Below are 72,089 nucleotides of genomic sequence, written 5' to 3'. Positions count from 1 at the left end.
GATACAGAAATGTCCTAGAGTTTGTGGTGGTAAATAAATAGATCCACTGAGTACAAGGAAATTGTTATTGGATAACCACTGCCACTGATGTAGTAAGCCAATCATACAAAATTAATATACCCTGGTTTAATGAACAGAGCAAGGTGACCCTCAGAAGGGCATGAGAGGAATCACATGGTAAATATGGCAGTCAGATCTTAAGAGGCCTATAGGCATGGTCTTGGGAAACCCTGGGAAGGGACTAACTTTTGGAAGGCTTTCGAGGGTGTGCAGGGTCTGGGGAGAGAGAGAGAGAGAGAGAGAGAGAGAGAGAGAGCGAGAGAGAGGTGGGACTTCCAATTGATCATTCCAGACTCTTTGAGTATATGGATATCAGGGGCTTAGGTGAAGCTTCCACCAGAACAATTCAGACTTGTTGTGTATATGGGTGCCAGGGACTCAGGTAGAGCTTTCAACAGAATATTCCAGATACTTTGAGTATATGGATGTCAGGGCTGATGTAGAGCTTCCACCAGAACATCTCAGACTCCTTGGTTATAGGAATGCTGGTTGATGTCTAGCTGCTTCCTGCTAGACTATGTGCAGAAGGAGCGTCAGAAGTCAGTGAACTCATCCTCACCAGGAAGTATGGGTGCAGAATCTTTCAGTTAACTACCATCCTGGAGATATCAGGCATCTGTTCCTTGAGGAGGAGGGAGAAGGCAGGCCACAAGGAGAAAAAAAAATGATTGTTATCATCTAGCCCTATAAATAGAGCTGGCCATCAGTAGCACGAAGAATCTCAGAAAGAGTGGAATGAATAAGTGTCCTGGTTGTACAAAAGAGACAAGGAGAATGAGCAAGACATGAGAGCACAGCAGAGGTCCCTTCATTGAGACATCTTGGAAAACCAGAGCCCCTTACTATGTAGGTACCTACTTGAGCCTGAAGAGGTGGTAGCAGCATTGGAGAAGATAGCATTCCAAATCAAAGGATAATGTGTTCTTTGGGAGTACCTGAGAAATCATATCTGCTGTTTTCCTGGAGGTGGATAATGTCTCTATCCATTCTAACAATGTCAACAAGTTAGGAGATAATGGAGTTTTTATGAATGAGAATGTGTGAACACCTGCCAATATTCACCCAGTTGATATCTTCAAAGTTATGTTAGGGGCTGTCACATCTGGAGGGCCTTTTGGGTTTGGTCTTGGCCCAGGCAGGAGGAGTGAACCTGAAAAGTACACTAGAAAATGAGTGGGGTCAAAAACTGGGCTCTGGAGACTAATATTAGTTTCTATCTTGCCAGATTTTTTGACATAGTAGCAGAGTTCTTTTTCAGGAACCTGCAGGTATCTGTAAGACAGCTGGAGGAGATTTACATCTTGGTGTATAGCAAAGGGTTATGACTTTGGGTTAAAATACATGAACATTTTTAGAAGAGAACCAGAGGAAATTTAAAACTCTGAACTTCTGAAGTTACATCTGAAATTTCTTAATCCTGGACTATAAAACCTGTAAAAGAGGCACACCTGTCTGTAGTTTTAGCAGGAAACTTAACTAATGAATTAACGAGCTGCAAGTACCCTAGTTATCAAACGCCATCACATAGATCTGAGAGGGATAAGTATGTGAGCAGAAGAGTGATAGCTTTCCAGCTACATAGGCAATCCCAGCTCTCCCAATGATGATTGGGGGACACAAGTCTCAGAAGCAATATTTGCCTTTAACTGGAAACATTTCTGTGGAGAAGGAATGTTGGAAGATCAGCTTACCTGTCTTGATAGGAAGGGACAATCGATTCCCAGTGTCCTGTTGTCCAGGCCAGGCAAACTCTCGTCAGCTGAGGTAAAAGGCAGGTTTTATTTCTTTCCACGGTATGACTGGCTTTGTCACATTTGAAGCAAACCTCAAGGTGGAAGTATTTCTGAGGCCATTTGTATTCTTGGGGGAAATACAGAATGCGGCCAGAAACTGGTGTGTCTATCTATCATAAGAAACTTTTTATCAAATGCCATACTCTCAGATATGTAAAGGAACTTGAGTATCAGGGTACCATCACCTGTCAGGTATATCTAAATTAGACATATAAGTTAAATTTAGCATACAGTTTACCCAATCAGTTACAGTTTACTTATTGACACTGATAAGAGGCAAGAAGATAAGGAGGAATATTTCAGTCTCTAGCTTTCACCAATGGTCCTGAGACTTAGAGCATAATCCTAATCTGTAGAAAGAAAACCCAAGTTTTAACATTGTAAACAATTAAGTGTTTTAAAGCAGTAATATCAAGGGGTTTATTATTAGGTTACAAAAGCTGGCTGCCAGTAAGATTCATCCCTGTACATGAATGTAAAGGTGCAGTTTTAAAATCTCAGTAAGCAACATTGTTTTAACCCTTCTTTTATAAACTTTGCTTTTAGAACAAGATAGGAAATAACATACAAAAATATATCCAGTCCACATTGAGACTCTTATTAATAAAAACAACAAAATCATATAACTTTAGCCAAAATGAAGGAATCCATTGATGGGAAAGTCATATGACCTCTCTCTCTGACCTTAGCCAAAATGGTGCCAGCCCATGTGTCAGGCTGTCCTTAATTAGAGTAGTAAAAGACCACTTGGTGTTCTCCAGAACAGTTTCAATCTGGAGTCACAAGCCTTATAGATTTTAGAACAAGCAAGCATTCACACACAGGCATAATACAAACATGCTGTGGTCATATTATTCACATATTTCCATCTGTACATACGGAACAGACAGGGCTTTGATTATAAACAAAACTATTTCAATAAAAATACAAGCAAATCTCTTCCCAGAAAACTGTGTCAGATGACCGACTTAAAGATCTTACAGTAAGAGTTTACAGTATAAAGCAGTATAGAAAGCATAGGAAAGATAGTTCCTAGCCATGGCACGTGACAGGACATTGTCAGCCTCAGTACGAAGCTCAGCGTGACAGTGGAGCCTGGAGAAGGAGGCACTGTGAAGGATAAATGAATAGGCAGGAATAAACAGGGATAATGGACTTGCTATAGGTAGAATAGGCAGATAGAATTACAGTATGGCACTTTAGGAGAGCAGGCAGAAGAGGCAGAAGGTGCAGATCTATTACAGGAAGAATCCCTGCCTGGTCAGACAAATGCCACGGAAGCCTGTTGGGCAAAGTCAAACTGTGTACCTTTTGGCAGGCCCTGCCAAAGGTATGCCAATAAGAGAGCACAGGAGGGACAAGATATTTATTGGGTTTGGGGGGAAAGGAGTGAAAGGTCATCCTAAGGGAAATACATGAGAAGCAGGCAATCAGACTAACAGGGAACAAGGAAGTTGGGGAGTGAAGATCATGAAAATGAACCAATAGTAGCACAGAACAGGATGAGAGGAGAGAGCAGGGGAACTGGGAATTCAAGGGGCCAATTGGCAGAGAGCCAGGAGTCCTGTAGAGGACACAGCTGGCTGCATCTTAAGCTGTGGGTGTCCCAGGCTGTTGGGAAAAGGGGAGCAAACAACCATGTGTTGGGCATGAAACCCAGTGTAGCTGCACCAGTCACCAGGGAGGCAAAGGCAAAATTAGAGTGAGCATCCAAGAAAGTAACACGTCAGAGAAAATGGGAAAGCAATTGGATGGAAGCATGAAATACTGGCAGGCAGAGAGAGAATCAAGGAGATGGCCCACAGTCAGAAGCTGGGAGCAGAGAGGAAGGGCAGCGAAGAGACAGACAGGAAGGGGAAGGAATGTAGTACTTAAGAACCTGCCTAGGGTAGCTCAAACTAGCAGAAAGTGAGACAACTTCAGTTAGGATATATTTCTGGGTGTCTGGGGAGCAAACATGAGCCTGGAAGTATCCTTTCACAAACTGGAAGCCAGAGACGATGGCAGAGCATCCTATGAGATAGTCTGAGGCCAAATTGATAGGAGGTTTAGGGTACCCCTGTGTGGGTTGTCTCCTAAGAGGCAGAGACTGTCCCTACCCCCAAAAAGGGCATTCATCTGGCACTACAGTGGCGTGGCAAGTGGACTGGAAGGTGGAAAAGATCCTGAATCCCCTAAGGGCCTTTGGTAACTCACTGAGCAAATCTGTCCAATGACAGAGAAGGGAGAGTGGTTTTTGCATGGCCACATGGTCACTGAAAAACTCAATTCTTCTTCTGTTTGGCACAAAGATGATTAGTTTTGGATCCCTGGTTATTGGAAATCTGCTGCTATAAGGTAATAAGCTAATCAAACTGAATTAATAAATTCAGGTTTAATAAACAGAGCAAGACACTCCTGCGTGACCCTCAGGAGGGCAGGAAGGGAATCACATGAAAAATAAGGCAGCCATATCTTAAGAAGCCTTGCCCAGCCCTGGGGAGGGGCTAATCTTGGCAGGCTTTCAGAAGGGAAAGGCCACTGTTTGGTGGACTTACCGAGCGGGGCAGGTTCTGGGGGATAGAGACAGACTGACAGACAGACAGAGAGAGAGAGAGAGACAGACAGACAGACACACACACACACACACACTCAGAGAGAGAGAGATTGAGCTTCCACATAATCATTCGAGACTTGGGTATTTGCTGCCGGGGACTCAGGTGGAACTCCCACCAGAACAAAAATATGTTCCCAGTTGATTGTTCTAAGAAAGAACTCTTCTCGATGACAAGTTTAAAGTAGGTTAGGCTGCAGATTTCTTTTTTATGGAGAATTATTTTCTTAGTTCTCAGTCCCTGTGTTTTACTCAACCAGTCACTTCAGTGGGTCTGTGTTGCTGGAGCATGAGAAGCCACAGGGAGAAATTAAGGATTTTCCCAGTGGGCAATAAACTTTTCTTTATGCTTTGCTAAATGTTTCATGGATTCTCATCACATCTTTGACATAGCTTACTTAACTTACTAAAAATTTAAATGTATGAAATTAGGGTAGAATCTCATGTTCGCTTCCTCTCTTCCTGTCTTCCCCTCCTTCCCTCTCTCCCTTCCTCTCTCCCTCCTTTCCTTTTTCTCTCTCAACTCCCTTCCACCTCCTACCCACGTCCCCTCCTGCTCCTTCTCCCTTTCTCCTTTTACATGTGATTCTACCATTATTTTAGATATCTGTGCCACCAAAGTCTCGAAGCACAAAGGCAAAAAACAAAATAAATAAATAAATAAATAAACAAATAAATAAATAAATAAATAAATACAAGACCATCCTCCTATTGACTGAGTTATAATCCTTTAACATTTTTAAAGTAACCAGTGTGGCGCAAACTAAAAAATGGGTCAATATGGCAAAAAATGTATTTGGGATAGAGACTTCAGAAGGAAATAAACATATTTCTGTATATTTTCTATCTTTCCCTCCCATCTTTTCCCTTATAGTTCCATTTCTTCATATTTATTGAAAATAAAACAATCAATTAACAAGCTTATATGTGAAATAATTTTGAAAAAATACAACTATTGACATTCATATATACCTTTTTTTATTAGTGATGCTGAGTAACATAAATTAAGAATTTTTTTTTCTTGGACCAGTCCTGATCCTTTATAAATCATCAGCTAGAAATTTAGGCAAATAAATGCACAGTAATAGGAATTCTAGGAGACAAACATCGAATCAACACAAGAAGATTTTGTTTAAAAATGCATTTCATTTTACATATCAGCCCCAGTTGCCCCTCCCTCCCCTTCTCTGGTCCCCCACCTTTGCCCATCTTACCCACCATCCACTCCTCAGAGGGGATAAGGCCTCCCTTGGGGAAGTCAACAAAATCTGGCATACCAGGTTGAGGCAGGGCAAAGTCCTACTTGTCAAAATTATAATTTAGTTTTATTTCTCTTTAAATTACTAAAATTTAAGCAATATTTCTATACTTTAAAATTTGATAGCTATCCTCTTTATTTTTTAAAGTAAGGTGATCAAATATGCTAATGATAGATGCACTATTTCTATGAGAATATTTCGATAGAAGATGTGCTTTTTGAAAAATGAATGCAATAGTTTCTTATTAGTGTAAAACCATGTTTGATGGGGACAGGAATAACTGAACTGATCTTGCGCTGGATTCTCAGGCTGTTGAGAGAGAAAAGTTATAGTTTCTAATAGTTAACATAGTGAATGGGAAACTCAAAGGGGAGACTCTTTCATTTACAGTTCCATAATAATTTAATGATATCACAAAAGCACTTTAGTTGCATTCTTAAGAAAATACACTTGCTTCTTATTTATAAAATTATCCTAGAAAGGAAACAGGGTGGGTAGAGAATATGAGTGTGGTGTGTGTGTATGGGAATGTGAGAGTTCTCGTGCATGTGTGTGCCGTATATGTGTGTGTTTGTGTGAATGTGTTTGTGTTGGGGTGTGCAAATATGTGTGTACATATGTGCACCTGTGTATCTGTCGGGGCTATGTTGCATGAGTATGTGAGTGTGGTGTCTTTGCTTATGTGTTTACATTTCTGTGTTATACATGTATATGTGCAGGTTTTTGTTGAAGCATATACCTATATGTGCACCTGTGTAAGCCAAAAAACAGTGACAGGTGTCTCCCTCAATTATCCTTCCCCCTTTTTAAAGGCGGTGTTTTTATTAACCTAAGCTCACAGGTTAGGCTAGACTTGTCCACCTGTTAGCCTACGTAGAGGATCCACCTGTCTTCACCCAATATTATGGTTACAGTGTGTGTTGTGTTGTCTAACATTTTCTCTGGGTGTCAGAGATTATTCTGAGGCTATTGTTTTATTTACCAATCACTTTACAAACTGACCCATCTCCTCAGACCAGTGATCATGTCTTTACTTAAGTAATTATAACTAACATATATTTGATAAATCCTTGTCTTTTAATATGTTGATATTTGGTGATCCTGCTATCTAAATAAAAAAGCAAATTGCTGTTTTGCAAATTGAAATTTTACTAAAAACATATGAAATTGAGGGATTAAAAAGTCATAATCAAATACCCTAGAAATTAATACCTCGACAGTGCATCAAAGCCCACAGTGTATAATTCTGCAAAACAGTGCCAATGGCTCAGCTCACAATAATGATGCTCAGAGTAACAAAAAAAAAAAGCTGTAAACATGGCCTAATAAAATAAGTTATCTAGAGACGCAGAAAATGTATTCTGTATGAAATGTTTTGTACGGATCTCGTGGGATTCCTTTCAGCTCCACAACTAGACTGTCTTTCATAACTGGGGCTGTTCTCCTGGGATAACCCTGGTGGGTTTTAGCTTTGATAGAACAGAACAGAAGCAATGAGGATAGGGAGCCTGATTGGATCCCCACTCCAGGGACTCTGCCTTGTAGGCTGCTCAGTAGAATTTCAAAATAAACAAAATGCAGTGTTTTTGAAATGTAAGTAAAATAGGCTTGAAAAAATCAAAGGAAAGATTGCCTCTGCTTGGTGATATTGTTGCTGTTTTAAAATCAGTGTCTTAACCTTCCAACTCAAGTCACACCTTTTGAGTTAATGACAGAAAGTTAATAATGATTCTCATCCTTTTAGTGGATTCTGATTTATCATGGATTAGATTGTTAATATTTCTTGCTCTCGGATTTATGGTATGGACTTAATAAGATCCTGATAACATAATTGCTTTCAACAATTTTAAATAGATTTCATATTTACTCCTATAGAAAATATATTCCATAAAGTGGTCAGATAATTCTATAGGACTTCAAAATACAATAGGACAATAAGTCATGCGCATGCAAAATAGCACTTTCCCAAACCTGGGTTATCTTTCACAGTAACTCATTATTTTTTCATTGTATAGGATTTTCTACAAATTAACCAAGTGCTCTACAATTGAAGAATGGAGCTATGTCCTCAGCCCCTTTTGTACTTTAATAAAATCTCTCATTGTATTTCCAAGTATATCCTCGAGCTTTAGCTGCAGTCCAGCCTGGGTTAACTCAAGAGGCAGACCAAGCTGGCCATGAATTTTGATTTTCTTACCTCAGTCATTGGACTTTCTGGAATTATAGACCTCTTTATTATCTGGATAAAAAGAGACTCTTACAATAATTTGTACTGAGTCATTGTGGATAAAGAATAAGAGTCCACATTCATGGCAAAGCTATGCATGAAATTAAACATTTGCTTCAACCCTATTTAGTTTCAAAATTTTCTTCTAGTGATAAGTTCCTATATGCAATCATATAACAAGCACTAAATTTTGATTAAATTACCGGGAAAACATATTACCAGAAAACAAGGAATGTTTTCACAACACCAATACATGTTCATATTCATTGAAAACATAACAAATACTGGTATTACTTTAATAATAACATGTGGTTTGATTTTCTTCAAAAATCTTTATGTCCATTACCTTTTATCCTTTACCTTGGTAATGTTGCTAGTAATCTCCTTTCCTCTGTCTTGCTAGCCTCAAATCTTGTATACTATCATGTGACATGAATTCAAAAATTTAGGGTTTTTTTGTTGCTGTTATTGGTGGGTTTTTTTGTTTACTATTTATTCCTGATTTTCATTTATATGAACTAATGGCAAAAAACTTTCAGATAATTAAAAGACAATATAATTCATAATTTTTTTATTAATTATTTTTTTCATTTTTTTTTTTACATCGCAACTGCAGTCCCCCCCCCCTTCTCCTCCCATTTCCTCCCACAGCCTCCCCTGTAACACCCTTCCACTCCTCCTCCTTCTCTGTTCAGAAAGGGCCAGGCTTCACAAGGACATTAACAAACCATGGCACAGCTCAGCAGTTAGGAGCATTGGCTGATTTTCCAGAGATCCTGTGTTCAATTCCCAGCAGCCACGAAGTGGCTCACAACTGTCGACAGTGGAATCTGGTGCCCTCTTCTGGCATTAAGCTGTACATGCAGATAGAACAGTCATATATAACATTTTTAAAAGTAATACCCTGTTGTGTCTTCGAAAATAAAACTGATACTCATGCACAAATAAACAAAATGGGGAATAGGTAAAAATATCTACAATCTCACATGCTTCAGCAAAATAAAATGGTAATATCAAGCTTAAATTTTTCAGTCAAGTTTTGAATTTAGATAACAAAGTGCCCTTAGAAGAAACATAGAGGAACAGTGAGGACAATTTGCAGTATTCAGAAAGAGTGAACCTGAGAGACATGGGTAAACTTTCATAGGTCAGTCAGGTGCTGTGAGTGAGGCTTAGACCATGATAAATCCCAAATAGAAATTTTGAGCGATAAAATAGTAGTTCACTAATAAGTAATTTTTCTTGTCATTGGCTTGGAAAAAATTGCTGCTGTATAACATTACCCATGAGTCCATAGATAGTTATAAAATGTCTCATGTACCTTGATAGAACTTCCCATTCAAGAGGAAGCGGAGCAGAAATAGAGGGTGTTTGCTGGACATGAGCAGGCATTGTCTCTTCTTGCACTGAATGTAGTGTAGTCAACATTCATTTGCATATATTATATAACTCAGATTAGAATTTAGTTTTATTAAAGCACTTGAGATATATACTCAAAAATCCAAATCTGAACTTTATTCTCTTAAAGTGAAACTTTAAGTTTCTCTCTCAGCAGTGTTAATTTCCTGTTGCTCCTCTGTGAGGGTTAGCGCTTTGTGAGTTTCTTTATCCTTGTTGACATGTTAACTGGTACACTGTACAGATGATAGCACAGATCTTGTTTAGGTGTCTGTGTTTTTATATTTGTGGTGGCCATATTTTTTCCTATAGGTATAGCATACATGCCATATACAGAAGAGGCAATTTTACAAATGAGATCCTTTTCTTCTTGCACCTAATAACCTTACAACCAGATTTCATTAATTTTCTAAGAGCTCTGAGAGCAAGTAGAGTAGGAAGTCTGTTGCTCCCTTAACTCTGTTCTCCTCTAAACTCTCCACATGCCACTCTTAACTTCATTTCCTTTTCCTTTTTTCTTTGCAACTCACTGACCAATTAGAGTTGTCATTCTGTGCATCCACTGGAGCATGGATAATCTCCAAAGAGACAAATGTGTAGAATGTCAGTCTGTCTTCCTAATATGCATCCTTACACCCATAGATTGGTGCAGCTCTCATCCCTTTTCAGTTAACAGAAAGACCCCCAATGAGTTTAAGTGCAGAGAATAATTACCTGTGACTATCACAAATAACTATATTTTGCCTTCATCGCAAGAATAAGGGACACACTGAAAGAGAGACCATTATGTTTGTTAGAGCCAGAAGTTTGGGAGAATTGCAGCAAAAATAGTGACTTCTGAAAAGAGTGGGGCTATTGGACCTAAAAACTGACAGCAGCTGTGGATAGCTACGTAAGACCTGCACAATATCTTTTTAGTCACCACTTCAGCGTGGGTGGTGGAGGGGTGGGTTAATGGTTGCTGCAGGAATGAGAGCCAGTTTTCTTTGTCGTATTTTCTGAATATAAAACACAAAACACACACACACACACACACACACACCAACAATATCAATAAAGAAAAAAGTTACTGCATATGAACTTCAAGAATATATTATTGCATAATAAAAGGTAGAAAAATAGTGAATGAGAAAATATAGATATTGTTAACATTAAATGAAGGGATGGAGCAATATTGTGGAGCAGGCCTTAGACAAGCTAAGGTCTGAAGGACTACAATACTAGGATAATAGGAGAATTGGTTGTTGAAATGTTGTAATGAAAACTTGAATCAACAATAGCAATTAAGATTAAACATCACATTTTCCTAAAAAATGTCCTGAGCTTAATATTTCATAAGATAAAGTGGGAAATATAAATGTTTGGATTTGATTGCATTCATACTGTGCATGATACAATCTAGGATCTCCCCAGGTGAGCTATGATAATTTTCTTCCCCTGACCCTACAACTAAAGTTCAAAAACTATTCATGTCTTTTTGATCAGCCATTTGTAAATAATCAATGCAAGTCTGGTTTTCTGGATCATTTTCTCACAGAGAAGGAAAATAATCTTAGTGCAAGACACAGGACTTGGCAATATTGGTGGTGTGAGTTTGAGCAGTGTCCTTTAGTTCCTGGTTCAAGCTGGCCTGAGTCCATCCACAGTCAAAACATTCAGGATGGAAACTTAACCAGCAAAGGTATCTCTACTAACAAAAATAAATGTTAATGAGATTCAAAGTGCAAAGTATTACATGTCTATTATTTAGTATATGTTACTTAATGTACATTACATATGCTTACATATTATAATAATATATTTTATTATATAACTATATATTCTATTATATTTAATATATTATATATAATATATATGTGTATTTTATAATAATATATAAGTAGATATTTTATATGTATAAGTATATATATGTATATATATATATATATATATATATATATATATCTTACTAATGCATTTGAGTAGATCCACCAAAACAGAAGCATTTTTGTGTGATTCAAAAATCACTCCTCCTGCCTTGCCACACTTCATAACACATTTTTTCAATTTACTTCAATCTTTCTCAATTTTTCCAGTGTTCTATTAGTTCAAAAGGCTTGGTAGCATTTGTATTATGTTGTGATTTCATTTTAGTGAATGCTAGAGCATTTTTATTGAATTTCATGCCAAGCAGAATCTACAAAGGGGGAACTGTTCTTTAAGAACAGTGTTTATCTTCTATCAGAGGAACACTGGGCCGGGATTCATGGACATTTCAGTGAAAATAGCCATAGAGGGGGAGAACTTATCTCTATGTGCTTCTCCAAACAAATGTTATTGACGAATAATACACACCTTAGTGAGGATTTGCCGATGGAAATCTACTCTAAAGTTTCCTGGAAACTACAGGTATAAAACCTGTGGTCAAATCGGGTGTGGATTTATATATATGTTAGATAGATGTAATCCTTGGAAAATACATAATAAATAAAGCAACAAGATTTAGATCTCTATTAAGTTTAATAAAAATGCATTTTTGAATTTTCTGTTCTAAATTACATGAAAATAGGCAAATAAGCCATGGATAGTGCAAATTATCAGCACAGTTAGCAATTAACCAGCTCACATCTTTTTATTTATTGATTCAGGAAAAAGTACCATTTAGTGTTCAATTTAGTGGAAAGTCCATGCAGGGAAATAACAACACTATGCAGACATGGACTTCTAATCCTAGGTTTTTGTTCAGACTTAAACTAATTCTATACAGCTGAAAACAGTGGGTGGCCCCTGCTGGTAGCAGGAGGAAGTGTGAGCTACTGCAGAGAGCTTGTTCATGAACTGCTTGAGCTGACTTAACATGAAGAAGTTCCTGTCACAAATGAAGCAGCCACTGGGAAACCCAGGAGTGTTTTTGGTTTAAGGTTGCACTGATTTTTGACATAAACATCTCAAGTCTTTGTTATCCCCTTCCTCTTAGATGACATTTCTCTTACATTTAAAGCTCTTAAGAATCAAGAATTGAAGTCTTGAGGCTGCCAGGAAGAAATGTGTAAAAATATTGAGTGTCATATTTATCACTGATCATTTATTCTCTAAACACTGTTGCGAAGTATACCATTACTATTGTTTCCATTTTAAAAGTTAAAAATCTATAAAACTATTGACATTTTTAAACTTCTTAGCAGGCAATAATCACTACACACACACCTAAAACATCAGAATTTTTCTGACATTTAACACCCCAAGTTTAATTCTTTATTCCTCAAAATTTCCAGTCACTCATCAATAAAGCAATGAAAAGCATATGGTTAAAATGGGTACAAGAGAAAAATAAATCCAGTTCTTAAGGATTTTTAAGTAATACTGCTTCTGTGACCTAACCCACTTTTACACTAATCTATTTTAGTATGTTTGACTGCTATATGTTTATATAATTTTTAAAGTGCAGTAAAAACACAAGGCAATGCAAGACTCAGGAAGACACAGAGGTGTTTGGGAGGGGTCCAAGGCCTAATGAATCAGTTTTAATGAATCTGTCATCCAGAAGGCAGTGCTTTTAGAAGTACCATTCATAGCTCTGCTTTCTTGACCTGGGTATAATGGATCCATGGTATATGGTAGCTAGTTTTATGGCTATAGGAGTGGAGAGAGTCACCATATAAAGACCTGTCCAACACACCTTTTGATTATCCATTTCAACCAGGTGATATCACCAGGTTAGAGCAAATGGAAAGAGGTGGCAGACTTGGAGTTCAACTATTTCTCTCAGATATTATCATGAAAGGCCTTTATGGAGGACTGGAGATCATGTAGTAGATGAAGGAATGGTTCGAGTTCTACAAACTCCTGGTCTATGAGCCTGGGAAGGAATCGGGGATATCTCCTAAACATAATCTAATAGGGGATAGATTGTTACCTATATGTGGTGTAATAGCCTAAAGCAAAGCCAAAGGGAGAAGGTCTATTCACCCTTCACCATACTTTAATGACTGGCTATTTATTGTTGTTATTATTATCATTATTATTACTAATGTTGTCAGATATCCACTAGAGAAGACTACTCAAACACAGGTTTAAGCCAATAGAAATTCTAGAACTACATTGGGTGTTCAGGATTCCCGTGAAACCCCACTCCATTCTTGAGTGAACTTACAAAAACCATGTCCTGGATTAACATACTTTGTTTAACAAAGAACAGTTAGCCAGAGACAGAACTACAGTAATCAAATGCAAGGTAAGTGCATGCTCAGACTTTCCCAGACCATGCACTTGATAGAGTAGGTTTTGGATTTTGTTTTGGTAACTAGTCAACTGTATGTGGAAGAACTCTAACTTTATTTATTCAGGTTAAACTCACCCTCACTAAAAAATAAAAGAAGAATATAAAAGAATAAAAAGCATCAGTATATTTCATGCAGTTAGGTAAAAAAATTCAAGTAACATTGAAAAAATTTGAGCTGAGGTTTAAACAATATGTAGAATACCTGATATGTGATATTATGCCTTAGTCTACAAAGTCAAACTCTTGTGAAGTAGAGAAAATGAATCAGTACAGGCAGTAGGTTAATGAAAGTATTATGGAACTTGTGCACACAGGTTGTGCTGCAGATGAAACCCAGACATCCTTCCTCAACAATCCAGAAGAAATACCCATACCCAAAGTGGAAAGCAGAAATGAGGGTCCTTACTCTAAGTTTCAATATTGGAAAGAAGGAGAAAGAAACTAAGAAAAACCCTAAGGGCTGTCTTTGACGTCCTTACACGAGGTCAAAATTTTAATACATTGTCAAATATTTGTACATCTGAGCAGTCCCAGTCAATGTGTGGTTCTGAGCATCACCATCCCATCATTATTTGGGTTTTGTTCTCATAATGCAGAACTATGTGAAATCTGTTTCCAGAATATAACTTGCCCTCTGGCGAACACCTTTCTCCTTTCCTGGAGAAATTGACATTTCTTTGAATCCATTGTTTCAATAGTGTGAGAGTCAAGTTTATAGATATAAGTATCTCTACAGAAAATCCTCATTTTTGTCTGGCCAGTTACAAAGACACTGACACAGAACTAAGTTTTGTCAAGACTGAGTGGAGACCAGTCAAAAGGAACAGTAAAACACATTAAAAATAGAATAACAGGGACTTACGAGAAAAGAGGGACTTTACTGCAAAACCTAGAGAGGAATCGTTTTTAAAGGGAGAGTTTACAACAAGATCTAGAGAATGTTCATCGTGGACAAGATGACTGGGGAGGCCCCGAGGAGAGAGCTGTCAGAGAAATCTCCTGACCAAACGAAAACATCTTATTTTTACAACCTTTCCAGCAGTAGCAGCAAGTTTCACAGCATTTGATTTAGCCTGGGTTTTAACACAAATGACAAGAAACATGGAGGAACAAGTACTAGGTAGGATCATAAATTGAGGTCTAAAAATCGCAGCCTAGAATAGCATCTTAACTGTCTTAACTGATTTCTCAGGCTGCTTCACTTGGCTACTTAAAGAGACCAGTGTAATACACAGATTGACCTGTAATCTGCCCAGCACACACTCTCTTTTTTATCAACACTATAAGCTTCATTCATCATGCATTTTTTCCTCTAATTTCTAAATTTCTGCCAAGATTAGTGTCCTCAGTTCTATGAAAAATATTCTCATTTGGACTGTAATTTCAAACATGAAATGTCATCTCAATATTAAAGTAATAATTAATGACCATTCTGCCTCAATAAATTTACAGGGGAATCGTCACAAATGTTTGATTTGTAAATATTTTAATAGCGAAATCAAATTACTGATATTTATTTAATGTATCTATATGGGGAAGAGGAATAATAAGATGAAATGGCCTATTGGTAGTAGCCCCCTTTCACTAGCAATTAATGTTAGAGTCCATGATTTCGCTGCTTCCTAACATTTCCTTAAGTTTATTTTCTCATTGCTCTTTTTCTAAAGTGCTCTCCAGAAATTAAACATTTAATTGTATTAGGGTTTATAAATTATCTATTATAGGATAAATAACTTAGAATAGATAACCCTTTTTGTCTGAGCTACCTTTTTGGAAGTTATATTCAAATCTGAAATTGACATTTCATTTTATGTTAATGAGAAATATAAAATATTTGGGAGAAATTTGGATGCCACTTTGGTGTTCATAAATAGTGAAAACTCTTCTTTAATTTCGATCACCTGTTGTTGTAAACATGTTGTCATTACTTGTGAATGTGAACTGGTTTGTGAAAATTATGTCTATTCTTGGTATGTAAATGTAGCCGTTGGTTGTTCTTGGCTAGCCCCTATTATTGAAGGCAGTATTACTAAGGACAAAGCATTGGAGCCAGCTTGAGTTGGATCTATCCAGCTCTTCCCAAGTTCTAACTTTATAAAATACTATGCAAATTGAGAAGGGAGGGGGACAATTATACAGTTCTATTGAGTTCTAACACATATGACAATTACCAGCATGGCTATAAAGGTGCAAGATATAGCACTCATATGTTAGTGATAATCAACAGCTGTCTAATTGGACTAAAGACCTGTTCTGTAGGGAAAAAAGTCATATCTGATACAGTAAACGTAGTTATTTTCATGGGTCTAGTAAGGTTATGGACCTTAGAAAACAATTTACTACAATTTATTAAATCACCATAATTCCATACTGTAATCTTAATCTTATCTAGGCTCCTATATATACAGCTTAGAAGATGTTACAGTATGAGAGATTTCCACAATAGCCCAGAATGGAATATAGCAAAGGTTTATTTATTTGGGGATGAACTCACAGAAAAGGTAGCCATCCGCAGTCTTCTGTGTGTGCTGGGAACCAGAAATGAATCCAACATCAAAGAGACTTTCACATACTTTAAATCTGCATATGTAGTACATGAGCCCACACCTGAATTGGCCAATATCTTTTAAGATATTGCTGATAAAGCTATTGCTGAAGGAGTTGCTACATCAGGAAGAAGGGAGAAAAGGATAATAAGAGATAGAATACCAGAAAATCTGCTGTGAAACAGTCTTTCCTTGAAATGACTGAATAAACAGGACAGGAACAATGACAATTTCAAAGAAAATTATAATGTTAAGAGGGAAATTTTCATGATTTCTCAGCTCTAGACAAAAATTACAGGAAGTTAATGAATAAGATGAAAGAAGAATTATCCTCTCTTGGGAATGGGTCACTTTACTTAGTTGTCCTAGGTAAAGTATTCAACCTTGACCTTATACATACCATCCACAAAATTCGACACATTAGGTTACAAATATGTGTTTTTCTAAACACTCACACAATACACAAGCCCAAACAAATGAAACAAATAAAATAATATTAAAAAAGACTTTCATCTGATAGTGAGGAAGTAGATGGGTTCAATGAAGAAGTGCTTGGAGATGCTAGAGGGAGCAAAGGCAGAGGGAAATAATATAATTCTACTTCAGTTAAAAACATTTATACTCTCAATGCCAAATTTAACAAAAACTGAAAGAAAATACAGGTGAAAGCAATCCCATCAGCTTTATCCAATCATCTGAAAATCAGTCTCCATTGTGATAAAGGTCAGTCTTTGAAGGTTGACCAGCAACTGGTGTATAAAATAGTAGCTTGAGCCACTTTGACATAAATGGAAAGATTTCTTAGCATGTCAGCTCGCATAGTTGATGAATAATAAAATAGAAAATTTTATCAGTTATCAATTTGAAGAGATGTGGACTCCAGGTTTATCACTAAATTTCCTTTACAGGTGATACACACACACACACACACACACACACACACACACACACATATATATATATATATATATATATATATATATATAAAGAGAGAGAGAGAGAGAGAGAGAGAGAGAGAGAGAGAGAGAGACAATGGGGCTCAAGGGGTGATACACTATGAAATTCTTTTCCCTTCTTTCTTTTTTTCTTCCCTTTACCAAACTTTCACCCACTATTTCCCTTTTGGTAAATAATATGCTATTTAAAAATTTTAAGACCCTGTTTTTAAAAGCATCTTGTTTGATACAGAAAAGTTTGTCACCAAAGTGACAATAGAATGTCTAAGCAATTTGTTTTAATTTTGTATATGCCTGTTAAATTAATCCTACTTATATTGAGAACTTTCTTCAAATAAATTGGAAACTTAAAATTTGAAGTAGAATATACAAAATCTTATGAGTACAAAAGTCTAAAAAACACCATCAGTTTTACGATTATTGATAGTTTCATATAACTATGATAAATTATATAAAAATTTAATTGATATTTTAAGAATAACATATCCACATTAAACCATGTATACTGAAAGGCTCAGTGATTACATTACAAACTCAAACACAAATGCATCTGAACACCATGATTTCAATGTCATATCAAATACAAATCATGCAGTACGGATTTCTTCCCATTATAATAATCAATAGGAAGAGTGAAAGGCCATTGGCAATGACCATCAGGAGAGAATAAAACCAAATCATCAATGGACAGAATGAGAACCTCGTAGAGATTACATTTCACAATTGTGGTTGTGTTCTACAGCAGCAATTTCTGTGCACACATGTTCTTACTTAGTTTCTTATGGGTCTCTCTGTCCCTTTTTGGTGATGAATATGGCCATGCTGCCAGCTGTGGAATGGTGACTGTGTGTGGTTCCATCTCCTCTTAATTTCCTCCCCCAGTTAACGTTTCTATTTCCTTTTCTAGATTCCATCTTGATCTTTAATTATGGCTCTGTAATTGTCCCTGTGGGGAAACACCTGCTAGTCCTACCCATTTGTTCATTTGTTGTGTCAGATTCCCTGTGGACTGTGTTATATCTTGTTGACATTGAATTTTCTAGTTGCCTTTTGATGATTTTCTACCCTGAGGGTAACACAAGGATCAGATATTATTTTACATTAGCAATCTGGGCTGTTAGTAATTTTACAAATCTAAGTTTCAAAAAAAATGTTTTTGTTATATTGTTTTCAACATTCAAATTTTTCTACGCCCTTTATAATTTCTATTACCTAAATTGTATTTACCTTTAAAACTTTGTTTTTTAAAGATAATCTTATTTCTCAATGTTATATTCTTTCATTAAAAAAATCAACATTACGTTGTCACACAATTAATTATAACAATTATTTCTGGGTCTCTAAGAAGAATGATATCCTTTTACTTGTATTGACTACTAAGTCTGTGATTTGTTCAAATATATGTTTTGTATCATCATAATAGTATTTTAATGTTGAATTTACATCATTGAAAATTTAAACCTTTTATTGAGGTACAAAATTCAAAATTTGATTTTAAGTTTGTACAAATTTTAATAAAATATACACATGAATGCCAATTCTGTCATATTGTTCATCACTATAATATTCCACAAAATAACTTAGTACAAGTACTTAAAATTATGAATTAATAATTATTTGAATCATAGCTGAGGCAATTATTATTATTCCAATAGTTTTACAGAAGAGTTTTATATTGTTTATGTTTTTACTTCTGGGGTTATTTTTGTTTGTTTGTTTTGAAAAAGTTTTTTGCTATTTATCTTGGTTAGCCTGATTCTTACTATGAAATTTATTTTCCCAAAGGCATGCTCACCAGGTTTTATGGTCTTTCTAAATACAATTATTCACAATAAAATCTTAGATGAGCTTCAAATCCCTCATTAAAGTTAAATATTTATCTGAAGCATATATGTGCTCTAAACTGAATGAAATTTATCTGATCATTCTTGGTTTCCTAGAAGAATCCACATGGAGATATTTTCACAGTGGACACCCTTACACAGTAACTCTGTACCCACAAACACTTCCCACACAGTTATTGAGGAAATTCATCATGAACATCATACATAATCCTATAACAAAGCTAAAATGGTTTTTTTAATCTACTGTATGTGCATTAACATAAGTTTTCTTATTTAAAATGTTCCCAAATAATACATGTCGGTTCAAAAATGTTTAAAACCAGTTGTGCAATGTGTTAAAAGATAAAAACAGCATTTGAAATAAAAAAAATATTTATTAGGTTAAAATTAATTTCTTATTTGAACATTTTGTGATAATAACATTTCTTTTACACTGATAAATTAAACAATATCCATTCTATTTTAGTGACTCAATTTAGTTTTGCACATTTGCAGTAAAAATATCCTGTCCAAAATTCACAGCTTGACAATACATGTGCATAAATCACATATTATCCAACTGTTATTCTGATCAATTGTTATTGAATATGTAATCAAAAACTTTATATTTATATAGTAATTAAAAGGTTATTTTAAAACATGACAGCTGATAATATATATGTGTATACATACATATATATGCAAAATCAAACTTTCATTAATTTACCCATTTTCACATTTTGATGTATAAATTCAACAAAAAAAGAATATATGGGAATCTCATATTTTCCAGTTTTGTTTTGTATTGCCAAGTGTAAGAAATTTTGCAAATGAATAACAAGTTTATTTTTCTCTCTGTGATCCTATGTTTTAGTTTAGGCAAATTTCTGTTGATTATTTTTCTTTTTCATATATGTTCTTCTATATCCATATATGTTTTATACTTTATTACTGCAAAATACTGTGTTTTCAATATTAAGTTGCCCTGCATGGACAAAATTCTATGTTCCACTTCTAGCATTGTCTAAATGCAGTGTGGTAATCTTTGCCTATTATCTCAGAACTTGAATGAAGAGAGACAAAAGAAAAAATAAGAAAAGATATAAAAAGTTAAAATCATTTATGCAATAATCTAGATCATATGTATTTTTACCATCTGTTTCATCATGTAATCAAAAGACACATGGTTTGTTACTTATTTAAAAATAAAAATGTGTATTTCATAATTTAAACAAATTTAATATCATATAATATTTCTACAAAGTTGATATGTGTTTGTGTGTGTGAACCAATGAAATTATTTATGAAACAGAAATTTACTATGAAATGGCTGTACCCAGGCATGACTAAATTAAAACCCCATGTTTAGGTATATTAGGGAGCTATATATCACAGAAATAAAGAGGTATAGTGTACTCTAAATAACTCTGCATTCAAGGCCTACTGAATCTAGATACTGTCACTTTTAAAGACAGTGAAGATTGAGTCTGTGGATGAAAAATTCCAAAAGAAAACATAGTAAGGAAATTGTTAGCAATAATCTAAAAATGCTATGGTGACCTATCTTACAGTTCTAATAGTATAAACATCTGTCACAATATTTATTATTTATTTTAGCATAAAATATAAATATTTTCTTCTTTTCAGAAATAATTGTTTAATTATTTGAAATTAAAAAAATAATAATTTAAATAAGTATCTGATTTGAGTGTACCTCAGTATTAAAGTGTGTGCTTAAAAAGCATTAAGTCCTGGCTTTAATAATTGATAAAACAAAACATAAAGGAAAGAGAATAATAGGAGGGAGTAGGAAGGAGGCCTGAGAGAAGGAGAAGAAGAAAAGCAAAAGATAAGAGACAAAACAAAGGAGGTGAGAAGAAAAGAAACTCAGGCAATTTTTTCAGAATAGTATCTCTTAATTTTGTTTAAATAACTTTAAGGTGCATTTCAGTTGTGATGGAGGTGGGTCTTGTATCCAACTGTTGCTTTCATTGGTTAACTAATAAAGAAACTGCTTAGCACTCTGATAGGGTAGAATTTAGATAGGCAGAGTAAGCAGAACAGAATGCAGGGAGAAAGTAGCCGAGTCAGGAGTTGCCATGATTCTCCCACTCCAGACAGATGCAGGTTAAAATCTTCCCTGGTAAGCCATCTCATGTGCTACACAGATTATTAGAAATGGCTTAGATCAATATGTAAGAGCTAGCCAATAAGAGGCTATAACTAATGGGCCAGGCAGTGTTTAAAAGAATACAGTTTCCGTGTAATTATTTCGGGTATAAAGCTAGCTGTGCGGGCGGCAGGGTGCCTGGAACATAGCCCACCACCCTCATTACAACACAGTTGTTCTTTGCAGAAGAAACTCTGACATTTGTTGAGCAGATTTACACATCTGTGCTTTGTAGATAGCATCCAAAGTAACACTGAAGTGTGACTGTACACTTAGTTTTTTCAGGTTCATTCTCTTAAACAACATAAACTTTAACTTAAAAGCTCCTAAAACAGTTATTAAAGACTATTGATAGTTGTTGATGAAAATAAAGTATATATTTGCATATATTTAAGAGTATTATTAAATTATTATATGCCCATCTGATAAAACATAGGATTGAAATTAAATGCAACTCATATGCATACTACAGGTAAAATGTAAAGCAGTGCAATTTATAATAAGCTCCAAATTTTAAGAAGAAAACAAAAAAATTAAATGCCTCATCTACAGTTTCATGTTTTTTGAATATTATTCATTTTAATGTATTAATATAAAATATTTCCAATTAATACATGCATGGTCTTCTGCTTGAAATGGTTGGTTTAAAAGGAGCTACACTGTAAAAAAAAAAAAACTTATTCTTTCTCTCTTAGGAGCTAAAAATTACCAATGGCTCCATGTACAGCCTATAGTAAGACTGTGTGTTCAGTTCTTTGATTTCTTCTCTACTTGCCACAATTTGATATAGCTTGGGTATGTATAGGTTTTCTGTGTCTATTTCTGATAATTCATATATGTAACTGCCTTGCCATATTCCAAAGACGTTTCCTTGTAGGCATCCACTGTCTATCTCACACGCTCATTTACTCTCTCTTCCACCATCATCCCGGAGCATTGGGTGGAGGCTGTAGAATACTTGTTTTCTTGATAACTTCTTATTCTACAGTTCTCTATCTCTCCACTTTGGCTAGATGTGAGTCACTGTTAATTACCATACACAGAAAATGCAGTTCTCTCATAAAATGAGACATGCATTGTTATATGCAATTACAATAAGTCTTTGGGAGGCAGCTTAGTACTGTGGCTGTTTAGCAGCACAGTAATAGAAGGTTCTTTTCTGAGTTCTATGACCTGTCTAGCTCAATAACAGTGAGAGGTATGGGTTTCAACCTGTGTAAAAGGACTTGGATCCAAGGAAGTATAGTTAATTATTTCCATGTTGTCGCTAACACTATTGCACTGGAGTGCATAATTTTTCATGTTGTAGCTGGAAGACTATATAGCTATCGAACAGGGTTTAAGACCCACTCATCAAGGGATCCTTCTTTTGCATAAAATGGAAATTATAATAGAAGACAACAAAATATATAGGTCAATAAAACAGTAAAAAAGAAAATGCAAGTAGTAGATTATGTTCTAATATGTATTGTTGCATTAGACCTAGGAAAGTGGCCAATTTTCTAGGACCAGGCATACTTTGTTTATTGTTTTCAAAAACATAACAAAACAAAAAGTGAAACAAACAAAAAGCCAACAACCAGTAATACAATGATAAAAGAAATTATATCACCTTAAATATCTCTCAACTTAATACTTCCCTGTGATTTTCAGACACATCATAGATATATTATAGGAACTCTTCCATTTAGTTATTTGTCTGTTTATTCTTCTTCTTTGTTTCTGTTTTTTTTTCTTGTTTTTCAAGAAAGGGTTTCTCTGTGTAAAAGTCTTAGCCATCCTGGAACTTGCTCTGTAGTCCAGACTGACCTTGAACTCATCGAGCTCCACCTGCCTCTTCCTCCCGAGTGCTGGTGTTAAAGGTGTACAACACCAGCACATAGCCTCTGCTTATTCTTTATTACTGTTTTGATACAGAGTCCCTTGAAATCATGTTGGCCTCAAGCTCATCACATAGCCTGGGATGGTCTTGAATTCCTGATTCTTCTGTCTGCATCTCCAAAAGTACAAAAATTGTAGTCATGGATCAGAAGGCTTGGCTTAAGGACTATTTAATATATAGGTCAGCAGCTTCCATATTTTTTATTATTTATTAAAGATTTCTGTCTCCTCCCCGTCACCGCCTCCCATTTCCCTTCCCCTCCCCCAATCAACTCCCCCTCCCTCATCAGCCCAAAGAGCAGTCAGGGTTCCCTGCCCTGTGGGGAGTCCAAGGACCTCCCACCTCTTTCCAGGTCAAGTAAGGTGAGCATCCAAACTGCCTAGGCTCCCACAAAGCCAGTACATGCAGTAGGATCAAGACCCAGTGCCATTGTTCTTGACTTCTCAGCAGTCCTCATTGTCTGTTATGTTCAGAGAGTCCGGTTTTATCCCATGCTTTTTCAGACCAAGGCCAGCTGGCCTTGGTGAGTTCCAGTTGCATGCAAATGGACGGAAATAGAAAACACTATCCTGAATGAGGTAAGCCAGACCCAAAAAGAGGAACATGGGATGTACTCACTCATAATTGGTTTCTAGCCATAAATAAAGGACATTGAGCCTATAATTTGTGATCCTAGAGAAGCTAAATAAGAAGGTGAACCCAAAGAAAAACATATAGGCATTCTCCTGGATATTAACCTTCATCAGGCGATGAAAGGAGACAGAGACAGAGACCCACATTGGAGCACCGGACTGAAACCCCAAGGTCCAAATCAGGAGCAGAAGGAGAGAGAGCATGAGCAAGGAACTCAGGACCGCGAGGAGTGCACCCACACACACACACTGAAACAATGGGGATGTTTTATCGGGAACTCAGCAAGTTCCCTATTTGGTAAGATGTAAAATCTCTCTTAATCAGCTTTATTATAGGTAGTAAATTAAAGTAGATTATAGTCACTCATGCATTAACACTTGCATAAATGCAGCCTTTTGTTTTGCTGTATAATAAATTACATTTGGTGAACAAAATATGATAAATTAGAAGTAAAATTGTAAAATATTTATTGCAAACATGGCTTTCCTTAATGATGTCTTTGGCTTGGATGAAACAGTACAAATGTGTGTGATAATCAATGAACTATGAACTCCCAATGTGAAAGACAGTATTTTCTATTAAGGATAATAGTAATAGTAGGAGAAGTGAAAGGTCAATATATCAAAATAAACTCGGATAATAGATAAAAAGCAAAGAATATGTACAAATCTCTTTTTCAGTCACTTACTTTCATTACTGAGTTTTATCAAGGAATTGCAAATCATTGTAAGTTTTCTTATTAAAAATCACTTTTGAATATAATTTGAATAAAAAACACTTGTGATTGACTTTAAACACATTAATGTAATTAAGCTGAAACTTCCATATTTAAGATTTTATTCCATTGCATAAAAAAAATTATAGTTTCTTCTACTGTAATACATACAACATCTATATCAAATTTGTATTGCAAATTCAAGACTAATTTAATCTTCAAATCTACAATGAATTTTGGCCAGTTGAATAAATAGATTCATTAATTGACTGAATGTTACAAACACATGGTAACCTTTTCTTTTCACCATGACTCTATAAAGCACTAAGAAAAGACAATGGCATTCAATTATCATAATTAAATTTGTATTAATATGTTACCCTTCGTTAATTCTGTGCTGTGTGAATGTATTTTAATTAGAAATATAATATAACACTTGAAAAATGCTTTCTCCAGTAGAATTTTACAGATATATAAGGGAAACAATGGCAACAACAAAATATATACACCACAAATAAAATCTCATTTGAAATAATTTCTTTTACCAACCCTAAAGTGGTTCCCTTAACTAAGAATTGTGGTTCCGTGCTCGCCTGTCCAACCTTCCTTTATCCCAATCCTCCTGCTTTCCCAAGGCCCGACCTCCTTCCCTTCTAACTTTTCTCTCCCCATCTCCCCTTACCCCCAACCCACCCCACCCCAAGATCCCAATTTTCTCCCCGGCAATTTTGTCTACTTCCCTTAGCCAAGAGGATAACTATATGTTTTTCCTTGGGTTCCCCTTCTTACTTAGCTTCTTTAGATTCACCTATTGTAGACTCCGTGACCCTTATTTATGGCTAGAAATCAAGTATGAGTGAGTACATCCCATGTTCATCTTTTTGGGTCTGGGATACCTCACTCAGGATAGTGTTTTCTATTTCCATCCATAGGGTTGGCAAGAGACCTGACCCTAGAGGGGCTCCCAGGTGCCCAAGCTGAGGTCCCCAGTTCCTTGGGCAGTTGAGAATAGGGAACCTGAAATGACCCTATCCTTGAGCAATACTGACGAATATCTTGCATATCATCATAGAACCTTCATCAGGTGATGGATGGGGATAGAGACAGAGACTCACACTGGAGCACTGGACTGAGCTCCCAAAGTCCCAATGAGGAACAGAAGGAGGGAGAACATGAGCAAAGAAGTCGGGACCACGAGGGATGCACCCACCCACTGAGACAGTGGAGCTGATCTATTGAGAGCTCACCAAGACCAGCTGGACTGTGACTGAAAAAGCATGGGATAAAACTGGACTCTCTGAACATGGCGAACTATGAGGGCTGATGAGACGCAAAGGACAATGGCACGGGGGTTTGATCCTACGTAATGTGATGGCTTTGTGGGAGCCCAGCCAGTTTGGATGTTCACCTTCCTAGATATGGACGGAGGTGGGAGGTCCTAGGTCTTACCACAGGGCAGAAAACCCTGACTGCTCTTTGGACTGGAGAGGGAGGGGGAAAGGAGTGGGGGGAGGGGGAGAAGGGTGGGAGGAGGGGGCGTAGGGGGGAGGAGGGGGAGGGAAATGGGAGGCTGGGAGGAGGTGGAAACTTGTTTTTTTTTTCTCCTTTTCTCAATAAAAAAAAAGAAATAATTTCTTTTAATGACACAAAATTATTATAAACCTTATTTCATTTTCAGGGGGCATTAGCTTATAATTAAATGTTATAAAATGGGATAACAAATGAAAATTTCTTTCCCTGACACAGCATGCTTTTCAAGAATTAAATTATTTTTTTCAATGATAGTATAATCATATAAGCAATTAAAGACTGATAGAGTGATGAACTTAACAAAGGACTCAGTTTCTCTCAATAGAATGTATGTATATTTGTAAAATAAGGAAGAATTCCAGTCCGAAAGTCCTTCATGCTAAGCTGTCAGACTTTTCCTTTTATCTTTCCAGTGCTCAGAGTTGAATTCACAGCTTTATGTATGATAGAAGAGTATTGTGCCACTGAGCCACAGATCCACTCTTGTTTTAGAGTTGGGATCTCACTGTGTAATTAAGGTTGTCTTTGTACCCATAAACATCCTCCCCCGACTTCCAAGTCCTAAGGTTTATACACCTGCTTACCCTGCCACGTCCACAATTTCTTTCAACTATCAACTTGTCACAATACTTAAATCAGAATGCAAAATAATTGGTTTAGGAACACACAGTTGGAACTTCATGGGCAATCAAATTTCTTAAACATTTTTCTCTTGATTACGATACAAGAAAATATTATTCATGACCAATAGCAAGAAGCAATAAAAACTAGCTCGTTTGACAAGTTCTAATTGTATATCTGTAGCTCAGTATTGGAGGGAAGAAATAATGAGAACATTCCAACTGACATGTGTTAATTATATGTCATAGGGTTTTCCAAATAAATATTGCATTTAAGATTTAAAAAAAAGTATTTTAGGCTATAATGATGAAATATGCATTTATTACTATTGAATATGTGATAAAAGATTTATCATGTTATATTACCCTTGGTAGAATTTATAAAGATTTTTGCTGTTCTTTGTAGATAGGTGGTAAACTCTTACAGGAACTTGTAAGTGCTTTTTTGAATTATTACAGTGTTGTGCAGCAAATTCTTCTGAAATTGAAACATTCTATCTCCCAGAGAAGCTCCTTAATACAGAAGGTAAACAGCTCAAAATAGCTCAGGAAGTCTCTGAAACTGATTAGATTCCCTAAATTCCTCCTTTCCAAAGTAAGAAAGACAACTGAGGGTTATGCTGACCATAACTCTTAGATAAACCAAGCTTTAAAGAAGACTGTGACTAAACCATCTGAATGGAAAGGGTCTAGACCAATTATGCCACTTGGAAAGGAATCTCTCCAACCTATTAAACTGCTTTCATGCTGGGAAATGTGTGTTAGGATCTTAGGTTTGTGAACTGTCCCCGAGGCTGGGTGACAGCTGTCTTTGTGTCATGTCTGCTTCAATAAGTAACCCCTCATCGATATTCTTTTAAGTAACCCCAATAATACACATTGGTTCACCAAGTTGGACTTTGGCAGTATCTATTCTTCACTTTGATATGTCACAGGCTCCATTTCCGGATTGAGTAGACATGTGTGTCATCTCTCTCCAGAAAATATCTTCTCAAGCAACCAAGAGTAGGACACAAAACATAATGATTGTCATGGTTGAAGATCCCCTCATTAGCCACATTCCTTTGAGCTAATCATATCAAGGATATTGAATGCCTTCCCACTCCTCATCCAAATATGGACGCATTATATTGATAGTTGACTCCTTTATTAGGTCATAATCTTAAATGCTACTTCCAAGTTACCTTTTCCTACCTCCTGAGCAGGGCTTATTAAAGTTTTTCCATTTTCAGCTTGTTTATCTTCAGACATTTTTATGTGTCCATGAGTATGGAAGAATATAAAGTATAAATAATTTGTTTAATAATAATGGTTCATGAAGAAATTTGTTTCAAAAGAACAGATATAGATTATTTTATCATATTTTAAAAATAACATTTAATCTGCATAGTAATTAGGTAGATGTGTGTGTGTGTGTGTGTGTGTGTGTTTATTTTAAATAAAGAATAAAATCTTGGCCAATGTATGGCATATAACATTGCTAATGCTGTTCAGTGTCACATCAAAATTTTGACTGATTTTTATTTCTACTATTATATTTATGGTGCAGTGTATTTTTTGCTCATGTGTTGTATCTGTGTGGGCTGTGTTTAGGTACATGTATCTATTTGCATATGATGAAATCAGAGGGTTATGTTCAGTGGGAGATGCGAGGACTGGCTTGTATCTACTCAACAACTCTAAAGTTGCAGCTACCCAAGGGCACATCCTGCATAGCAGTCATCAGCCACCAATAATTACTCTGATAGGATGATACTTCATGAATCTCTTTCCTATGTATGCTGATATTGTAGATGGTTTGTCTTGTACCAGTTCTGTTCATGCATACTAATGTGCAAATTACTGTGAGTTCATTTGTGCAAATGTATTTAACTACCTTTCAGGGCAAATGACTGCTTGCTCCTGTTCTTGGAGTTTTCTCCTCCCCTTTTCCATGATGTTTTCTGAAACGTGCAGATAGGGATTATGATCTAGATGGCATATTGAGAACGAGTACCCCTTAGTCTCTGATTCTCCCATGTTGACTAATTGTGTGAAGGCGTAAGTCACAAACAATGCCACACCAATTCGGGGTTATGATTATTAGGGTGGTATTTATTTAAAGGGGAAAAAACTTACAGATCACTGTCCCAGGCAACAGCCCTCTACGCAACCAGGAAAGGAGTCTAGTCGCAGGCGGAGCAGGAAGTGAAGAGAGAGAGGAGAGGGAAGTGGCCGCTTTTTTAAAGGGAGAGAAACCACGCCCCAGTGGGCTGGTACCTCAACGGTGATAGGCTGGAGGAGTGGGAGGACCTCCCGCAACACCTCCCCCTTTTGTTTAAATAAGAGAGTTCTAAACCTACTATGAAATTATATACAATAAGTACAAATATCCTATTCTAACTAGCTTAGGTCTTGTATAATAAATAACTAGGCCAAGTCATGAGAGAAAGTAACTACATTTATATAGTCTTCAACCCCATCGAAGATCTGAGAAGGGAAATAATGTTACCTGGGTAATTAGGAAGTTCAGTAAAACAACTTCCAAAACATGCAACAAATTACAGAGACAACTAGCTACCTGGGCAATCACCCAAAGTCACATTAGCAGCGTTGAAGCAACCAACTTTGGATAAGGCCTAACATAACTGACATACCATTTTCTAAGGCAAGCAACTTTTCAAAACTATCTTACCCTGTCTTGGCAGGATATGACAGTCCTGTTTTATCCATTGATGTATGCTCTGTATCTTTGTCAGTTGTTGAGGTATGGGCATTTCTTTGCCCAAATGCCAGTTCTGCCAAAAAGAAAGGCTCCAGGTGGAGTGTCTTTGGTGCTCAACATTCTCTCGGGAATAGAGTGGTGTTGCCAGGAGCAATTGTGTCTCACTACCACAAAACTCTGAGTTAGATTAAAGGCCATTTTCTACAGCTCTTTGAAGAAGTTGAAGATTATCTATCTATACTGAGTATAATCTCTATATATCTAAAGAACCTGATTAGTCTATTATAAATGACAAACTTAGATGACTATTAGTTTATATAATTCTCAATATCTATCTAACTTAAAGACTAAGACAATAAACGACTGTGAAACAATTGAGGACAATGACCTCCATATATAAACAATGTACAAATATACATTGCAGTAGGTAAATATATATCAATACACAATCATTATATAAGTATCTTAATCAGAGGTAGAAATGTACACTGCAATGTGGTAAATATATACTATATATATATATATATATATATATATATATATATCAATACAATATATGTCAATACATAAAAAATGTTTTAAACAGAGGTAGAAACATGCATGCGTACAATAGTCAATATAATTTAACTTTGTATCAATATACAAGAATCTATACCAATGTATTTGTCTAAAAACAGTAACTCACAATTACAAATCTATTATCCCATCATCCCTCTTTTTTTTTTTTTCAAAATGATCCCTGAGCGTGTAAAATTCCTCCCCCAACCCTCAATCGTATACTAATTATAATCGACCCCTAAATGATGTCCCTAAACCCAAGGGCAAGTTTTATTGGGAAAGGGGACGTTTTCCTCTAGAATTACTTCCAGCTGTCATGGGGGCGACGTTCTTTCTGGGGGATCCTGTGAAAGTGAAATGATGGTTAAATTTCAAGATCAATGTCTTTTAAAATTGCCGATAGTCTCTGAGTATTTTGTGCAGGTCTGGCCAAAATGTTGTATAAGATGTGCACCATTTCAGCTAACCAAGTTGGAACTGTCTTGTGCAGCTGGTACCAAAAGCAGGTCTTGTAGTAGCGCTATCAGTATCATGACGTCATATCAACCAGGTGGAGTTGCTGTTATGGGGCCCCATCTTCTTCCTGGAAACTTCAAATGTCACTTCAGGAAAAACTCATTGTTCATTATGAAAAACTTAAACATTAATCATATAGACATATATAAACATATATATATATATATATTCAATGAAAGACATGATAGATATATTCAATGAAAAGTATGATAGATATGAAGAAAAGCAAAGATGTTTTCTAAACTCATATTTCTTTCTGTCCCATATCATGGCTCTTGACATGAGACAGAAACTCCAGAAACTCTGGGCTTTTCTCTTACTAACAGGCTTGGAATTGGAGAGGGACTGAGCCAGAGTCCAACTTCAAAACCAGCTTTATAAATTTAGAAATATGGTTTAATATTACTTACACAACCCATTCAGTTGTCTTGATTTTTCCTATTGGGCAGGTATTTTTCCATCTGTCAGTATCCAAACATCCAGGGTCCCTTGAATTTCTCAAAGATGAGTGTTTTCCTGTGGAGATAAGAACAGAACCCTGCCCCCATTCTATGTTTTTCTTACCACCTGTATGAATATCATCATTGTGGATGAGTTGTCATTTCTCCTTTCCAAGAGGTTTCTCCTCTTCAAATCGAAACTTTATTAATTTTGATGGTATCCACAATTTTTCTTCTCCTGTGGAAACAAGAGCAAAACCCCTTCCCCAACGTAGCACATCTTCTGGCTTCCACTGAGAGGTCAGCACATCTTTGAAATAAATCGGTTGATTTAGTTCAGTAGACTTTTCCATTATCCAATGTATTTCTGTTGCTGTCGTTCCTTTCTCATTAGCGTTAAGAAAATTTAAGGTTAATAAAGCATTATGTAATCTATTTCTGGGGGTATTTTCAGTCCCTTTCTGTTTGTTCAGCATATCCTTTATAGTACGATTTGATCTTTCTATAACTGCCTGACCTGTAGGATTATTTGGTATACCTGTAATGTGTTTTATATTATAATAATCAAAAAAAGCATTTCATTTTCTTAGATACATATGCTGGACCATTATCTGTCTTTATTTGCGCAGGTATACCCATGATGGCCATAACTTCCAATAAATGTGTAATTACTGAATCAGCCTTTTCTGAGCTCAGGGCAGTAGCCCATTGAAAACCTGAATACGTGTCTATGGTGTGGTGTACATATTTTAATTTACCAAATTCCATAAAGTGGAACACATCCATCTGCCAGATTTCATTTCTCTTAGTACCCTTTGGGTTACTCCCTGCAGGCAACGGTGTTTGGTTATAGAAAGAACAAGTAGGGCATCTTTTTATAATGTCCTTAGCTTGTTGCCAAGTAATGGAAAATTCTTTCTTTAGGCCTTTACTATTGACATGATGCTTCTTATGAAATTTCGAGGCCTGCAACACACTTCCAATCAATAATTGATCAATCTCAGCATTGCCTTGGGCTAGAGGACCAGGCAGACCTGTATGGGACCGGATGTGTGTTATGTACATCGGACAAAGCCTGTTCCTGATTATGTCTTGTACCTGGATAAACAATGAAGTCAACTCTGTGTCATCTGGTATAAATTCAGCGGTTTCAATATGCAAGATAACTCTTTCTGCATATTGTGAATCTGTAACTATATTAAGAGGTTCTTTAAAATCCCTTAGCACCATAAGAATGGCATATAATTCTGCCTTCTGGACAGAATTATAAGGGCTTTGTTCCACCTTACTCAATTCATCTGACTTGTAACCTGCTTTCCCTGATTTATTTGCATCAGTATAGAACGTATGGGCTCCAGTTATTGGAGCATCACGTACAATTCTAGGAAGAATCCAAGAAGTTCTTTTTATGAGATTAAGTCTATCACTTTTGGGATAGTTGCTATTAATTTCTCCCAAAAAGTTAGCACAAGCTTTTTGCCACGGTTCATTGTCTTCCCATAACTTTTTTATTTCTTCAGTAGTAAAAGGCACTATAATTTCTGTTGGGTCTATACCTGCTAGTTGACGAAGTCTCAGCTTACCTTTTATAATTAATTCAGAGACCTTTTCCACATAAGTTTTTAATTTTTTACTTGGTTTATTAGGTATAAATATCCACTCTAAAATAATATCTTTCCTCTGCATTAGAATCCCTGTAGGAGAAATTCTGGAAGGCAATATGACTAGGATGCAGCTAAGATTTGGGTTCACCCTATCCACATGTGCCTCCTGTAATTTTTCCTCAATCATTGTCAGTTCCTTTTCTGCTTCAGCTGTCAGTTCTCTTGGACTATTCAAATCTTTATCACCATCTAAGGTTTTGTTTAAATGAACTATTAGATCAGGTGTTATCCCAACAGCTGGTCGTAGACTGGAAATGTCTCCTAACAATCTTTGGAAGTCATTAAGAGTCTTTAACCGGTCTCTCCTAATTTGTGCCTTTTGCGTTTTAATTTTCTCTAACCCTATTCTGTAACCTAGGTAATTAATAGAATTTCCTCTTTGAATCTTTTCAAGGGCAATTTGTAATCCCCACCTAGGCAAGACTTTCTTTACTTCTTCAAACATCCTTTCTAAAGTATCTTTATTTGAATCAGATAATAAGATGTCATCCATGTAATGATAAATGATGGACTTGGGGAATTGTTTACGAATTATTTCCAATGGCTTACTTACAAAATATTGGCACAGTGTAGGACTATTGAGCATACCCTGTGGGAGGACAGTCCACTGATATCTCCTATTAGGCTGAGAATTATTATAAGTAGGCACTGTGAAGGCAAATTTTTCTCTATCCTTTTCTTGTAACGGTATAGTGAAAAAACAATCTTTCAAATCAATAACTATAAGAGGCCATCCTTTTGGTAACAGAGAAGGCAAAGGAATTCCAGATTGTAGTGGGCCCATAGGTTGAATTACTTTGTTGACAGCTCTTAGATCTGTCACCATTCTCCATTTACCAGATTTCTTTTTAACAACAAACACAGGAGAATTCCAAGGGCTGGTTGATTCTTCAATATGGTGAGCATCTAGTTGCTCTTGCACCAGCTGTTCCAATGCCTGTAGTTTATCTTCAGCTAGAGGCCATTGTTTGGTCCATATTGGCTTCTCAGTTAGCCATTTTAAAGGTAGGGCCGTTGGTACCTCTAAAGGTTTGGTATTTGCTGTATGTTCTTGTACAGCCTGAATGGCTGGTGACCTTTTTCCATAATACCTCATCATATCCTTCCCAGAATTATGAGTTCCTGGAAATACAGGAATGTTAATCTGGGTATTCCATTGCTGTAGCAGGTCACGGCCCCATAAATTTATGGCAATATTGGCTATATATGGCCTTAGTCTTCCTATTTGCCCTTCGGGCCCTATGCATTCAACCCATCTTGTGCTTTGTTTTACACGAGATAGGGTTCCAATTCCCAGGAACTGAACATCTACCTCTTGAAGAGGCCAATTTGGATGCCAAGATTCTGGGGTAATGATACTTACATCCGCACCTGTGTCTAATAAGCCTTTAATAAAAGTGCCATTTATACAGACTCTTAGCTTTGGTCTTTGATCATTAATAGAAGTCTGCCAAAATATATGTTTACTCTGTCCTATTGGGTTTTTTGACTCATCCTCCACACATAATTCTTCATTTAGACCAGTATTACTTTTTACAGCAGAAATTGGAGCTTTTAATTTTCTTGGTGAGGCACGTTCTCCACTGTGACTGGGAATGACTGGGCCACTGTTGGCTTGGGGGACTGCGAGAGGCCCCCCAAGGAGTTTCCCGATGATATCAGATTGCCCCGTCTGTCTGTTGTTGACCTACATTCGTTGGACCAATGCCTGCCTTTACCGCATCTCCTACATATACCTGAAGGCCGAGGTCTCCTATTTTTGTCATTCCCAGAAGAGATATTCCTAGAAATTCTTTGCCTGCAATTCCTTTGCAAATGTCCTAATTTACCACAATTAAAACACCTGGCAGTTTGATGTCTCCTCATTGCTTTGGAAATCGCTTCTCCTACCCAAGATTCATCATTATAGCTAAACGTCTCAACATTTATCGTATGCTGAATCCATTCATCCATAGGTGCTGATCTAGACTTTAAAGGCCCAATTATCTTTTTGCATTATATGTTTGTATTCTCAAAAGCTAGAGATTTAAGAAGTATTCGTCTAGCTTCTGGGTCTGTTACCCCTATGTCCAGAGCCTTAATTAATCTCTGTAAAAAGTCAATAAAGGGTTCTCTCTGTCCCTGCCTAATTCTGGTATATGATTCAACCCTTTTTGTTGGATCTTGTATCCTATTCCAAGCATTTAAAGCTGCTTGGTGACATAGACACAGTACTTCATCGTCATAAAGAGCTTGGACCTGTGGATCAGCATATTCTCCTGCACCAAAAATTTGATCTTGGGAAACCTCAATACCTTTTGCTCTTCCTTGCTGTTCATATGTTTGGATTCTTTTCTGAAATAAATTCCAAACATCAAGGAAGGTCCATTATCTAAAACTGCAGACACTAACTGATGGAAATCATGGGGAGTAGCTCTAGCATTAGAAGCCCAAGTCCTTATCATTTCCTTTACATATGCATTGTGCAAGCCAAAATTAACAACAGCTTGCTTAATTTCTTTAAGATCATTCATTGCTATTGGCGTCCATCTAGCTTCTCTGACTCCCTTTGAGCCTTTAGAAGTTGATGCTTTTTCAGAATTAAGTATAGGGTATGTCGCTAGAACCCTGGGTAAGCCAGTTCTAATAGCTGGTGGAGGCCTTATATCCTGTCCTTGTGTCTCCTTACTCTGTTCACCAGCTGTAATAATTTCCCCAATCTTTTCAAATCTTTTTATCATTGTCTCTCTTAAATCCTGAATCTCCTGACCTGTATATATTTCCAGTGATTTCACTGAGGTATCAATTTTTTGGTCCCCATTCTGCACCTGTGATTCCAAAGCTTTAATTTTTCCCTTCAAAGATAACATGTCCTCCTTAAACTTTTCTTGTATATCATGTAGATTCCCATCTTGGAGGTACATTCTGTCTGTTACCTTATCAAAACATTGTGATAAAGTCTGAACGTCAAATTCAACAGCCTGAACCCTTTCAGATAACTTTCTAATACCCTTGGATATGGAATCAATTTTGTCTGTCATAGTATCCACTTGTTCAGATAACCTCTGATTTTCAATAATTTTAATCCTGTCAATTAGTTGTTCATTATTAGTTCGTAAAGATTCAATCGTTCTTAGGAGTGCCATATTCTTCTGTTCATTATTAGTACGTAAAGATTCAATCGTTCTTAGGAGTGCCATATTCTTCCTTAATGATAGAATATGGAAAAGAAAACTGAAGGCTAGTAACAAGCAAATTAAGGTATCCCCATAATCATATAAACCTTGTATGATGTAATTCATTGTATTAGTAAATATAAATTTACTAATCCATTGTATTAGTGAAAACAAAGCAGTAAAATTTGCGTTAGAAACAAAAACTGCCATATTACCTATTATCCAGCAGGTGGCGCTGTTGCAGGGTCGCGGTGAAAACATGGTCCTGTTTCAGTGCCTTAGTAGATGTTAAAAACTGGAAAATGCAAGTTTCTCAACAAAGTAAATGTAATTAAATCAATTCCTGAGACGGAACCAGAAACCCAGAATCCAGGGGTAGAGAAGAGCAATCTGGAAGCCGCTTATGCCTCCACGTGACAGAGTCACCCTGAGGGGTTGCAGCTTTCAGCAACCACGTGCTCTGGTTTGTGCCACTTAAGAGCTGTACTTGCAAGGGAGATTTAAAAATGACTCAGAAAAGAGCAAACCACGCGGCCAGAGACTATGCGGGCCTGTGGAGTTTAAATCCACGTGGGGAGTCCAAGGCTGCTGGCGGCTGAGGAAGGGGAGGGCTCCCGCCAAGCCGAACTAGAGCCCGCCAAGCCCGCGGCCACCAAGCTGAACTTGTGCCCGCCAAGCCCGCAGCTGCCAAGCCGAACTTGGGGCCGCCAAGCCGAACTCGCGGCTGCCAGTGGGGTAAGGAGAGGTTCTAAAACCAAACATTGGGCGCCAAAATGAAGGCGTAAGTCACAAACAAGGCCACACCAATTCGGGGTTATGACTATTAGGGTGGTATTTATTTAAAGGGGAAAAAACTTACAGATCACTGTCCCAGGCAACAGCCCTCTTTGCAACCAGGAAAGGAGTCTAGTCGCAGGCGGAGCAGGAAGTGAAGAGAGAGAGGAGAGGGAAGTGGCCGCTTTTTTAAAGGGAGAGAAACCACGCCCCAGTGGGCTGGTACCTCAGCGGTGATAGGCTGGAGGAGTGGGAGGACCTCCCGCAACAATTGTGGGTGTCTATATTGGTTGTTATTTAGGCAACGGGAAAAATATGAGAGTTGAGCTATACAGGGAGCTATGGAAAAAAAAATGAGAAATTAAAGGTCAGTTCATTAAGATGCCCATTTAACAAACAGATTTCCCTCTAGGGGCTGTGACCTAGAAAACCATGGGTAACATTAACTTTTCTTGAGGCAGTCTTTACACCCAACCCAAAAGTTTTTAATTACTATATAACATGTGTACCCATGCCTCTATTTCATCTGTGGTAATATGTAGCCAGGTTAGTCCTTAATATATATGTAAAGGCACACGTTTTAGTGTTTGACTACTCTTCTACATGGAATATTATTTTCAATGGTGGTTCCTAATGCTGCTCCAGGCAGTAAGAGACTTTTTAATGAAAATCCCAATGTTAAGTACAGGATTACTCCCCATGCACAATTGCTCAGAGATGCCCTAGAATGTCCCAGATCAACACAGGCCATAATCATTTTTCCTGATTGACCACTGGGAAAAAAAGGTGAGACTCTATTGCTGAATTTGTCATGCAGTTTTGTTATCGATATATAAAATTAATGTGAAACAAGGCTGGAGAGTCCTCCATGATGGCCTAAACTTTTGAGATTATAGTGCTTGGAGGTGTTATCCAGCTTACTGGCACAAAAAATGCATCAGTACTCTTATTCAGCTGTATACCTTTAATCTAATAATGCCAATCTTCCAGGTATGAAATACCCACTAGAATAGCAGTAATATGACTGCTTGGAGGTTAAGCATCATATTTCTGATTGGATTAGAATACTATTCCTCAGAAGAGAAATCATAACTAGTACTATATGCTCCTTCTAATACCTAAATCTCACAATAGACCCTAGATAGCAACATACTATTGCTGTTTTAGTAAATGGACAGGCTATTAATCTGCCTTCTAAATATAACATGTTACAGTTTATACCTGAGGATTAATGTTAATCTTAGCCTTGGGCAGAGAAGTTGCTGTTAACTTTGAGGGGTGGCTAATGAAGAAAAATATAACTTTTCAAAATATTGAGAATAAATATCTGTTGAGAGCTTAATCCACCCTAAAATGGACACGTGTGTAACACACACCGCTCAAGGCTTACATAAGAGTTCAAAAGAGGGAATGGAAAATATTTAAAATCTGATAATGAGGAGAAATACTGCCAGAAGATGTTTTTCTGGTAAAACATAGCTGTTGATGTCATGAAGGTAGACCAGCTATGGAAACCTGCTACCATTCAGCTTTCCACATGGCTGAGCAAGGTGCCCATGACAGCTTATTCCAACCTGAACTGCTATTAGATGTTAATGGTTTCCAGGTGAGAGGTGGTATTCTCTTCACTGAGATAAATATTTTTCCTTATGCTCCTCTAAGTAATTCTCTATCCATGTGTAGATACAGGACACTAATAAAATTTAGTACGTTCACAAGAATAAAGCAGGCATACCAAAAAAAAAAAAAAAACTACAAACAGAAGACAAAAAGGAAGTAAAGGAAGGAAGGAGGAAAACTAGTTGGGAAGAAGATACAGAATGTCATCAACAGTGGGAGAGTCAGACAGAATGAGTGTGAGCACTCAACCTTACAAATATGTATGCATTTTGAATTAATATTGAAAGCAGCCAACTTGCATTGCAGTTGGATATTTAAAACAATGTACTCCCATAACTTATCTGCATTAATTTGCCCTGTGGACATTTTAAAATGTTTGCAGAAACATGATTTAATTTTTAAATTGTTTGAGCAGAGTATATAGTGTCACTCACTGAAGGGTCTATATTGTAAAAATTTGTCATAGTTGGTAACAAGTTACACCCACCAACGGAAGCTATTGTTTGACAGAGCATTTAAGAGCATTTATCTTCACCAATCATTTAAACAGTCACAAAACAATTAGATTTTTGAATATTGACTAACCTTAATTCTATCATATAATTTTTATAGCAAATGATAATCTCTGCTATAATTTTAATATGTATGTCTTTTATTTTAATTTTTAAGAATTATATTGTTTTTATTGCACTTATGTGTGTTTCCCTGAGTATATGTTACTTTTGTTGGTACACACAGTGTCCAAAAGAATGTGTCAGATACTCTGCAGCTGGATTTACAGGAAACTGAACTGCCTGATGTGGGTGCTGGGACCTGAACTGAACTTAGGTCCTCTAGCAAAACATCAATATATTTTAATCACTGAGCAATCATCACAGCTAAAATATGTGTTCTTTCATTATAAGTAATTGTGGAACATAATAATGAAATTCAGACATATTTGTCTGTAATAAATAAAATCTTAGAAAATTGAAACTGCAATGTGCTTTTGATAATTTTAATTTGTTTATAGTTTCATTTACTTTCTCAGGGTCTGAAGAAAGACTGAAATATATATATATATATTATATTATGTATAAATGAAATATATATATATATATATATATATATATATAATAAAACTTGAGAAGAAAGCTAGGGCAATAGGCTTATTTAGAGAGGTGTGACAGTTTGCAGTACCATTGAGTGTTATTAACAAAATCTATGGGTTCTCATTCCTTAAGGCTAACTTGAACTCGGTACAGAATATACCTTTAAGGTCTCTGGACATCCATGCAACATAACCCAATGAGGTCACTCTTACAAAGGTAGTCAATAATGGAATGTACTGTAACCCGATGTTTTTTGGAAGAACAATGTTCCAGAAGCTGATTGTGTGGCAGGATTCATTAACTCTATGCCAGTAGGAACTAATATCTCTCACCTTTCTTTGGAAGTTCAGAAAACTGTTGTATTTGCCACACTTAGGATGAACCTAAATCACATTATTTTATTCAAAAAAATTGGCATTTTTCACAAAAGGGAATTGTTAACAAATATCATATTCTTATCTATGAAGTGATAATTTATCATTACTTATTATTCATTATTACATCAACAAGCACTAATTTAGCAACAAGTTTAGTTTAACACTGATCTATGTGTGAAATATAAAAGGGTTTTGTAATCACTTGTAAATCAGAAAACTTTAGCTACATTACAAAGAATTATGCCAACAACTGCAATGTTACTGATTAAGCACATTTCATAAAGGTGTTGGATGTAAAACTGATATTTTTAAGCACATCATTATATATAATGCCTTGGCCATCTGAACATGTATTGTAAGAATAGTTATACGATATCTTATGATCTGACTGCCAGTGGCACTGCACTCATCACTATCCAATAGTGAGATGGACTGCTAGAGAAAAAACACAACTTAAAAGATGAGTTTCTTGTACTTTTCCTCAAATTATTTCTAAAAATCAGTGGAAACACTAAAATTCTCTTAAGAATTAGATACTAGATAGCCCTTGGACATAGGCTAAATAAAATACTGGTCTAAAAACAAACAGAAAACCCTGATAATATATCTTCTTATAATATTCTGCTATACTCATAGATCAATGCCTTGCTCACCCATCATCAGAGAAGCTTCCTCCTGTAGCAGTTGAGAACAACATACAGAGACCCAAGCCAGACATTATGCAAAAAGTTAGAGACCTTGGAACATTCAGTCTTAAATGGAATGTATATGTAGTCAAATCCCTACCCTCAGAGCTCAAATAACTCAGCAGAAGAGAGGCAGAAAGAGTGTAAGAAAGAGGGAATACAGGACACCAAGAAAACAAGACCCTCTAAATCAACATGATTAAATTTCATATGAATTCACAGAGACTGAGGCAGCATGCACAGGATTTTCGAAAATCTGCACCAGCTTCTTTTGTATATATTATGACTTTCATTTCAGTATTTTCCTGGAAGATGCTTGAGTGTGTGGATAAACTACCATATTACAGTGAAGGAATTATAGAACACAAAAGTACATGAGTTAGAAATACCATTTACCATGGATATAGAGTAACAAAGAAATTATAGAAGATATGTTTGCAAAAAGATAGATTGATAGAGAACAGATAACTACAGGTGATTGATAAATGATAGATAAATGACAAATGGATAATTCAATAGATGTATAGATACAGCATATGATAGATGATAGATGATAGGTTGATTAGAACTCACCATGGCTTCAGCAAAAAGTTCCCTCCATAGGCATTCTGCAAGATGAATCATGATAAAGAAACTTAAGTCAAATTACAAAGTACTTGGAAACAGAAGTCCCAGAAGTGTGCTGTTGAGTGTCTCAAAACATAAAACTTTAATATTGTGACACACAAAGGCAGAAAAACCAGCTAATTCAGGCTATTATTCAGCAAATATAACACTATCTTTCCATGCCCACTGAAAATATATCTTACTTTCACTATTCACTGATTCAGATCACCATATATTGTAGAAATGTATGTCAGACATAATATAAAATAGCACTTTGTTATCTTGGCATCACTTACTCTAGTTAAGTACCTATGAAAAATTAGCCAATGAAGGTGTTTTTCTTTCATACTGTGATTCCCATATCTGGGAAAGACTGTCTACAAAGTTGAAATATTTGTTATCTTAGGCACATTATTCTTAACAGTATTTTGACAATCTAGACATTTTCTTAAGAGTTAGAGTCAATAGTTATACCTTCCGTGACCCACAACTATTTTAATTACCCTAACACTAAAGCTTATGGCCTAGATACTAATGTAAACCCAAAATATGTTGCCTTTGCTCATCAACCATGTTGTTATACTTTCTAGAACAAAGCACAAAAATTCTCTGATTTACACCTTCTGTGTAAATTTAATGATTCGTATTTATAGTAAAGTGTTAATAACAGGCTCTAAATAAATAATACTTCTTCCAAACTTTCTCCAGTAGATGAGAAATTATAAATAGCACACATAAATGATACATGTGTCACCTTATAAAAATGAGGTGTAAACATTTGAATAAAACAAGATGTATTTTAAATTAAAATATTCAAATGAAAAATTTTATTTTCTACTGTGACCTGTTTTTTTTTATTTTTCCCTATTTCGTTGGTAGGTTTTTGTGATAGAGATAGAGTTTGTAGAAGCTAGGAAAGCAATCTGCCAATGAACTTTATCTGCAGCCATTGGAGGTGGGATGTTGACAGCAATATGGAGAAAATTGTCCCTGAACTCACAATCTTTCTTCCTCCGTCTCCTTACTGATCAGATAGATTATAGATGTGTGCCACCATTGCAGACTACTGTCTTGTATTATTACAGGCAACAGTGTACATCTCTTTATACATAACTCTATCTAAATAGATCATACTTCTTTGGGCTTAAAGTTAGAGAACAGAACATTTAAGCTTAGGTGGAAACAAGCTGAGGAATTAATGGTATTCTTACAATGTACAATTTTGCATGCCTTTTTATTTTTATGATATGAATCTCTAAATGACCTTAACTTTGTCTCTTCATTCAAGTAGCACCCTAAAATACATGTTGACAATAATGATGAATTCACATTTCTTGAAGAGGTGCCTTTAGTGGGTCCTGGTAATAGGATGTAGAAAGAAAGATAGAGTAAAAGGAAGGGCATAATATTAGGGATGGAGAACCCAAGAGACTTGAATGCTTATTTGTGTCTTTGGTAGAATCAGAAGTATACTCCTATTCCTACTGATCTTTGGTTGGAGGTCATTTGTGAAGGGCAATTACCATTTTTATTTTTGCTGTCCTATGCAAGAATAAACAAATTGAATGACAAAGCTGTGAGTTCCAAGCATTAAAACTTGAGAACTTGGTGTGCAGAATTATCATCAGAGATATAGCAATGTCTAGATCACTGAGAGTCTCATGCTCTCCCTGCATGGAGTTTCTCTTTTCTTCATAGTTTGTTTCCTTCTATGAGAGTGTCTTGTGTATTAATTCTAAAGGGAGCCGGAGCCCAATACACTGTCTCACTGAGAGGATTGGATAACTGTGCCAACCATGCTACATAGTTCATTCATGTTTTTAACTGAAGAAGATTTTTCATAGTGAAAAACAAGAGTAGTGTGATGAGCAAGGTATTAACGAATGAGATTTTGGAGAATTACATGTGAAAAGTAGTAATCCCTTACGTTTTCTGTATTTGGTACATGCTATTTTTTTCTGTGAATTTTCAATTATGCTGTTAATTTTTTCTATCAGCAGTAGGTTCTCAGTTACATGTTATTCCACAACGTTTATCTGGCATCTGTGCTTTATCTCTCATTAACCTGTGTGTTTGCCCTTTTTATTTCCAGGACTGTAATTCCCTTGGATATAATCAGTTTTCTAATTCCAATACTTGAGAAATATGAATGGATAAAAACTCATTTGTTGCTTGGGAGTTTCTTCCTGTCATATCAAGCTGAGTTGGCATTTATATAGTTATTAGGGATCGCAGTATGGGCATTTATAATTACACCAAGAACAAGAACACTTTAACCAAAGAAATCTAATTAGAGTTTTAAGAAGAAAACTATACTCAATGATAAGAATACAAAATTTCCTATATGCTCTTTTTGTCAGGGGAAAATGAGATTATTTTGTAATTTCTAAAATTACTGCCTTATCTATTTCACTGATATCAGTGTTTACTAATGATGTATATTCAAAAGATATTACTGATCTTTAAAAGATATTACTTAAACATGGTCTATCAACATGACTGTGCAGATGTGAATTGAACAAGAACACAACCACTGAATGTCCCAAGGTGAACATGGAAAAGTTTATGGGGCCTCAAGTGCACATAAAGAGCTACAGGCAACTAGAAAAGACAAAAGCAGAAGAGGTACTTTTCTCCAGGGAAGATAACAACAATGGTCATCCAGAGCCAATCTTCTCTGAAAATATACACAATATAACACTATGAGACTGAAAAGGTTATATTTAGTAATATATATTTATATACATATGTGTGTGCAATAATAATTAGTGAAAGAAAGTACCAATTTGAAGGACATGGTATATTTTAGGGTTTTGAGGGAGGAAAGAAGTTAGGAATACTGTAATTATATCTAATTTAAAAGTTAAAATTAATTAGTCTACTTGCTTAAAAAATATTGGAATTGAGTAAGCAATTACAGAGGCAATATGACAAAACAGTAAGCCTGCACAAATATATGTATTATGGATAGAATCAGATGAATATAACCAATATATCAAACATTATGTGCTGAACTGTAGGTTTGACAGGGGATAACAGCTATGGTAACTGTTGGAAATGATTCGACATCATTACTAATTCAAACTCATTTTATTCTAAATAGATACAATTCTTTATAAGAAGTCATCTGCTATTTTGAAACCCATATCACTTTCATTCCTGCTTGCATTTTGTTGCAGTAGAGGGTTTAACTGTTTCTTTGGCCTGTTTTCGTTATCTGCCTGGATTATTAAAATGTCATAGGAAGGTCATTTGTCTAGATTATGCTGCTTCATTACACAAATATTAACGCTACTTGAACAAGTTTAATCATTCTGCCTGCTACCTGCTCTATGCCTGCAAAAATGTTCAAATTGTCAGAGTCAACGTGAAATACTAGTGATACTAAATACAAGCATGGGCAAAAACAATGCCAATAAAGCATTCATCATCATTCATGAAAAATGATAGAGAAAATATGAAACACATTAGCATTTATTTTCTCAAGCACAGACAAATATGACTGCTGAATCCATGCAGAGAAATTTTATGGCAAGTCTTAGATTTTGTTCATGTAAATCAGATAGCTGAGACACTATGATCCCATGACCCTTAGAGATTCAGGAACGTGTAGGAAACAAATTTTTAAATAATGTCTGTTATTTCATAAGTAATTCTCATAAATATGTGTTTTTGAAATGTGTAACACAAACGGGGGCCTGCTTGTTGATGGGTTTTTTGTCCCGCCCGGTACCTCACAACTGTTTAGCCCCAAAGAAAATCACACATAGGTCTCCATAAATTGTAAGCTGATTGGCCCATTAGCTCTAGCCTCTCATTTGCTAACTCTCACATCTTGATTAAACCATTTTTCTGATCTATGTTAGCCATGTGGCCAGCACCTTTTTTTTTTTTTTTTTTTTAGCTAGCAGCTCACATCCTGATACTTAGGTGGCCTCGGCAGGAGTGGGAGGAATCAACTTCCTCCTTCCCAGAATTCTCCTGATCTCATTACATCATTTCTACTTCCTGTCTGGTTTTCCCGCCTATATTTCCTGCCTGGCCAATCAGCATTTATTTAAAGCATGATTGACAGAATACAAACAGTTCTGCACCACTTCCCTCTCTTTAAAAAAAAAAAAAAAAAAAAAAAAAGGAAAATATCCATAGTCCATTTTTGGGAATGTGGGCATAGTATTCCAGGCTACTTCCAGCTGGTTGGGGGTGCTGATAATCTTATGGGGACCTAAAGAAAATTTAGAATTATGATCAAGTCCTGACTGAAGTATCCCGTGAGTCTTGATCATCTCAAGCAGCAGTGTTGAACCTGTTCTGGATGAAGAACTCAGACATCTGGGCCATCTATTTCTGCCGGAGATTTTGCAGGTGGTTTTCCTTGATCAAAGCTGATTTTTCTTAACTCTGAATAAATCCACCGCCTTTTATTTTCTGTGGAAACAAAAGCAAAATCTCTTCTCCAAAGTAACAAACCTCTTGACTTCAATTTTGAAGCCAAGGTATTTTCTAAATACCTATCTAGGAGAGACTGGCAATAAGGAGATTTCATGCATGAGGTCACACATAGATCTCACTTATTCCATCAAAGAAAATTCTTGAGCTGAGGAATTTACTATTATAGAAAGCCACAATTGGTCACTATACAAAGAACAACTAGCTCTGTGATTCCCAGCACCAACTGATAAATGTACATCTCAGTACTTAACAGATAAGGCTCAGGGAACATGGCAAAAGGAGACAGAAAGATGTTAGGGCAGATGACAAGATGTCTGCTGAAATAGTTACAAGCAAGTTGCATACATAAAGATCTGAAGAGCATGGTCACCTTAAAAATTCCTACACAGCCTCTCCAGCAAAGGCTATCATTGGAGTTTTTGATTTTAGCCATTCTGACAGGTGTAAGATGATATCTCAAAGTTGTTTTGATTTGCATTTCCCTGATCGCTAAGGAGGTTGAACATGACCTTAAGTGTCTTTTGGCCATTTGAACTTCTTCTGTTGAGAATTCTCTGTTCAGATCACAGCCCCATTTTTAAATTGGGTTAATTAGCATTTTAAAGTCTAGTTTCCTGAGTTCTCTATATATTTTGGAGATCAGACCTTTGTCTGTTGCGGGGTTGGTGAAGATCTTCTCCCAGTCAGTAGGTTGCCTTTTTGTCTTAGTGACAGTGAACTCCCAAGGTCCCAATGAGGAACAGAAGGAGGGAGAAGATGAGCAAGGAAGTCAGGACCACGAGGGGTGCACTCACCCACTGAGACAGTGGGGCTGATCTATTGGGAGCTCACCAAGGCCAGCTGGACTGTGACTGAAAAAGCATGGGATAAAACCGGACTCTCTGAACATGGCAAACAATGAGGGATGATGAGAAGCCAAGGACAATGGCATGGGGTTTTGATCCTACTTAATGTTCTGGATTTGTGGGAGCCTAGCCAGTTTGGATGTTCACTTTCCCAGATATGGACGGAGGCGGGAGGACCTTGGACTTTCCACAGGGCAGGGAACCCTGACTGCTCTTTGGACTGGAGAGGGAGGGGGAGAGGAGTGCGGGGAGGGGGAGAAGGGTGGGAGGAGGGGGAGGGAAATGGGAGGCTGGAAATTTTTTTTTCCTTTTCTCAATAAAAAAAAAAAACCTACACAATGATAATCAATTTAAACAGTAATCTGTATAGGGATATCCCAAGTTTTGACCTGTAGATGAAGGGCCACAGTCACTTAAATTAACTTCTGAAGGAGGCATAGCAAGTATTGTCAGGGGATGATGCCCTAATAGGAGTTATACAATATCAAGCTGTCAGTTCTAACCATGTACACACATGGACAACAACAAACTCAGTTGGCTTTTCTCTTCCTCTGTATTTCTGAATACTCTGTGTTGCATATGTAAAAAATATATGCATCACATTTATTGGAATAATTTTAGAAGTTCATTAATTCAAAAAAGTTTGTGGGAAACACAAGAGGGATTGCAGAGAAATAGGGAGGGGTGGAATCAATGTAAATAAAATACTTATTGTATGACATTTGTAAAATAGAACATTTAAATATATAAATAAATGCATATATTTTTTTAAATAAACATGTTTTTTTATTTTATTTTTTTTATATTTTATTTTTTTTATTAAGAAAAGGAAAAAAAAGTTTCCCCCTCCTCCCAGCCTCCCATTTCCCTCCCCCTCCTCCCACCCTTCTCCCCTTTCCCCCACTCCTCTCCCCCTCCCTCTCCAGTCCAAAGAGCAGTCAGGGTTCCCTGCCCTGTGGAAAGTCCAAGGTCCTCCCCCCTCTGCACATGTCTAGGAAAGTGAACATCCAAACTGGCTAGGCTCCCACACAGCCACAACATGAAGTAGGATCAAAACCCCATGCCATTGTCCTTGGCTTCTCATCATCCCTCATTGTTTGCCATGTTCAGAGAGTCCGGTTTTATCCCATGCTTTTTCAGTCGTAGTCCAGCTGGCCTTGGTGAGCTCCCAATAGATCAGCTCCACTGTCTCAGTGGGTGGGTGCACCCCTCGTGGTCCTGACTTCCTTGCTCATCTTCTCCCTCCTTCTGCTCCTCATTGGGACCTTGGGAGCTCAGTCCAGTGCTCCAGTGTGGGTTTCTGTCTCTATCTCCATCCATCACTAGATGAAGGTTCTATGGTGATATGCAAGATAATCGTCAGTATTGCTATAGGATAGGGTCATTTCAGGTTCCCTATCCTCATCTGCCCAAGGAACTAACTGGGGACAACGCCTTGGGCTCCTGGGAGCCACTCTAGGTTCAAGTCTCTTGCCAGTCCTAAGGTGGCTCCCTTAACTAAGAATTGTGCTTCCGTTCTCCCCTATCCAACCTTCCTTTATCCCAATCATCCTGTTTCCCCAAGTTCCCCCCATCCTCCCCTTCTCCCTTTTCTCTCCCCATCTCCCCTTACCCCCAACCCACCCCGCCCCAAGATCCCACTTTTCTCCCCGGCAATTTTGTCTACTTCCCATAGGCAAGAGGATAACTATGTGTTTTTCCTTGGGTTCACCTTCTTTTTTAGCTTCTTTAGGTTCACCAATTGTAGACTCCGTGACCCTTATTTATGGCTAGAAACCAATTATGAGTGAGTACATCCCATGTTCATCGTTTTGGGTCTGGGTTACCTCACTCAGGATAGTGTTTTCTATTTCCATCCATTTGCATGCAAAATTCGAGAAGTATTTCTGAATACTCTGTGTTGCATATGTAAACAATATATGCATCACATTTATTGGAATAATTTTAGAAGTTCATAAATTCAAAAAAGTTTGTGGGAAACACAAGAGGGATTGCAGAGAAATTGGGAGGGGTGGAACCAATGTAAATAAAATACTTATTTTATGACATTTGTAAAATAAAACATTTAAATATATAAACAAATGCATATATCTTTTAAAATAAACATGTTAATAAAATTCCAGTTTCATGAAATATATCATAAAAGGGAAAAATCTTCCTGAAGGATAAGGTTTTCATTGCTTCTCATTACACATATAAACAAATTTTAGTTATCATTCTGATGCCTTGAATATATTTGAATTTGATAAGTAAATATTTTGATCCTTGTTATATATTTGAATGATGTGGTTCTGCTCATTAGTTTAATTCTATATTAATCTGAAAAGGTATAAGTAGGAAGGTCATTTTTAATTTAAGGATCGCTAAGTGAAGTTGACATCTTTGATTATGACATTTAACCTGCAAGTGCATAACATATTTGTAGACTAAAATGATAAATAGCTAACCATAAACAAATTACAAGTGTGCTCATCAGAACCGTAGAAGGTGGTATTTCTTGTGTCTTGTCAAATTAAAGCACATTGTTAATTGCTTCTAATTTTCTTATTTCCCATGATTTCAATAGTGCCACAATTAAGTTTGCATCTCAAATGTTAAATTACTAAAGTGTCAAAGTATTTTTTCATATTTCAACGTGAATTTTTGCCTTTATTTTTGAGATGGTATTTTAATTGCATTTCTCCCTTCCTTTTCTCCTTACAAACAATTTCTTATACTGATCCTTACTCTTCTTCCACACATTTTTAAAGTGGTTTTTGATATCCATTTTATTTACTGTTGAACTTTATCTACATGAGTACAACATTTACATCAATTCCACCCAGTTTCAACCAGTCCCTCTCCTCCTATGCTCCCTTTCCTCTCAACTTCATCACTTCTTTTTAAAATTAATTACACACACACACACACACACACACACACACACACATGCAGGTGTGCCCACAAAGTGGCTAACCTTGCTTGTCAAGGTTATTTGATTACACGTATGATCAATTAAATCCCGAGCCAATGCTGGGCACATCTGTGAACGATTTTCTTCCATGTTTTATTTGAGCTGAGAAGATACAACCTAAATCATGGGTATACTTTCTGGCAGCAGTCATATAAATGAGCTTGGAAGAAGAAAGAAGCTTTTGCCTTTGGCCTGTCTTCCCTCACTCTTGATGCCAAGTTCATCCATAATTTTCAGAGGTCTTCCTCCAGTGGTATTCAGGATTCCAATGTAAACTGAAGACTATCAGTTAGAGCTAATGGGCCTGGCAGTGGACCCGCTCTCCTTGTAACAAATATCTGAGACTTTTAACCTTTTTGAGTGATCACCTAATAGGTTCTTGGCCGTTCTGTTTGGAGACAAACATTGCTGACCTAGTCTGACAACAGCATGTAAGCCACTGTTTAAAAATTTGACTAGGCCTCTGCCTCTGTTTCCATCTGTTGTTGGAGACCCACATCGGAGCACTGGACTGAGCTCCCAAGGTCTAGTCGAAGAGTAGAAGTAATGAGAAAATTAGCAAAGAGGTCAAGACCATGAAGGGTTCATCCACTGAAACAGTTACCTGAGCTAATGGGAGCTTACCAACTACAGCTGGACTGGAAAGGAAAAAGCATAGGCCCAAACTGGTCCCTATAAATGTGGTTGGCAGTTGTATGGCTGGGGCAGATTGAGAAGGCCACTGGAAGTGGCACTGGGATTTATCTCTACTGCATGCACTGGCTTTTTGGGATCCTATTCATGTATACCTTGCTCAGCCTAGATGTAGTAGTGAGGGCCTTGGACCTTCCACAAAGCAAAGTCCCTTACCCTCTCTTAGGATTAGAGGGGGTGGGTGGTAGGGTGTGTGGAGGGAATGGGAGAAGGGAATAGAGTAGAAATTTGGATTGGTAATTTTTTAATTATAATAAAAAATTCCACTGGACAATCTATCACAGGAACCATATACAGAATAGACAACATTTCCCTCTCTTGACAGCTATTTTGTCTCGGCATACACTACAAACACTATCTCATAGCAGAGGTCTGGATCAATGTCTCTTACAGTCCTTGTTTTTGACATTCTTTGAAGTTTGTGTACAGTAGCTGTATGGTAGATGTTTCACTTCAGGAAAACACCCCAGAGTCATCAGTCCCTGTATTTTGATCAGTTTAGTTTTCCACAATAGTCTCTATCTGTTGCAAACACAAGTGCAAGTGTCTAGAATTAGAAGAAGCCTCAGAGCCAGTTATGGAAAACTTCTTTTCGAATCTCTGGTCAGAAGAATGTACATGACTCACATAGTAAGGATTATTGCCATTATCTTTGTTTATGCCCCAGAACCTGAAGGTAAGAACTTATTTTTGAAGATACCATATACTTCAGACAAAGATTTTGAAGAACTGAACTAGAACTGGATCCAGAATCCCTCTTCCTGAGAAGTAGCTCTCATAACATCTATCAAAAACAATTAAAACCTTATCTATGTGTAAACCAAGGAAAAACAACAATGGATAACATTAAAAAAACACAAAAGTGTAATAGGGGCACTTTTATCACCAGGACAATCAACCACCACTCATTTGATTTAAGACCCACTGAATAGGAGATAATTCCTTCCTGATACTGTAAATCTAGCCAACTAGTTATGATTTATAATGCCATGGACCCTAGAGGAGATCTTACTTCTGCCATGTTCCTAAGCCAATATAATTTTCACTTGCATTCTAAATACCTGTATTTAAATATGTATTTAAGGATAATTAAAGAGATATTAGAAATTAGGTAGCCAAATAAAAACAATAGTAGAGTTTCTAAAATATTCCTGGTAATATTGTCAACTCCTTATTAAATATTTCTTTGTATACTTTCAATTTTGTAATTATTGTTTAGGCACTAAATTCCATTATTTACCTTAGAAGTCTTTAGAGACTCTGTGAAATAAAATATTGGCTATACTAAAACCTATGAAATTATAAACTTAATTCCCTCATATAAGCTACTCTATACTTTTGTGTCTTAAAGTTTGCATATCATGATTTGTTTTTATTTTTATATGTTAATGATTAAGAATTTACATGTATAAGGTACAAGTTCCATATTCAATTTTTAATTAAGCTAATTTGTTTACAATGTAAGTCTGATCGCACATTATTTGGCAATGGCATACATTATTATTAAAGTAGAAGTTAGTTAATCTGTGCTTTTTGTTAAATCCAATAGTAAGGTTTTCATATTTCTTTGACAAAGTTTATATTGTGCATTTTGATAGTGTTAAACCCACCTCCACTCTTAAGTATGCACTTGCCTTCACACTTAATTAACTTTGTGGCATCCATTTTTTGTTTGTTTGGTTGTTTTTTTAACCCATTACATCCAATTTCTACTGCTTACATAGTTTTCCAATGTCCAACATCTATGGGATCATTGTTCACTTGACACGATCAATACTTTTAAGGAAAATTGCATCTCCCTCTTCCAGCAGTTAAACATTGCCAAGTGCATCTTAGATACTTATTCCCACTCCATGTGCTGGGATTACATCTAGTGTGAGCTACACAGGATTGTGCATGGTATCACAATTGCTGTGAATGCATGTGTGTAGCTTCCTTTCTGTGTATGGAGAATGCAGTATCTCTATATTTATCCACTTCTCCCAACCAGTGAACTATTGCTATCTTTGTTCTGTCTTCCACCAATATCCCTGATCCCTGAGAGGAAAGGATATGATGCTGATGTCCAATTTAGGTCTGAACATTCTGAAGTATCTTATTTTCTGCATATTGTCTAACTATGGAACTCTGTGTTTGTCACTGTCTGTTGGAAAACAGGCTCCTTTGATTACAGGTGAGACCTGCATTAATCTATGGGTATAATGAATATTTGTTATGACTAAATGTAATAGTCTATGTAGCAAAATAGTAGTAATAATTCACCCCTGAGACTTAGAACCTGCCTAGTTACAAGTTCTTCACCTGGAAATGATAACACTGAAGTATTTCAACTTCCAGAGAAGTGCATAAATCTATTCAGAAAAGGACTGGGTACTCTTATAATGTTGGTACCACTTTTGCATCAGTGGGCAATATCTTGCCAGGCTACATATATTGTAGTTTGAAAGGTTTACAATTAATAACTCACTCTAGAAACTAGACTTATTTGTTTACACAGTGATATCTAATAGTGGCATTTAAGAAGTTTAAGCAATAGTGGATAAGTTGCCACATCAGCTTTTTATAAAAGAGACTTTAGTATTATTTATCTCCTTGTTTTCCCTCCTCATTTCTTTCCTCCAATGATCAATTTCATTCTAACTAAACTCTTTTTATCTCATTAATTCTATGTAATATTTATGTCATTGGATTCTGTCTCCTCTCCTTTCAAATGCCACGGTATTCCTTAGCAATATCCTATGGATAATCCAAATGAAACATGCATTTCTGATGACTCAAATCTAACGTTTACAAAAGAAATGCATCATGTGACCTCTATCTTTCTAGATCTAGGTTATCTCATTCATAATGATTGTTTCCAGTTCCATTCATTTTCTTACAAATTTTATAATATTGATTTTCTCTGTGTAAATATGCAACTTTGGTATTCATTAATAATTTGAAATTTTCTCCATTTTTATGGCTATTCCAGGTAAAAATACCAATGAATGTGAAGGAGGAGGCATATTTATGCCAGGATCTATGGTCCTTTGGATGTTTTTTTAAAGAGTAACTCAGCTAGGCCATATGCTTACATCTACTTTATGTTTTTTTAAAGAAACTCCACACTAATTTTCATAGTAGCTGTAAAAATATGCAATATTACTAACAGCAAATAAGAATTCCCCTTTCTCCTCAGCAGCATTTATCATAATTTATTTTTTCATCTACACCGTCATGATTTAGGTAATATGAAATCTCAAAGTAATTTTCATTTATCTAAAGTTTTCAGATGATTTGTCATTCAGTTTCTTTCTGTTCAGTTTTACTTCTAGTGAGTAGACCTAGAGATAGGTTCTTTGGTATAGCCCATGATTGTTTAAATTTGGTATATAAATCCAAATTCACCTATACCATATTTCTCACATTGCAGTTCTATTTAAATTAAATGTGAACACAAATGTATACACACACATATATGCAACTAAATATTACAGAAACAACTCCTGTATATGAAAGATTCTGAGCAGGAAACTTTATTTTACAGTAGTTTCTAGTTAAAAAACATGATTTCATAGACTGTTTTCTTAACTTTCCAGCCTGATTTATGGAAAATCAATTCATCATGGTTTTACTTGTGGTTCTTTTTTTCTGCCTTGCTTCACTAATTCAACATAGGAAAAACAATAATTCTAATTGTAATGAGCCTTTAGCTTGCATCATCATTTCAAGACAAGGCACTATTTGTCTTTACAGAAAAGGCGATTCAAGTTCTGAGCTCACGCGTGTAAATTTCATGAGATGAGAAAACTCTCAGGCCCAAGGGGCCATAACTGCTGGATAATCCTGTTCTCCCATACTTGATGTTTCAAAAGATTCTTTGAAGGGTTCCATCGTGTTATGCTCAGTGAAGAGTCTACTTATTTTTTTAGCTGACAATGAAGTAGTTTACTCAGAATGGTTAATTTAGGGAACATATTTTCAGCATATGTCAACACAAAAAAAATGATGGTGCCATAAATAATTTTGATAGATTTTCTACATGTTTGATTTTGGTTTCAAACAAACTCATCTTTCTGCTATTATATTTAGAAAAATGTTTAAATTGTTTGCAATATGAGCTATTTGTATCCAGCTGTCTTACTAAGTGTTGATAAAGATTAATTGCTTTGCCATTTTTCATGTGTTTACCACCACCTCACTCACTTGCAATCAAACATATCATTCCTGTCAGCATTACTGATAATTAGCTTTAGGAGACTTAATTAATTGCTTTCCTGTTATCTTTTACAAAAAATATGTAATTTGTTGAGAATGTTTTATTTACTGATAGTTTCAAAACCTCTTGTATCTTACTTATGTGTGTGTGAACATGTGTGTGCTCATATATGTATAGTGTAAATGTGTCTGTATTTGTGTGTGTGTGAATGTATGTGTATGAATGTGTATGTGTGTGTATATGTGTCCGTGTGTTTGTGTATGTGTGTGTCCATATGTTCCATAGCAGAGGTATGGAAGAAAGTCAAAGAAAGAAATATCCAAAGCCACTTTCTCACTTTCTATTATGGTTTCTGTATGTTAAACTCAGATTGAATTGCTCAGCCCTCATGACTAGTGGTGTTATCTACTGTGCTGTCATCCCATTCCATTCATGTATCTTCACTGTCTCCCAGATGTAATCCTTCAAAATATTCAATAACATCTTCCTTTAATATCACTTTGCACATGTCTCCATTTAAGTATGCATCTAGCAACTGTCCATGAAATTACTATTCATTTAATATCTATCTATTTTTGTGTTTGGAATTGTGTAAAAATATTGTTAAAACTTATTATGTAATAGTAAACAATTTAATTTGTTATTTTCTCTGTCTAATATGTAATGTGTTCAGTAAATATCAGATTCACTCTTCTGTTATTATTACCTTCTTAGACTGGATGTCAATCTATGTCTAAGTCTTAATTTTAGAAAGTTCACAGTTGCCTAATTTCATAATTTCCTTATCAATAATTCTAAACATTCCTATTGATAATTCTTTATTAAAAGTAACTTTCCTCAAACATATTTAAAACATACATACCATTCACTTTTCACAGAGCTGAATGAAAATACTGCAGGTTGTTCTGATGTACGCTACCCTCTGACTCCAGTTTTCCACTATGTATTGTTTTAGACTAACTCCTGTTGTTCCTAACAAACTGCTCATTCTTACCACTTAATTTCAATAAGCAAGCATATCAAATTATTAGGAATGATGGCATTATGGATTAAAATATTATAAAAATGGCACTTATTCATTTCACACACTATGCATTCCAAAAGGACATTTCTATCCAAGTACTGTATGTACTTAATGCCAGGCACACTTGCCAGGCAATTATTGCTTGACCTCTGTTTAAATGAGAGGCCCAAGACTAGACAGTGTGAATCTTTCTAGGTTAATGCATAGAAATATGCTAGACCACACTAAAAGGTCTAGCATCTCCCATTATACAAGCTGTGAGGCTTTAAAACTTGTGAAATGAGAAGAAGAAATTCTATTCATTGAAGGAAATCCAGTGACATTATGGAGTGCCACAATCTAAACCCCATGAGCTCTCAGTTGATCCTCCTGGGTCAGACTACTGCTGTCATATTTTCCTGGGCTGGTCATGTTGTAGGTCTCTATATTCCAGGTGTTTCAAGTTCAATAGCATTTCAGGTTAATTTCTTCTTAAATGCCTTCAATGGTTTCTCATCAGTCATCCTTGGACAGAAGTGAGGGTCTTCCTGCCATTTTTCTGTTGAATTCTCATTTGGATAGGGTCCTTAATGCCAGCAGGGAGCAAGTCATCAACTTTATTTGCATCAGCCAAAGGGTCAACGTGGATGTTCTAATAGTGAATATACAATCGGATTCCATTTCTTCTGTAGAAAGAGCCCAAGGAAGGAGGCTTCAATTAAGATGAAGAACACCTGGAAGCAAGGTGTGCATAGAAGGGGGCAGCTGAGTGTTTGGTGATAACTCGGGGACTGAAGCCTGCGAAAGCTTATGATTTCATGCAGTACCATTAATCAGGTTTCAGGCTCACTATTGTTTCCTGAGCTATTGGACTTTTTTTCAAAACACCTTTGTCTATTCTAAATATTAAAAGCAAACTCAAGATATGTAAATTTATATCAATACTCTCTCCGGTCTTTAGTATAATGTTGTGCAGAGGCATTAGTAAAATTGAAAACTGACAGAACAGAAGCTTATAGATCAGTGGTATGTTCATACAGTTGATTAAGTGGCAGCTTCATGATGAAACCTCACTTTGCATACCAATGAGGCAGAGCTCTCAGCCATGACTTTGGTCAGGATTACTTTGAGTGCTTAAAACAAGTTTTGACCCGGTTGGAATTTAGTCCGGTTACGTTAAGGTGTTATCATTACAGGTATAAGTGAGAGAGCACTGCCAATAAATTTAGGCACTTGTTGCTAAGTCTAACAATCAGAGTTTAGTCCTGTAAAATCCTCATGGTAGAAGAAGATAACCAACTCCTGAAGCAAATTGTCTTCTGATTTGTGACATACACACACACACAAAGTAAATAGTTGAAAATATTTTTCTATTGTATTTATTCAATTGAAAATACAAGATGAAAGTAGTTATAATAGTAGATTAATATTTAATGCTCAAAGTTTGAGAGATTCTGAGCCAGAGCTTGGCCAAAGAAATGAGGCTGTCCTGAAATACCTGAGGGAGAACAGTCCATGTAAGCAGTCTAGAGGAGTGGTAGTCAGGGTCCTCCCATGTGAAGGCACTTAGGAAGTATGAGTCAGGGAGTAAAGGAAAAAGTAAGAAGTAATCTTTTAGGTCCAGAACAGTAAAGTAGAATATGGCAGGAGGGACGTTAGACAGGAAACTGTATGGGGGGTTGTTAATCACTGGGTAAATTGGAATAACTGCCTCATTTATGAGGTGGAGGTCTTGAACCAAACAATAAGCGCCAAAAGGCTTGCACACAAGAAGGATGGGAGTGTTGCAGAGTGAGTCGATAGAAATTAAAAGTCCTTAAGATAGGAGACAGGTGATAATAGACTTAAGACCTCAGCAGTGGGTTTCAGGAATGGGAAACTGGGGTCTGAAAGGGAACGATGAAGGGTCTTTAAGGCAATCTAGAACTGGCTGTTGGTGAGCAGCAACCACAGGAGTGGAAGTATTCAATATTTCTTCATTTAAATACTTTGATTTGATCTATAATTAACTGTTTGATAAATGTGCTAAACACATTCATTGATTTGAAGATAGGTAAATCTTAAGAAAATTGTCCTTGGAATATGGATATCTTTGTGTAGAAGAATTGAAACTAAAGACCCATATTTCTTGCTTCTTAAATTTATATTGATTTCTGGTTGCATGTCAAGGATCACATATGTGTTATGAGGATGGTCTTTTATCTCAAGTTCTTTTAAAAGACCAGACATTTTGCCGGGCGGTGGTGGCGCACGCCTTTAATCCCAGCACTCGGGGGGCAGAGGCAGGCGGATTTCTGTGAGTTCGAGACCAGCCTGGTCTACAAGAGCTAGTTCCAGGACAGGCTCCAAAACCACAGAGAAACCCTGTCTCGAAAAAGAAAAAAAAAAAAAAAGACCAGACATTTTAAGTATTTGATGAACCCCTTACACTGTTACATTTTCTCAAGAGAAGTCTGCATTTATTTTGAATTAAGTTTAAGGACCTACGGTATACTCTGTACTGCTAATATTATGTCCAGTCTGTGAGGACTCCAAAAGACCGCCAGGGAGACTTGCCAGGCTCTCTAGCAGGTAGGGCTGAGACAGAGCCAGTCCCACCAATCTCTCCCTGGGGCTGAGCAGAATGGTGAGGGTCAACGACCCAGACCTCTGGGAGAAACACACTGAGTTGAGAGTCTCTCAAAGCAGAACCTTATTTAATTGTATTAGGCAGGAACTTACATAGGGTTGTGATGGGGGTGAGAGACTTGAGGTGGGGAGGTAGAGTAAGGAATAAGGACCAATAATATCCAGCCACATTAACGGTGGCTGGGGAGAGGCAAGTTTAGGTTGGACTGTGCTGAGTCACTCCTTATGTGGAAGTCATAGGCAAAGACAGGTCTCCAAACTCAAGCTAGGCTCAGGAAGTTACACTGGGTCTCATGCTCTGGCCTTATGAGGCCCAAGAGATACTGACTCACCGAAAAGCAAATTCAAGTCAGCAGGGACCTTGTCAATGAAAGTGGTATAACAGAGTTGAGAGAAGGTCCCCCACTCTTCTTGAGGAATGAGGGGAAAATAAGATTGAGATGTAATATGTTGAAGAAGAATAAATTTAAAAGTTATTAATTTTTTTAAAAAACCAAAACAATAGACATATTGAATTATAGCCCACAGCAGCAACAACAAAAAAACTCATTTAAATGTGCTTACATCTAAGACAATCTCTCTAAATATCTGTCACATTCCCGTGACTGTGCTGGAAGCCTATCTCCAGACAGGTGATGACCTGGGACAGCATGTGAAATTGATGCAACGAATGAACAGTGACCCTGATTCAAACAAGTAACCCCTGATAGTCTGGGCAGTTTTTTTTTTTTTTTTTTTTTTGGTTTTTCGAGACAGGGTTTCTCTGTGGTTTTGGAGCCTGTCCTGGAACTAGCTCTTGTAGACCAGGCTGGTCTCGAACTCACAGAGATCCACCTGCCTCTGCCTCCCGAGTGCTGGGATTAAGGGCATGTGCCACCACCGCCCGGCTTTGGGCAGTTTTTATTTATACAACTTCACTGGTTTGCTTGAACAGTTTAACAATCAGATTTGATTAGCCTTCTAAAGATGGTTACAATAACTGCCAGTTTTTTCCTTTGCTTCTTTCACCTTCCGTGGCCCAACTTTCCCACCAGTAACCATTGTCTATATGATTCATTGCTCTAATGTTAGAAACATAAGCAGTGCTGCAAGCAACAAAGAAAGTTTCTAACTAGATGCAACTATAGGTAGGACAGCATGCCCGGTTGGCAGCATTTGAGGTTACAGCATGAAGCAGTGAGGAAATGGTTCTTATTTATTGGTTAATATTTACATCTGGTAGGGCCTGGGTTCTCACAATCAACTCACCAGCCGAAGGTGAACCAATATACCAGGTTTTTATATTTATCCTACAGGCAACTTAAACTGGAAACTGTTTATCTTATGTCTTTCTCCTTTGTTCTTAGAGCATTGGCACAGTTTCTAGAAATGAGAGAACTATGGGTTTTGATGATTCTACTTCACTCCCTGCCATTAGAGTGTTCCCATTAACTCCAGATATCATCGGTTTATTAGCATTTCTCCAAGACTCGTGGTTAAAATCATTTTCTCCAGAACAGTATGCAAATATGTAATATTAAACTTTTACCTATTATGACTCTTTGAGACTAATAAAAGTGTGTGTTGGAATGTGTTAGACTTTTCTTAAAATGTCTAAATTCATGGTCACACTTGAAACATCAAATTTTTAGGGACTGAATCAGATCCACTGTATATTGCCCAATAAACAGTGACGTTTGTAATACTATTTGTTGCTGAGTCAGTTTCGGCCATTCACTTGAACCTTTGTAAAATTGTGTTAAAGATATCTGTAAAGCATCCCCCTTACTTTCCACATGTGTTGCTTTCTGTGCTGCTCCACGCTTATAAAAGAGATATTTTCTTATGAATAGACACTCACAGAAACATTTACAAGGATAGTCACATAAACCCAAGCACAGACAAACATACAGGAAGACAGGGATATACAAAGAAGCATTGAAAGATTCATAAGATAACCTACAAGCAACCTCAGATTCAGACTCATGCAACAGACAGGCATACAAAAGGAAACACAGGGAGTATGAAGTAGATAATTCGCATCTAGTTTAACTCTTGGTTAAATTGACACCAAGAAGTGCTTGGATGTGGGTTTTTTTTTTCTTGTTGTTCATGCAATGCCAAAGAATTGTTGAAAAAACTTGGAGTGAATCACTAATGCTTTTATTTCACATAATTTTGACTACTATCACTAACCATTTGAAAGGATTTTCATGTCTGATATGGGAGTTTTGTTAGTTTAAGATTCTTGTTAGGATTCTTGTCTATCCAAGTGTCCTAAGTTCCACATATACATTTATGTATATGTATTTTTGTGTGTAAATGTATAAATACATATCCACACATGCACCTATATACATGCATTGATATGTATTATATCTATGCATGCATATACATATATACATACATGCATTGATATGTATTGTGTATATAATATTAAGTTAATATAAAATATACATCATTCCCTGAAGATTTATAATCTCAAAGAATTATATTCTACATCATAATATTTCTATTAGGGCACATTTGTGTTCACTGAAAAGTTGAGAAGATGTATAGTTCCTGCCTTCCTCACCAATGTCCAGTTAATAGAAACGACTTCAATGTCCCTCAACAGAAAAACAGATAAAGAAAATATAGTACATGCACACAGTGTTATGCTTTTCAATTGTTAAGGGTAATGACACTATGAAATTTGCAGGTAAATGGGTTGACATAGACTATTATTTTCAGTGAGGTAATGAAGACCCAGAAAGAAATATTATCTGTTGTAACCATGCAATATGGAATACCCACAAAACTGACAAAACTATGAAGGAAATATAGATGTATATATTTGGAGAGAACTAGTGGGGTACATGTAATATGAATTGGAAAAAGGCATGAGAGGATTCTCCAACTGGGGAGGAAAGATGGAGGGTGAGGCAGAATGAGAAAGTAAGAAAAGGACAAATAATACCAAGTTTTTTGATAAAGTCTAGAAGAATCATATTATACATAATAAGATTTCTATTAGGGCAAATTTTTATTTGTTGAAAAGTTGAGAAAACGTAGAGTTCCTGCTTTCCTTATGTTTAGGAAATAATACACAAGTCTCTTTTCTTTAGAGATTCATAGCTTCCTTTTTGGTAACATACCTCTAGGTATAACATTTATTAAAATCTATGAGCATGTACTGACATTACCCAAAGTCTATAGCTTACATTGTAGTTCACCCTTGCCATGGATTTATATAAATGTGTATGAACATCTATCCATCATTATATTATAATACAGATGAACTTCTCAATGGACTTTTCTTTTCTGTGGTCTGCCTGTTGAGCCTTTTCCTGTAACTCCAGGCACATTCTAAAGTTTTCTATTTGCTTTCCAAAAAGCCACATAGGCGAGATAAAAAAGCATACATGCTTTACCAAATTGCTTCTTTTACAAGTATATCCTAATAACTTAACACATGTATTTTAACTGAACTAAAAATTAAAAATGAGCAAATTTAAGCATTAATACAAGAATCATACAAAAATTTAAAAAGTTACATTTCATTCATGGTCTCTACTTTAAAATTTTGTTTCTGTTCAGTATCTAAAGCAGAACCCAGACAATTATTTGTCTGTGTCTATTTAACTTACTTAGTTGTTGCACTGGAGGTTCTATTAAGATATCTCTATTTTATTTTGATACTTTTGAGGTTGGTCATTGTTGTATTGCATCTACTGACAATTTTCCTTTCAACTCCTTTATCTCAAGTTGCTGGAGATATGCAGCATCATGCTAGAAAAGAGATTTATTATACAAAGTGATCACCAACAAAGAGTATAAATATTTGAAATGCATTTCTCCAGATGTTTCTCCTCAAACTATTCAAAAGAACTGCACAAAATAGTTCTCGTTCTATTTAATAACTATTAATTTATTGTCCATAGTAAGAGATTAGACTTATCTGGGCAAAAGGGCAGGATTTTCTGATTCTTATTTCATTTTTAATATTTTCTATAAACCAAATAAAAACTGTGACATCAGCCTACAACATAACTAACACTTTGTAAAAGTACTTTTCTCATCTGACCCTTTTTCTATTTTGTGGTGAGAGATGAATTTTGTGTCGCTCTCTTTCTTTAATATTTGATATAATATTTGGTTTTGGAGAATTTCATACACACATACACACTATTTTGACCATATTCAGTACCCAAACCAACTCTCAACTGTTTTTAGATGTTCTCTCACTAATGTTCACACCAAATCCATATGGCCCCTTTTTATTTTTAATAGCACACTAAGTCCAAATGGTGTAGCCCATATACACATGGTGTGGAGCTACCTCCACAAACTGGTCATCGTGCTGGAGATGACGACCTGTTTTTCCTTTAACTGCCAGTAGCTCTTCAGGAAAGGATAGGAGTCTATGTCCCTTTATCCCATTCACTACCACTCATGCTGAAATGGTCATGAGCTTGAACTTGCACAGGCCACCACAGATCAGCGATTCCATGAATGCCTGCTTCTGTCATGGCTGGAAGACATTGTTTTGCGTGATTTCCCCCTGAGTATTATCTCTTAGAATCTTTTCCCCTCCTTTCCAAGACGTTCTCTGATACCTGAAGGGAGGTAACAGAACATCCCAAGTGCTAAGTATGATGCTGAAAAGAAGAAATATTAACTCATTTCCTGCTGATACTATTTCTCTACTACAGAAAAACCACAACAATTAGGACACTGTAAATTAGCTTTTGATGACACTGTTAAAGGCCAAACAACAACAATTTGGAAATATAGCTACAAGTTCCTCAATCTGCTCAGAAATTGCTTTCTGTGAATAAAGGGCTTCCTATAGACAACATCTTCCAGTCTGGTTTAACTCAAAATTTGTGTCCTTCTTTGCCAGAGTTGACTATAGTCTCTAGTCTCATTCAGTTTGAATCTGCCTGGGCTCTCACTAACTCTGCTTCTGAACCATCTGAAGAGAACAAGGCAGTAGTGGATGGAGCACTCATTTTTCTCTTGACATCACCCCATGCCCACATTAGTGAGCAAGCTTTAACACTGCAGAAGATGATTCAGTTTTCCAAAGCTAAATTATCAAATATGGTGCTGGTAACACACTGTTGGAATGTCTGTAATCCCTGACCTGCCATCGTTGGCATAAACTAAGATGTTAAATATAATTGTGTTTTAGCACAGCTAAATATTATGTTCAGGATAGTAGATGTAGCTTTACATACCTTTCCATATTTCATGGTGCTAAGTCTACTTTTAAACTTCCCAATCTCATATAATGTTCTCAGCTGAAATGATTTCTAATTAAGATTCTTTTAATTTATTGACCTGGGTTTTTTAAATCTAGAAAATTAAAGCAAACTCTAATGTCAGGTTACTTTCTAATAACTGCTTGGAAAATTTAAAACGTGAATTTATTTATAATCCTTTGTCCTTAAGTTCAAACAAAACTCAACAAAAGTAATTAAAGAGAAAAGTGCAAAGCCTATTTCTTCCCACTGCATACATAGAATTAAAATTATATGTCTTTCTTGAAACCCACTGAATTGTTTTACAGAGGCTATCTTGGAACTGTAGAACTAAAGATTCTCCTATATGTTTCTATTATGAAATGAGAAGTTTTTACTTATCATGTATATCCCAAGTAGGAATTGGATTTTTACAGATTTATTCATTTTTTTAATTATATAACAATAACCCAGGATCATCATGAGTAGAATATACTAACTTGATGTGTTAGTATACAGGTACTTAATGATTTAATATGATATGTGGATATTTATTTGTATGAAAGATTTTAGACTGAGTTAACTTTAAATCATTTAGATATATTTTCTTGCCTTCAAAATAAACAGAAACTGTTTCAGGTCTAATCGTAGAGCTCTCATTTTCAGTACCTTTAAGAAACTTTAAAAATAGTCATTTGCAACATGTGCAATTTCAATGTATCTTTGTTCCAGATGAGGGGCATACATCACTTGCTTTAATATCTTAAATTTTTAAAAAAATGTATTTTAATATAATCTGTTATTTTTAGAATATTTATCTCGCGCACAAACAATGTCTGTCAAACTATTTACATAGAAAAACAAAGAAAACATTACTGTGAAAAAAAACTTTTGGAATGAAGGAAATTTGACAGTGTTGGGAAGAAGTTAATAGAGTTAAAGATTGAAATGGTTAAAGAAAATTTTAATAAAGGTTATTAATATACTAATTAACTTTTAAAAAGTTTTATCTTCTATAGTTTAGTAATTTTATATAAAATATCAAATTAATGTAAAGAACAAAATGTAAATTTTGGAAAACATGTCTATTGGATGCATGAATAAGTGCAGGGAACGTGCTCCTACCTGCCATTCTATGGCATTGCTTATTTCCTGGTCACAGTGAAAGTCTGCTGCTTCTCTGATCTGCAGTGAAATGTGAAACGCACAAACAAACCCATGTATGTCCAGATACACACAGAAACACAAAATAAAACTTTTCCTAGCCGATCTCAATAATGATGTGTTTTATAATGTATCATAAGTCTAAGTGTCAAAGATGAAACTGTTGATTGGATTGAATTACTGTGAAAATTATCCTCATGCTTAATAGATTGTTGTCTCTTGATGTGTTCTGCCATGACTTTTCTCTTCCTGTCTTTGTCCTTATGTAGACAACTGTTCATTCCTGGCTGCTCAGTCCCAAAATAAATATACAGAAACCATATTATTTGCAATACTGTTAGGCCTATTAGCTTAAGTGTATTTTTTACTTACTCTTATATCTTAAATTAACCCATTCCTATTATTTTATATTTTACCAAGAGACTTATTGCCTACCAGCATAGTTCTGGCTAGCAGCTCATGTCTTTTTCCTCTGGTGCCTCCATGGCTTCTCATGACACCACCTTCTTTCTCCCAGCATTCAGTTTTGTTTTTGCCACCTCACTCTATCCTACCCGATCACAGGCCAAGACAGCATCTTTATTCATTAAATAAAAGCAACACATATACAGAAGGACTTCCCACACCATCCTTGTGTCTCTCTCCCTTTTCCTTCAAGTTGCTCTGAGAAATCAGCAATGACTATTATAGATTGACTCTGCAAATAATACCATATTTAAGGTTCGGTTGGTTAAGATCATAATATGAACAGGGTATTTCATTCCAGTTCATACAAAAGAAAAAACACACATAGTAAATCCTGAGATATCAGAAACACATTGTAGTAGACATAGCTGAATGAAAGGCATCATGCCTTCAAGATTTAAATTGTAATCCTAGAGTACTAAAATAGTATCCCTATCAGTATTCAGCAACTCTTTAAAGACAAAAAAGGAATTAACACTGTAATACCCTGTTATAAAATTTAAAACTGTCAAAAGCTAGCATATTTTGGAAAAATTTTTTGCTTTCAAATGTATTATAAAATATAGGAACTTAAGATGTTGTATTACTAAATTGACAGATACGGAGAGGAACTAAATAAATTAGAATGTTCATCAAAAAATTTTCATATATGGAGCAAGCACTAAGATAATTCAGTCTAGTATCTTTAGTAAATGTAAAGGTGCAGTTAGATTATGATGCACAAATACATGAACACTTATGATATTCATCTTTCTGGGTCTGTGTTACCTCAGAATGATTTTTCTACCATCACCATTTACCTGCAGATTTCATGATTTGATCTTTTAACAGCTGAGTGATATTCCTTTGTGTAGTATTCCACATTTTATATTCACTCTTCCATTGACAACATTCTGGGCTTCTTCCAATTTCGGACTATTTCTGAAATAAAGAAGCAATGGACATGGATGAACAAATGTCTGTGGTAAGATGAATTATCTTTTGGGCCTATGCATAAAAGCTGTATAGCTGTATCATGAAGTAAACCAATTCCAGGATTACTAACCAATCACCACAGTGATGTCCTTAGTGTCTCTACAAGTGTGCACTCTAACCAGTAATGGATGAGTATTTCCCATATTCTATATCCTTGCTGACATGAGCTGTCATTGATTTTATTGAGAATGACAATTCAGAAAGATGTAAGATAATATCTTCTGATATTTTCTTCATTTCTTCCTTTAAATACTTGAAGTTTCTGTATTTTTTAAAGTCTTCTGTTTGGTGAGAGCTACCCCAAGATATTTTATATTATCGAGGCTAAAACAACCTACAGAATTATATTTATATTGAGGCTATTATGAAAGAAGTTGTTTCCTGGATTTCTTTCTCAGTCTGTCAATTGTATATAGGATGGCTATTGATTTTTATGTGCAAATTTTGTATCTTGCTGCAATAGTTAAATTGTTCATGAGTGGTCACAATTCTCTAGGAGAGATTTTAAGGTAACTTATACAACCATATCATCAGCAAATAAAGATAGCTTGAGTCCTTTCCTTCCTTTTTGCATTCTATTAATCTCATGTTGTCTTTTTGCTCTAGCTAAGACTTCAAATACCATGCTGAATATGCATGGAGAGAACAGAAAAACCTTGTCTTGTTCCTGAATTCAGTGGAAATATTTTGAAGTTTTTCTCCATTTACATTGATGCTGGCAATAGACTTTCTGTACTCTGACTTTACTACATATATATGTTGGGGTAGAGCCATTTTATCGCTAATATCTTTAGGACTTCTATCATTTGGGGGTTTTGTATTTGTCAAAGACCTTTTCTGCATCTAATTAGTGAATTACAAGGGTTTTTCATCTTTTAAACTATTTATATAATAGATTGCCAATTTTGGAGAAGTTTCATGAGCTGCAGGAAATAAAATATATTCATTTTTGTTTGAGTAAAATGTTCTTCAAATATCTGTTAGGTCCATGTGTTTTATGACACTAGTTTCAGCTAAATGTCTATTGTATTAGATCTTTCTTTTTATGTTATTTGGTTTTTTATCCTTGCAGATTTTAATATTATTTCTTTGTTACATATTGATGGGGGAGAGTTTTCTGTTTTGTGTTAATTTCATTGGTTAAATAAAGAGACTGCCTTAGCCCTTTAATAGGACATAAAATTAGGTAGGTGGAGTAAACAGAACAAAATGCTGGGAAAAAGAAGCTGAGTCAAGGAGTCGCCATGATTCTCCTACCGGACACAGACGCAGGTTAAGATCTTCCCTGGTAAGACACCTTGTGGTGTTACAGGGATATTAGAAATGGGTTAGATCGAAATGTAAGAGCTAGCCAATAAGAGGCTGGAACTAATGGGCCAGGCAGTGTTTAAAAGAATACAGTTTCCGTGTAATTATTTAGGGGCATAAGCTAGCCATGTGGGCAGCCGGGTGCTGGGGACGCAGCCTTGCCGCTCCTACTACAACACCATATATTAGTATTTTCAATTTTATATGCCATGAGTAACTTCTTTTCTGGTCCAATACATTTAGTGTTCTGTATACGATTCTTTCTTTGGGTTAGTGAAATTTTCTTCAATGATTTTTTAATTTATTAGATTTTTAAAAAAATATACCACTCCAAATTCCCACTTCCTACCCCTCTCCCATTCCCTCTACACACACTCTCCTACCCCACCCCTATCTAATCCTAAGTAAGGGTAAGGAACTTTGCTTTGTGGAAGGTCCAGAGCCCTCCCTACTACATCTAGACTGAGCAAGGTATACATCCAGAGAGTACTAAAATATCAGTACATGCAGTAGAGGTAAATCCTAGTGCCACTGCCAGTGGTCCCTCAGTCCGCCCCAGCAAATCAACTGTCAATTATATTCAGAGGGACTAATTTGGTCCTATGCTTGTTCTTTCCCAGTCCATCTAGCGTTGGTGATCTCCCATTAGCTCAGGTAAACTGTTTCAGTGAATGAACCCTTCGTGGTCTTGACCTCTTTGCTCATAGTCTCATTCCTTCCACTCTTCAAGTGGACCTTGGGAGCTCAGTCCAGTGCTACAATGTGGGTTTCTGCTTCTGTTTCCATCTGTTCTTGGACAAAGGTTCTATGGTGATTTTCAAGATAATCATCAGTCTGACTACAGGGCGAGTCAAGATCGGGCCCCCTTTCCTCTATTGCTTAGGGTCTTAGCTGGGGTCATTCTATGATTTTGTTAAAAATGTATTCTGTTTGACTCAGGTTTCTCCTTCCTCTAGTAATATTATTCATATATTTTATCATTTCTCAGTGTCTCAGATTTCCTGGTTGATCTGAGACTGCTTATTTTTAGAATGTGAGATGTACTGAGAATGGGGGCAGAGAAGAAGGGGAGCCCACAGCAGGTGGTCTGCAGTAAACTGCAAATACAACCTAGAATTATAATCTTAGAGCATGAGGAAAATTGATGATCACCTATTCTTACTCTTGAGAGCCATGGAACTGATCTCATCTAATGCAGTCTTTCAGATTGTTTGAATTCCATATGACTATATTATCACATGACTTACAACTACTTTTGGCAAAGTTTAAGTTCTTTAGCCACAGAGATGCTTGATATTATCATAAATAGAGACACATTTATTGAATTTCTACCCAGCAGAATGGGGCTTTTTTTTGGCTAGAAATGTTTCTGAGAATTGTTAGTATGTAATATTTTAATTGCAGAATATCCTGGTTTCTCATCTTTTTTTGTGGCTTGTTTCTTTATGAAAGATGTACCTTACATTTAACCATGGTGACCTGTCTAGTATTAAATGCTACACTTCTCTAGATTCTGTCTATTTTTAGAATTAAGCCCTAGTGTGGGTCCTGAGCTCTGTGAGATGGTAGGAATTGAGACATTTTTCTTGAGCTGCAGAGGGGTCCACTGGCTTTCATATTTAGCTTTGCTAGATGACTAATCAACACCAGCCTTTGAATATTTTCTCTAGAACATCACTTGCCCCAGGCAACGTCCCCAGAATTCTACTTGGCTGTAATTACAATTGCCTTCATATTTCTAACCCCTACAATAAGAACAGTAACTAGTGTATTTTTTCCATTAATATAGCAATCTATTTTGGTACCTTGAGAATTTTAACAATTGCTCTTTTCTTTGGTGCCAGAGGCTACCTATGTTTCATCTGCTACCAAAGATACAGTCCTTGCCCTAGCAAATAGCAGGTGATTCGGAATGAAGGTAACAGTTTCTGTGTTCATTTCTCAGACCGCTCAGGTCCTGTTTGAAACTAGAAGAGAAAAAAGTAAAATTGAACGGTGCTATCAAAATGAGGTGCATCCACAAGTTTCAAGGTAGAAGAAAGGGTGCAAAGCCTGATAGGGAACCCGATAGTCCTGAATTGGGAGGGTTGATCAGGCTGCAGGTGCAGGCATGAAATAGGCCTCTGGTAAAGAATACATTTGCATGGTGATGGAGGATGTGTGCCATGGCTCTCTGCACAGGAAAGCTTGATTAGAAGTTTAACAACTGAAGAATGAAGCTAAGTACACTAAGACAATATGAACATCAGCCATTGAACCTCAGAAGAAGAACTGGTAGATTGTCATGCCAGACATCCCTCCACATATTAAAAAAAAAGGATTGATTTTCAGCACTTCTAAAATAAAAATCTCACTCGAGTATTTCCAAAAGCCCAAAGCCACAAAGAACAGATAGCAAGATATTGTAAAAGTCTGGGCAATACTGGACCAAAAGTGTGGATACTCAGAGTATGGACAAAAAAGAAATGCAGTGCTTCTTTCCACTTTATTACTCTTGACCATGAAGTTAATTTTTGTGCAAAATATAGGCCTGTCTCCTTTCGGGTGCATATTTCAGTGCTGCCATTCATTCACAGCAATGCCTATCCATGTATTCTTTGCAGTTTCTCTTCTCTTATGTCTGATAAGGATACTTTAAAAAGAATATGTTATTGATTCTTTAGGAGCTTTATATATTTGCTAGGTATTTATTTTGTGGTATGTGGTCACACACTATAGCATGTTCATCATGCCAGGAGACATCCCCTAAAAAAATTAATTTTCCTCCCTTAGCTTCTATCAATTACCAATAGATCCTCAGTTAGTGGTTAAATGCCCACCCTCTGCCCCATTTTACCATCTAGTACAATAGTTCTCAATATGTGGGTAAGACTCTGTTGGAAAACTTCTGTCTCCAAAAAATATTGTGATTCATAACAGTAGCAAAATTACAGTTATGCATTAGCAAGGAAGATAACTTTATGGTTGGATGTCAGCACAACATGAGAACTGTATTAAAGAATCATAACATTAGGAAGATTGAGAAACACTGCTGTAGTTGTTCTCTTCTTCTCATAGTCCTGAAGAAGCCTTTGTGTTGGTGGATTTAATATCAGCGTGATAGAGGAGGGAACCTCAGCTGAGAAAATGCCTTCATAGGGTTAGGCTGTAGGCAAGTCTGTGGGGCATTTTCTTAATTAGTGATTGATGTGGGTAGATTCATGTGATGTGCTGGTTTTGGGTTCCTTTAGAAAGTTCAATTTCTGTTGCACATACATTCACTGGAGCATGGTCAACACCCACTGGCTCCCCCTTTAAATAAAACCTAGTCCTTCCCTACCTGTGTCCATGCCAAATCCATTAATTGCAGAGATCTACACTTCAACATCCTTACCACAATCTTTAGGAGCTCTCTATGATGAATTTTTGTCTAGGCTATTCTCTTTTTTAGTGAGGAGTGTGAGGTTAGGAACTGTCACAGAAGCTATCTATGTGCCCCTTTCTCAACTGTGAGTCTACTGTCATTGATTCCACTGCAAAAGTTGCTTCCTTGTCATTTACTGCCAGTAGGAGCATGGATCATCAACTTCCACATGGTTTCGGGTGACAGCACTGTGTCATGGATCTCAGCATGGTTTCCTATGATGGTACAGACCACAGACATCAACAAGTCCTTCTACAACAGTCCAGGATACAGATGCCAATATAGCCCTCAGCAGCAGCACAGGGCAAGGGCATCAACATGAACTTAGGTGTCTGCACAGGTCACTCCCATCAACATATCACCTCCCCAGCAGCAGGGCCCATAAAACGTCAAAATGGCTTCAGGCTGCAACACAGACCGCAGACATTCACATGGTCTTTGGTAGTAATATGGGCCACAAATATCAACATGGTCCCCAGCTGTAATAGGACCGTAAACCCAGAAATAACCTTGCTGATAGCAGCATGGACCACATATATCAACATGGCTTGGTGTGGCTACACAGGCCACATACATCAACACAGCGCCCAGCTGCTGTAGCACCATGGAATCCACATGAACCTCAGGTTTCAGCACTGTCTGGGACAGTGGACTACAGATACTATTACAGCATCTAGGAACAGCACAGACCTGATAAGGTGGTCTAATCCAGAAAATGACTCATTCTCTCTCCCAGACATCCTTTCATCGCACAGAAGCAGGGTGATCATGCAGGTAGGCAGCATGTTAGGGGGCTGAGTCTGCACAAATTCCAGGCTGCTGCCCACCACCCTCTCAGCTCTGGCAAGGATATGTTCTCCACAGCTTTCTATCATTCCTGTCACTCCAGTTGAGTCCCAAGTTTCCCAAAGTCCCTCTTCAAACTCACAGCCCAGTGTCTCCATCCTTCCCATCTCTCCATTGCATATGTTTTCCTTTTACTGTCATTTGAAATGGCAGTGTGATTTTTTTTTTCCCAAATAGCTTTACAATCACATCTCCATTGCAAAGTGTCATTTGTCTTGTTCAAGGTTTCTGGTTTCTGAAGCACCATAAAAACTGGACCATTGTCAAGACTAGTGTCTGATATCCTGTTGCTGACCAGCATCATGTTGATTATTCATCCAGGGCTACATAAGTCCAAGATCCTGGCTACCACACACCTCCCTGAACAAGATTTCTGTTACCCTGGGATTAACAGGGCTCTCTCTGCCTCATGTGACTGTTGTGAGATCTTTCTTCCCAATTTTGTAAGTCCACTTTCTAAAAAGAATCTTTCCCCAAGATTTGCTTTTCGTTTGTTTGCAGTTTTTGTTGCTGTTTTCTTTGCTGTTCTGGAGCTATTGTAGGCTCTGCAAATTTTTCAACCACCTGCATTTCAGTTATGAGCCTCCATGGGTCTCTGAACTCCTTGGAACTACAAGGCGGGAATTGGCACCCACTACCATTTTTATTTTCTTTTTGGTCATCGTGTTTTATCACAGCAACAGGAACCCTACCTAAGACAGATGATAAGAGAGCAAGCTGCTGTAACACATTCAAACCTTAGCCATAATCCTCCTAACAGAAACAGCCCTGGCCAAATAATCCAACCACTATAAAAGAGCAGTCTATGTTCTGTTGCTCTGAACCATTTCAGAGGTGGGACATCTGCCCTGAACTTTTTGGTCAGCCACATTGTATACAGAATTAAGGTGTTGCTTAATTCTTGGTAGGAATAGAACTGTATGCTGTATAGCATCTGGGTCAGTGTGACCTGAGATGTGCTTCTGTGCTTCCAGAAGAGTAAAAACTATGGTTCTCCACAATCGATCATGTCACCCAATGTTAGTACATTTCATTATATTCAGGCACTGAATATTTGGGAGCCCCAAATTTCTCTTGGCCTCTCCCTGGTGTCTTAGTTAGGATTTCCATTGCTTTGACAAAAGACTTTGACCAAAAATCAAGTTGAGGAGGAAAGGGTTTATGAGGCTTACACTTTAGCATTGTTGTTTATCACTAGAGGAAGTCAGGACAGGAACTCACACCAGGCAGGGTCCCAGAGACAGAATCTGATGCAGAGGCCATGGAGGGGAGATGCTTACTGGCTTGAACAGTTC

The sequence above is a fragment of the Microtus oregoni genome, unplaced genomic scaffold (assembly GCF_018167655.1).
Source record: "Microtus oregoni isolate MIOR12 unplaced genomic scaffold, Mior012 000009F_ref0000495, whole genome shotgun sequence".
Classification (NCBI taxonomy): Eukaryota; Metazoa; Chordata; class Mammalia; order Rodentia; family Cricetidae; genus Microtus; species Microtus oregoni.
Note: the sequence above shows the minus strand (reverse complement) of the source record.